The 61,769-nt window shown below is 43.5% G+C and overlaps 1 protein-coding gene and 1 long non-coding RNA gene across 2 annotated transcripts; one reads left to right on the top strand and one right to left on the bottom strand.

Annotated features, from left to right (window-relative positions):
* The first annotated feature begins 11,544 nt into the window (after positions 1 to 11,544).
* On the top strand, positions 11,545 to 28,777 carry OSTM1 (osteoclastogenesis associated transmembrane protein 1). The gene is made up of 6 exons (XM_039531970.1): positions 11,545 to 11,978; positions 19,057 to 19,168; positions 20,989 to 21,086; positions 24,124 to 24,282; positions 25,378 to 25,543; positions 25,886 to 28,777. The coding sequence occupies exons 1-6, from the start codon at positions 11,607 to 11,609 to the stop codon at positions 25,939 to 25,941; spliced, it is 963 nt and encodes a 320-aa protein (XP_039387904.1). The 5' UTR covers positions 11,545 to 11,606; the 3' UTR covers positions 25,942 to 28,777.
* LOC120401758 lies at positions 12,777 to 32,655 on the bottom strand. Its single transcript, XR_005596714.1, has 3 exons — positions 32,510 to 32,655; positions 20,679 to 20,777; positions 12,777 to 13,584 (listed from the first exon to the last, which is right to left on the bottom strand). It is a non-coding gene; the product is annotated as an uncharacterized LOC120401758 (long non-coding RNA).
* Between the last annotated feature and the right edge of the window lie 29,114 nt (positions 32,656 to 61,769).

A 61,769-nucleotide genomic window follows, 5' to 3' on the forward strand; every position in this document is an offset into this window, starting at 1 on the left:
TTAAGCATAGTGTCCCAAGGACTCCCAACTAAATGCCAGTTATGGCAGGGTAACTCCCTCTTGCCAACCTAAAATGGCTCTGCATTTTCCGCTGGTGATGGTATTTTTATGGCGTGCCCTGCACTGTTGTTTAGTGCTGTGTGCACTGTTCAGCAATGGCTGTGTTTCACCACTCAGGTGTCTGCACCTCTGTGTAGAGTTAGAGATTCCCATTTAGCCAAATCCTACCCAGTTGCTAGATTAACAAAGAAGTATCCAAGAAAAGGATTGGGTGTATGGTTTGTAAATCCATTGGTAACGTTTGCTTTGGGATCCTTCTGGATGAAAGTCATTATATAAATCTGAGCTTATTGGCAGTCATGTAACTTACCTGCTTTTCTAACTTGGATGTTTTTGCTCACATTTAATGTTTTGGATTACATATGACTTCAGTTTCTTGTATGAAGCATGTTCATTTAGTGAAAAGAATGTAGTTTTCCTTGTCACATTTACAGAAAAACAACAATAACCAGCTCCAACAGGATTTTTGCCTATAGACTCCATAAGCTAGCCTGATTACATACGTTAACTAGATGACAGTGGTTTTGGTTGAAAATTGCTAGGTTTTACATGGATTAAATTAGCCACAAGAGGGTGCCAACATTGGTCCTTTGAATTAAAGTAATAGAGACATATGGGATCATAGTAGTTAGAGATAGAAAAGATTTATTAGATTAAATCCATGTTTTATAAATGCAGGATACAGACCTCCAAAAGAGGAGGCATTACATATTTAACTATAATACACTAGACCCTGGGTTCATGCCAACTTCACCACGTATGCAAATTTGTAATGAAATTATTTTATTTACTATATGCTATCATTCTCCAACAGGTAGATAAGAAAAAAGCTCATCCATATAGCTTCAGTGACCATCTCTATGTTGACTCTCAAATTTATCTCTCCATCCTAATAACTGCCCTTCTTTCAGACTCAGATCTGCCAATGCTTCTGAGACACCTCTCCTGGATGTTCTTTCTTCAACTTACATTTTCCTACTAGTCTCTCAAACCCTCTCCTTTCCCCTTTCTCCATCATGATAGACAATTCTATAATCCTTCCCATTCGCCAGGGCTGTAACCCTAGTGCCCTCATTCTTGACTCCTCCCTCTTTTACCCTTCACATTCAGGCTAGTGCTAGATCCTCTTGCATCTTCCCGTACAACATAGCTAAACTTTTTCCTTTCTTTTCTATTCCTACTACTAAATCCTTTTGTCCGAGCTTTGATAACCCCTATTGAAAATTTCAAGAAAACATAATGAAAAAAAAGGAATTGCAATGATTAGTGCACACCACACCTCCACCAATAGATGGTGCTGTAGCTTTATCTCAGTGTTAAATTGTTGTTGTATGTTATTATGGTGTTGTGCCTGATTCTGGTGGGGGGCGACAGGGCGTTAGCAGAAGTTCAGTCCTGCCTATGTGTGCTGGAGTTGGAACTTACAGTGTTCCAGTAAATCTCTGTGATTCTGCAAGGGAGTATTACAATTGGTGGCAGTGCCTTCAAGATGGCAAAACCACTTTTGCTTGAGGAGAAATGGACATGCAGATGAGACTGGAACTTGTGAGTATTTGACGGACTTTGAGCTGTTGCTCCCTGTGAATGAGTGGACTCATGAGAGAAAAGCACAGTGCTTAGCAGTGTTCTTGGATGGTGATGCCAAAGCCTTTTACCAGCAGCTTCTAGTGTGGCGAGTGAGTCTTATAGATAATAACACAAACACATATGACTGCTATGAGGGGAGTTGGCCCTTCTGAAATAGAGGCAGGAATGGCAAACCAGGAGGTGGCAGAGAGGGAGCCCCTGAATAATTATTTGTGTGCACTGCAGAGACTGCTCAATAGGGCTTTCCCTGTGTTACCTTGACTGGGAGATGATTCAAATGAAGCAGAACTTGGTGCACTGAATCTGGAGCTAGCAATGCAGACTGGGGCCTATGCCCATTGGGAAGTCATGAGAGAATACTGTGTGAAAAGTCACTTTATAAACAGTTTAACAGGGGACTTCATAACCTGTTGGTGAAGGAAGATGGCTATGGACCGGCTTACACAGAGTTCAAGATATTGAAAAAAAATGCTGTTTCTTTAAAGGTATCAGCTGTTAATTCCCAGCCCCACAGTGACTCCTTTATACCAGATGCAGCTCTCTGAGAAAAGATTGCTAGGAAAGTGGCTAAAAAATTGGAGGATGCCCAGGTATAAATATTCGCAGGCAGCCTGTGGGTCAGATGAGAGAGACTGTTTCCCAAGTAGATCCCAGGTGACATTCGCAGGTGCTGAGGAGGCAAAGACCATTCAGGATGGAATGACCCAAGCAGAGGGAAGCCATATCAAGGGAAACTAGATGTTGCTGAACAATAGGGTGACTGTCAGCAACTACTAGAACAGCTCTTGTGAAGAGCTGCCCAGTACCTGTTACTATGTGTCTGGAGACATCGATGGCTGGAAAACCATAATGGTGTTGGACTCAGGATCTGAAATAAGTCTGATCAATGGAGAACACCCAGCGTGGAAGGGGAAGTAAATTGTACTGCAGGAGTTAAATTGGTGACTATTAATCATCAGCCACTGGAGATAACAGGAAAAATCCAGCTCCCACTGAACTTGGGGTCTCTGCATACTAAATGGACTTCTGCTGTGCTGACCAATATTTCTAGTGCTGTTGTATCGGGAGTGGATTTCACCTGAGGGCGTCACAAGAACTCCTAGAGTGTTAATAGAACACACCTGCCCCTGGACAATATTCAGATACCTTTGCTGTGTGCAGGCAGGAGGAAAGGTGGACCCTGGTCAGCAAGTTTTGGAGGCTTAGAAGTGCCTCTACAGGATGATGGAGAGGAATTGCCCCCTGAGGTGGCTCAGCATAAAGTTGTGGTTAAAGCAGGTCATCATGCAATAATACTCCTAAGGGTAAAGGACTGCCTCAGGCAACCTGGAAGACTGGTTGAAGCTACTAATATCCAATCTGGATTGCTGTTTAGCAGAACTGTCTCAAGCTGGACCAAAGTATGAGTTCTGAGTAAGAGCAATTTATGTGACTGACCAGGAAGTGCAGTTAGTGAAAAATCAGCTCCCGGGGACAGTGTTCAGTGTAGCTGATGTCTCAAAACCTCTTTTCCTGCTTTACCTGTCAAGAAAGGAAAGCACCAGCAAGGAGAGGCAGAACTCCTTTAGGAGAAATGCCCCTATTTAGTAAGCCCTGGGAGTTCATACAGATTGACTTGAGTTTATACAAAGTGGAATTCAGTTTGTGCTGATAGTGTATGAGACCTTCTCAAAGAAGGTGGTGCAGCCACTGACGGATAAAAGGACTGAGACAGTTACAGATGCATTGATGAAACACGTAGTGTTGATTGGCCCATCAAGCTGCGTCTGCAGTGATCAGAGGAAGGAATCTGAATAGTTCCAAATAACCAAAATGAAGCCTAGTGTCACCCACCCCGCGAATAATGAGGGAGTGGAGCAAGCAAACTGCCCCATTTGTTCTAGGCTTAGAGTCTTGGTCAATGAAGACCAACGGGACTGGGATATGAAAACACCTTTTGTCATCTTTGGATATAACACCAACCAGCACTCAGCTATCCATACTCTCCTTATAAGATTATTTCTGGACTCTGCAAACCCATGCTTCCCTGAAACTTGATGTTCAGGCAGCAAGAACTGATAAGGCGCCCTGTATCTACACAGGTAAGAGACAGGGTTGAGTCCCATATCAGTGACCTCCAGACAGCATTCAAGAAGGTGAAGGAACAGATGAGCCAGAAGCAAGTATGCCAGGCTCGAGAGGCCAGGAAAAAGAATTGCATGTCCATCCAGGAAGAAGGGAAGGTGTGGCTATGCAACTGGAAAAAGCAGCCCGTAAAAAATCCCAAATGCATTACTCTTTGGAGAGGACCTTACAAGGTAATTAAACTAAACAACTTAGCCTTGCTGATATAGAAAAGCAAAAGCTTATCCCTTTATAGTGCATCAAGAACTGGTGCACCTATTCAATGAGAGAATGCGGAGAACAAACACTGAGGATACCCAACCTCCATTCCAAACAGGATGAAGAAGAAGATTTGGAGGTATCTCAGCAGGTTCCTGTGACTTTTGGTGGGAGACCAATCATGGCCGGTGCAACTATTTAGGTGACCTAGGAGGTCGCCTAGGGTGCTAGGATTTGGGGGGTGGCATTTTCTTTGGCAGCGACCACGGCGGCCGGTTCTTTGGCCGCCCTGGTTGCTGCCAGCATTTAGGCAGAGAGAGCTGGGACAGGGGAGCACAGGGAGGGCCGCCTGCAGCAAGTAAGGGGGGGGGCGGCATGCAGGGGAACTCCCCACCACAGCTCACCCCTGCCCCGCCTCCTCCCCGAGCACGCCATGACGGCTTCACTTCTCCCACCTCCCAGGCTTGCAGCGCCTAAGCTGATTGGGGCCGCAAGCCTGGGAGGCGGGAGAAGTGAAGCAGCGACAGCATGCTTGGGGAGGAGGCGGAGCAGGGGTGAGCTTAGGCGCCGCAAGCCTGGGAGGTGGGAGAAGTGAAGCAGCGACGGCGTGCTCGGGGTGCTTGTGCTCATGTGCGGAGCAGGGGTGCCTCAGGGTGGAGGGTGGGGGATGGGGAGCTGCTGCAGAGGGGGGCACCTCAGGGCGGAGTGGGGAGGCTGATGGGGGCGCCTCTGGGCGTGGGCTCGGGGACAGGGGAGGGCGCAAGGTGGAAGTTTCGCCTAGGGTGCGAAACATCCTTGCACCGATCCTGAGACCAATTGAGAAGGAGAAGGTGCCAGAGTGTCCTTGGAAACTCAACACACTGCAGTCTTCAACAGTCTGTCCATAATGGATAGGCCTACCCTGGAGGACAAGAAGAAGAACTCTGTACTCATTGATAATATAAATCCAGCTGAGTGATGTCGCCATGACCAAATAAAGGACTTGAGCAGGCAGTTGAACATGGAAACCTGTGTGAGTGGTAGACTATCTAGATTCTTAGGAGTTACTGTTTAAAATTGTTATTCAGCTAGAGGTGTGGGTGAGTGGTGGGAAGTTGTAATGATTAGTGCAGACAGCACCTCCAACAATAGATTGTGCTGTACCTTTATCTTAGTATTAAGTTGTTGTCTTGTATATTCTTACGTTATTGTATCTGATCTGTGGAGTTTTGGGGGAAGATTAGTCCTGCCTGTGTGTGCTCTAGTTGGTACTTTGCAGTGTTCCAATGAATCCCTGTGGTTCTATAAGCAAGTATTACAGAAGCTATGAATTATAGGGCCCCTTGCTGAATTCACTTATACTTGTATAAATCAGGAATAAGACCACTGAAGTCAATAGGGTTTACACTGCATAAGCAGCAGCATGAGATGAGAATCAGGTTCACAGAATAAAAACAAATTGTCCTCCCAGGTTCATATCAACAATTACACAAAATATCATGAGGAATCAGAGTTAATTTACTTTTTTTTTCCAACTTGAAGTGTAGAAGAAAAAGAAGACACTTCCTTCTGTTTGGTTATGTTTCTCTGTAGTCTGGACAGGTATTCAACTAATATTTGTATGAATAATTTAGAATAATTAAGTCTGAATAAAAGCACTAAACTTAAAATGCTTGGTATTGTCAGTGCAGCCCAGGTACCTCAATAAGGGGCATGCAGGCTTTACTTATGCAAGGATTCACTTCAGTGACACTTCAATAGGAAGTCAATGGTTCCATTAGTAAGGTGATTTGTCCTGAGCTGGGGTAAATGCTCATTTACACTGGCAGAGAATTTGGTCCTGTCTTCCAGTTGGAGAAGCGAGATCATTTCTAGTTTTGCTTTGTAATTTATTCCATTCCTAATGTTAAGAAAAATAAGAAACTGTTTAGCAGTTCAATAGCAACACTTTCTTCAATCTCAAAAACTATTAGACTACTTTGTATTCTGTGTGACTCCAGCATTATGTCTTGATTTTTTTTTACAGTTTTTCCCAATCTGAACAGTCTCTGCTCAGAAATGATAATGCAGCAGTACTTCTAAAGAGAATTTTAAATTTTGATAAGAATATCCATTAGTTTTTAGTTATCCTTAGTGGATGTGGGAAAACCTGTCTCTGACCTGTAGCCCGTGCGTGCTCGCGCTTCCTTCCTCCCGTCGGGCGTCCCCCTCTTCCCGGTTGAGCTCCGCCCATCCCATCCGCGGCCCGGGGCGGAGCGGCTGCCGCAGCGGCATCATGGAGGAGCTCCACCGGAGCCGGAAAACGACCTCCTCGGGCGCGCGGCGCGGCGCGCGCGGGTGGTCCGGCGGCTCCGGCGAGCTGCCGAGCTGCGCGGTGGAGGTCCAGCCGAGTCCGAGCGAGCGAGCCCCTCGCCCGTCTCCGGCGCGGCTGGTGGCTCGCGCGCGGGTGACCCGGTGGAGGCAGGCATGCGCGCGGGTCTGTCCCCGCCCAGCCTGCCGCCCCCTAGATTTGGCCGCCCTAGGCAACAGCTTGGTTTGCTGGTGCCTAGAGCCGCCCCTGCCTGTAGCCTTTAATCTGGCTAAAGCTATGGATGCCATAAAAACTAGGTCCTTCCTAGCAAGCATGTAATTCATTAGAAGAGAAAACATTAGTGAGCAAGACAATCACAATGAAAGGAATGGTTACTCTTGCATCTTTCTGTGAACAAAGTGGCTTGTTGGATTCCTGGTGCTGCTTATCCCGTTTGTAAGTAGGGTAATTAACAGTAAATTTCTAGACCTCAGTTTAACAACCAGAGAGAGTGGTGGTCTTTAGAACAGCAAATTGGTGAGAAGAACGAGAAAGGGTCAAGACTGGGTATACTGAATTTTCTTAAAGCAAAATCATGATTCTTTGGGGCAAAATGCCATTCCGGTTGTGATGACAGGTGTTATGCACTGGGTTGTGTGTATGCATACTGCTGCCCTCTACTGGATGGCATATGTCAGACCCGCTCATTTTTTTATCAGTTCTTTTTACTATCCAGATTAATTGATTTGTTCCCTAATCTATTATAATTTGTATTATAGTAATACATAGAGTCACAACCAAGACCAGGGCTCCAGTGTGCTAGGCACTGTACAAATACACAGTAAGACAGTCACTGTCTCAAAGGCTTTGTAGACAAGATAAAGGGTGGGAGGGGGACAGAGATGAAGTGACTAGGCCAGTGTATACAGCAGACATAGTATAGACAGTAATGGAACCAAGATCTCTTGACTCCCAGTCCAATGCCATATCTACTGGACTTCAGAGCTATTCTAATCTAATGTATGCAACACATTTCTAGTGCACCTGTCACTGTAGCATTTGGACACCAACAGAATTACGTAGGGAATTTCTGTTCTAAGGACTGTACTCCAATCCTCTTTTGTTTACTTCTGGTATGGTTTCCGTTTGTTTCTGCTCATTGCCTTGGAACCTGGTTTTGCAAGCAGGATAACTAGGTAATCACAAAACTGCATGTATGAAATTACCTGTTATCCACTGTGTTGTCTGTATCCATGCCCACATACAATCTTCAATGCAGTTGCGTTTTTATCCTTATAAAATAAATCTGTCCTTGACTCTTAATCTGATAAAGCAATTCAATGATTTGATGTTAATCAAAGACTCATAGAAATGTAGGGCTGGTAGGGACCTCAAGAAGTTACCCCTCCCAGCCTCTTGTACTGAGGCAGGACCAAGTAAACCTAGATCATCCCTGACAGGTGTTTGTCCAACCTATTTTTAAAAACCTGCAGTGATGGGAATTCCACAGCCTCCCTTAGAAGCCTATTCCAGAGCTTAATTACCCTGACAGTAACCAAGTTTTTCCTACTAGCTAACCTAAATCTCCATTGCTGCAGATTAACCCCATAACTTCTTGTCCTACCTTCAGTGGACATGGAAAAAATTGATCACCGTCTTCTTAACATATTGAAGACTGAGGACCCTGATAACAGTCTTCATTTTCTCAAGACTAAAGATGCCCAGTTTTTTAAACCTTTTTTCATAGGTCAGGGTTTCTAAACCTTTTTTATCATTTTTGTTGCTCACTCTGTATACTAGCCAATTTGTTCACATCTTCCCTAAAGTGTGACACTCAGACTTGGACACAGTACTCCAGCTGAGACCTCACCAGTGCTGAGTAGAGTGAGACAATTATCTCCTGTGTCTTACATATGACACTCCTGTTAATACACCCCAGAACATTAGCTTTTTTTGCAACTGCATCACACTGTTGACTCATATTCTACTTGTGACCCACTATAACCCCAAGATCCTTTTCAGCAGTACTACCACTTAGCCAGTTATTCCCCTTTTGTAGCTGTGTACTTGATTTTTCCTTCCTAGGTGAAGTACTTTGCACTTGTCTGTATTGAATGTCATCTTGTTAATTTCAGACCAATTCTCCAATTTGTAATGATCATTTTGAATTCTAACCCTGTCCTCCGAAGTGCTTATAATCTCTGTTTGGTGTCATCTGCAAATTTTATAAGCGTACTCTCCACTCCATTATCCAAGTCATTAATGAAAATATTGAATGGTACTGGATGCAGAACTGACCCCTGTGCTACCCACTAAATATGTCCTCCCAGTTTGACAGCAAACCATTAATAACTACACTTTCAGTATAGCTTTTCAGCTAGTTGTAGTAATTTCTTCTAGGCCACATTTTCCTAGTTGGCTTATGAGACTGCCATCTGAGACTGTGTTAAAAGCCTTACTAAAATTAAGATATATCTTGTATACTGCTTTGCCCCATCCACTAGGCCAGCAACCATATCAGAGAAAGAAATTAGGGAGGGAGAGGCGACTGACGACATGTACCTAAAACCACCCGCGACAATGTTTTTGCCCCATCAGACATTGGGAGCTTAACCCAGAATTCCAATGGGCAGTGGAGACTGCGGGAACTGTGGGATAGCTGCTCACAGTGCACCGCTCTGTAAGTCGACGCTAGCCTCGGTACTGAGGACGCACTCCGCCGACTTAATGCACTTACTGGGGACATACACAATTGACTGTATAAAACTGATTTCTAAAGATCAACTTCTATAAAATCGCCCTAATTTTGTAGCGTAGACATACCCTTAGAACAGTGGTCCCCAACGCAGTGCCCGTGGGCACTATGGCGCCCGCCGGGGCATTTTTGTGCGCCCACCTAGTGCCCAGCAGGGGAGAGAAGCCGCGGCCCTGCGCCTGCCGGGGACAGAGAACTCTGGGGCCTGCAGGCTGTGGGCGCCGGTGTTCTTGGTCCCCAGCAGGCGCAGGGCCATGGCTTCTCTCTGGCTTCGAAGCCGGAGAGAAGCCGCGGCCCCGCCCCTGCCGGGCACTGAGAACTCTAGGGCTGCCGGCTGTGGGCACTGGTGTTCTTGGTCCCCGGCAGGCGCAGGGCCATGGCTTATGCCAGAGAGAAGCCACGGCCCCGTGCCTGCCAGGGACAGAGAACTCAGGGGCTGGGGGCGCCGATGTTCTCTGTCCCCGGCAGGCACGGGACCCGCCTAGTGCCCAGCAGGGGAGAGAAGCCAGAGCCCCGCGCCTGCTGAGGACAGAGTACTCCGGGGCTGCAGGCTGTGGGCCCCGGTGTTCTCTGTCCCTGGCAGGCACGGGGCTACGGCTTCTCTCTGGCTTCTCCGGGGCTGCAGGCTGCGGGCGCCAGTGTTCTCTGTCCCCAGCAGGCACCAGGCCACGGCTTCTCTCCGGCTTCAAAGCTGGAGAGAAGCCACGGCCCTGCCCCTGCTGGGGACAGAGAACTCCGGGGCTGCAGCTGCAGGCACTGGTGTTCTCGGTCCCTGGCAGGTGCAGAGCCGCGGTCTAAGGTGGAGAGAAGCCGCAGCCCCGCGCTTGCCGGGGTCAGAGAACTCAGGGGCTGCAGGCTTCATTCTATGTTAAAGTAAGAATAATAAATATATTTGGACCAGCAGTTCAACAATGTTTTACTTTTTTAAAATAAATAAGATGAAAACTGTTTGTGATATTTATTTTGTAAAAACTCCTTAATTTTTCTTACAGGTAGATAAAAAAGAGCAAATTCACACGGTAAGGTGAAAGTAATTGCCGAATAATTTAATTAATACTTTTTACATGTAAAATTACCCTTTTTATCTTATGGATTCATATATTATGTGATATTAAATATGATGTTTTACGTATTATTTAATGTACAAATACAAAATAAGCCTTGAAAAATTGTTGGCGCCTGCCACACTCTTCTGAAAACATGAATGTGCTACTGGCCACAAAAAGGTTGGGGACCACTGCCTTAGAAGAAATCATCAGGTCCCCCATTGTTGTGTTTCTTCCTGTGGCTCTGCAAATGCCGGAGGACAGTTCATCTTGTGTTTGCAATATTTATGACAATAGTGAGAGCTGTGCAGGCTCCATGCTTCTGTGAGAGATGGTGGGTTGCGACAAGTGCCATGTAGGTTTGTGTGATTTCAAAAAAACATGAAAATTATAGCATATGGATGGCATTATGCAATGGAGAAAGGTGTATGATGGGCATGTGATCACTTGCTCCCAGTCACCCTTGCACAACTTGTTTCTAGCCCACAATGCACGCATTGCGAAAATTTGCCAAAAAGCAGTGTGCAGCACAGTGGCATGTGCAAGCAGCACGGTATGTACGTGCACGAGCGATATACTAACTTTGGCAGCTTTATGCTGCCGTAACCTGTGTGGACCAAAGTTTGTAGTGTAGAAGTGGCTTTTAAATGTTTTAGCTACATCAGTGGCTGGCCATTGATTACAGGAATAACAGCAAAATGCTAATGTGGGCAAGGCCTATGTGTTTTAATCTGGTCCCTAGCACCAGCATGGTAGGTGAGTGCCTCCCCCTTATGCTTTAATAAAAAGAGAAATGACAATCTCTCTCTTTCTTCCTGCCTGTGCTAGAGGGGAAAGTTTGACTGGTTGATATGTGGCACTTATTGATGGAAAGTTATGCTGAAGAACAGAGCCGCCCAGAGGATTCAGAGGGCCTGGGGGCTTCAGCAGCAGGGACCTGGCACTTCGGCAGCGGGTCCCGGGGCGGAAGGACCCCTCGCTGCCGAATTGCAGCCTAAGATCTAGAGCAGAAGAAGCTCCGGGGGCCCAACCCCCGCGGCAGTTTTCCGGGGCCCCCAGAGCGAGTGAAGGACCCTGCTCCAGGGCCCCCGAAAAACTCCCGTGGGGGCCTGGGACAAATTGCCCCATTTGCCCCCCCAGCGGCCCTGCAGAAGAAGCGAGAGTCACATTCCTTCTGAACTAGGCCAGAGGTGTGTGATCATTAGCTCCCGGGGCAGAGTGGCAGGCCCAGCAGCGGGGGGTGGGGGGTGTTTTCAACCTGATGTCAGGCCCCTTTCCCTGCGTGCCGCGCATTAGCAGGCAGGGCCCCGCTCGCCAGGCCGGGAAGCCCTGCGCGGTCCCCCACCACCCAGTACAAGCGCCCGCCCGGGGCAGGCCTGAACACAGCGCGCCCCACCCTGCCAGGCCGCACCCCCTGCCCCCCAGCCCCGCCCTTCCACCCCGAGTCGAACCCCCACCAGCCAATGAGGCGGCGCGCCTGACCCAGCTCCGAACGCTGACAGCTCGCCGGGCTCCACGTGACCCCGGTTCGCTGAATCGCGCCCAGGAGCCGCGGCTACCGGCTGCCATGGGCCTGGCCGCGCGCCTGCTGCTGCCCGGCCTGCTGCTGGCCCTGAGCGCGGGGCAGGGCCTGGGGTCCGGCCGCCGCCCCCCGCCGCAGAGCGGCCCGGAGGGGTGGGCGCTCGGGGGCGGGCGCCGGCTGCTGTCCCTGGAGCTGCTGGAGGAGGCCGAGGACCTGTCGCTGGCCCTGCTGGGGATGGGGCTCCCCGGGGCGCTGCCGCCCGAGTGCCGGGAGCTCCTGGTGGGCTTCGCCAACAGCAGCGTGAGGCTCACCGGCTGCCTGGTGCGGAGCGCCCGGCCCGTGCGCCTCTGCCAGAGCTGCTACCGCCACTTCCAGAGCGTCACGGAGCAGCTGGAGAACATCACCCGGGCCGTGGGGGTGCGTGCGGGGAAGGGCTCTCCCAGGAGCGGCCCGTGTGTGTGCGTGCGGGGGGTCCTCTCACCCACAAGCTTCCCTGGGGTGCGGTTTAGCCAAGCCCTAGCTGGAGGTGGCCTCCCCCAAGCTGTTGGAGAGAGGCAGGGTGGGGGCAGTCCCTTACCTTCTTCCCTAGGCCAGCTGGGAGACTAGCTGGCTCCCTTGCCTTACCCCCAGAGCTGCTGTTTGTGCCTGGCGCTGGCTAAGGACTGCACGTGGGGGTGGGTGGATGGGGAAGCTGGGAAACATAGCAGGCTTACATGGAAAGCTAAGATCGTGGAAGTAAGGAAGGGAGGGAGGGTAAAGGGTCCTCCTGGGTATCCCTTTGCAAATGACTCCCCAGCAGAAGAGGTGTCCAATGGATGCTCCCTCCCATTGGAGTGAGTGTTCCTGGCAGACTTATTAATGGAATCCTGTGTGACTCCATTGAGTAAAATGGAGGCACAGACCTTTTAGTGTTATCAGACTTGTATCCTATGCAGGGAAATAGCATTTGGAGCACTAACTTGCACTGCCTGATTACTCATTGATATTGACTGTTCTCTGGAAATGCCCAGTATGCGGTATATGATTAATGACTTCAGGCCACATGCACACAATAAAATAGCAAAACAACATCCCCTTCTTATTTGCCCTGTCACATATTTAAAAAATATTTGATCCTTAAAAATCAGGGTGTTCTAGAATTTAGAGATTCATAACTAGCTGGGCCATCAGCTTCTCACAAATGCCTAGGAGCTTTCTTAGATATGAGTCATTGCTGCTTAAAGTGTTTTGTTCTTGTAAGCTTTTTGCCCATTGCTCTCCTCCTATGTAGGACTGAGTTCTTGTGCCTGAAAGGATATGCCTGTTTCTTCTCTGTGCACCATATTGTGGGGTTGGTATTGCTTGTTTATGTGTCTTTCCTGACTGCGAATACTTTTGCTTTCAGTATTAGGCTGTGTATTAAAGCTTACTTATTTTGATTTTGTACAAGAGATAGTATGTGCCCTTCCTTTCCCTTAGCATACTTAAAATTTACAATCTGATCTAGCTCCCAAACTCCATAATTCCACCAAACTCCGGTCTTCCCCTTGCAAAAGGCCAAGGAAAAAGATGAGCATTGCAGTACGTTTGGAAGGTAACGGATCTGGGCTCTGAATGATGCCACTTGTGGCAGTATGGCATGAGCAAAGCAGTGTTTCTCAGGTACCCTGGACTCAAACCACTTTTTTTGGCTCTGAAAGTCATTACCTACACCTAGAATTAATTCCACCTAGAAGTGCATATGCAACTGCAGCTTGGAGGAGCACTGTAAAGCTGCCATGTTGTGGATTGGCTTTAGCTTCTAAAATAGTCCTTTTGTGGTGTAGCCCAAGTAAAGTGCAGTAGTGTTATCTCAGGGTGCAAAGGCATGTAGCATGGTTTGCATCTGAAGCAAAAGGTCTTGCTTGCCAATGGGAAAATATCCAGTAGCAAACCTGACTTGTCAATAATGGCTGCATACCATCCGTGGTGATGATGTAATTTAGGCCAGTTCTTCCAGTTGTATTCCACATCTTACTAACGTTGTTTGTCTGGTTTCGTAGAGCTGGAAATTATTCATAACCAAAGGATGTTAATAGTCCTGCATCTTGCAAAGCGTACTTTAACTCCTATAGTATATCAACTTATACACATTTTACTCCCATCTCCGAAAATGTGGAGCTTAAAGGTGGGAAATCTAGTGACCAATACTATCATTTTTATATGGGAATGCTCATTGTGGAGGGCCTCAAATGCCTTACAGATTATATACATACAACTCCACTAGGTTACTGTTCCCTAGCCATTAGTCAGTCAACCAGCTGCACCACTCTTCTGGGTAAAGGTGGGGTCCCAGCCGGATAAGCCCTAACTCTGACAGTACAGGTATACCCGCTAGGACTAGGTTTTTATGTATCTGCAGATTATTTGAGGCTAATTGAATGTCATCTGAAAGATCCAAGTGTAACAAACTGCATGGTACTCAGTTTCTCTCTTTAAGAAGGATTAAAGGAGTGAGGTGACTCTGCTGAGATTTGAACCAGTGGCTGCAGTGAGTCAAAATATTTTAAACCTGATGTTTAGAACTTTGTCATCCCTTCCACCAGTTGTCATCAACTGATGTGGGAAGTCAGGGGGAAAAGCAGCCCAGTTTCATTCTGTGAATCTAGGTAACTTAGTTTTTGTTAGTATCAGTGATTTAAAACTTTTCCCCAAAGTTAAGTCTCCCATGAATTTGGAAGTTCAAATTTTAAGGAGCCCTCCTGGAAGGTGGTAGGCCCCTGCTGTTTACGCTTTTTCAGCATTTGCTAGGTCTTTTCTGCTTTTGTCCATAACCTAGAATGGTGGTTCTCAACCGGGGTACACACATCTCTGAGAATACGCGGAGTTCTGCTGGGGGTACATGAACTCATCTAGATATTTGCCTAGTTTTACAACAGGCTACATAAAAAGCACCAGCGAAGTCAGTACAAACTAAGATTTCATACAGACAATGACTTGTTTATACTGCTCTATATACTATACACTGACATGTCAGTACAATATTTATATTCCAATTTGTTTTATTTTTAATTATATGGCAAAAATGAGAAAGTAAGCAATTTTTCAGTACTAGTCTGCTGACACACTTGTGTTTTTTATGTCTGATTTTGTAAGCAAGTAGTTTTTAAGGGAGGTGAAACTTGAGGTACGCAGGACAAATCAGGCTCCTGAAAGGGGTACAGTAGTCTAGAAAGGTTGAGAGTCACTGGCCTAGTAGATGTGAGTGTGTGTATATGACAGTTTCCCGTAGAAATTACCAGAAGTAGCAGTAATGGAAATTCCTGTGGTGTGAGTCCTAAAATGGAAGATTTGATGATCCTTAACCTTTTAACAAATCTTCCATTTTAACAGGGAAAAAATAGAATAAATAGGGAAATGGATCTCTCCCAAACTTTTGTAGGGAGCACTACATTTTAATAGAGACTCTTGTGTTGCATGTCCCATTCCATTCATGGCCACTTAACATGTCTGTCAACTACAACAATTGCTTGCCATAAACAACAACTTTATGGCAGTATCTAAATCAGCTTAGCAGCTGGGAAGCAGGAGCCAGAGTCTTATGTCCAGTTAGCTCTCCAGAGATCAAAGTTTGGGAATCATGGGGTTGAAAGAAAACTAGTTTTGAAAGAGGAAAAATATTAGTCTGTCAGACTTGTTTTGCAGTAATAACAGTTATTCCTACACTTCTTTCCCATTCACTTCACCCTACTTCTTTGGTACTCTGCTCACAACCAGGCTACACTGTCACAGGAATTCCACCACTATCTCTTTCCATTGTGATCCCCAAATATATTGGATACTTAAGTATCAAATCATGGTAGAGAGGGAAAAAAAGGAGTTTTCTATTAACAGCAATAAAATCTTTGCTTACTATAGCCTTAGATAGTTTGTCATGACTTGCAGAAAGGACATCAGCTGTCTGTGATATGAGTCTGGGTGGTAGATGGATCCACTATATCCCAAGAGGCACGTTGTAGCTTTTCCAGGCCAAAAAGTTAACACTTGTTCATTTGTTGGAAATAAAACAACGAGGAAAAGAGAAGAGGAAGTACATAATGTTCATGTTTTGTTTTTTTTTCCGGTGGAAAACCTGTTCTTGTATTAAGGGGTGAAAAAAACCAACTCATTAGCCAAGGGCCAGTGACTAACTAGGTTTAAACTTAAGTGTCAGATTACAAGGGATACCTCATCATTCTGTGCTCAGCTGTGTAGAGCTTTGCCTTTTTCTTCTCAGAGTTAGTCAGTTTAAGGCTGAAGCCTTTTCCTGATACTATTTATGTTCTAACTTGGGGGCAGTCGGTAGGGGGACTCTGGGCCAAATCTGGACCACCAGATGGCTTTTGAACAGACCCTGAAATCTTTTTACTTATTTAGTATCAGTGTTGTTGTTTTTTAATTATTTTCTCTGGAGTTTGACTCTTGACCAAGACATTGACAAAAAATAATTGATTATCCCTGTTCTAATTTTTCCCAAGTACCCTTTCCACACCATGTATCTGTATGGTGGTGTGTGGCTCTGAACTAATTCATGAACCAGCTACCCAGAAAAGCATGAGTGTAAACACTTGGGCAGGGACAGTCTTTGTGTCTTGCACAGACCTAAGCAGGTGGTGGATCTTGAACAATAATAGGGATGGCATCTCTTATTGCAGTGATCCTGAGGCTGTCCTCTCATGGCATTCTTAGCTAACTAGCTTGTGTGTGTTTGGGAGGATTTCATAGGACTGGTAAAGAGAGGATTCCTTGGTCATGGTTTTCGACTCAGTTTCAGGTTAGTGTAGTGTGTGAGAGCAATTGCCATCAGATGTCTATTTGGCCTGCATGAAAGCTAGGTCATGTAGGGATGTTTCATCAGGGCCACCCAGAGGATTCCGGGGGCCCGGGGTCTTCGGCGGTGGGGGGCCCTTCCGTTCCGGGACCCGCCGCCGAAGTGCCCCGAAGACCCGCGGCGGGCGGCCCCCGCCGCTGAATTACCGCCGAAGCGGGACCTGCCGCCGAAGCGCAGCCCGGTCTTCGGTGGTAATTCGGCGGCGGGGGCCCCCGCCGCGGGTCTTTGGGACACTTCGGCGGTGGGTCCCGGAACGGAAGGGCCCCCTGCTGCCGAATTGCCGCCGAAGACCGAGCTGAACTTCGGCTGCGGGTCCCGTTCCGTCTTCGGCGGTAATTCGCCAGTGGGGGGTCCTTCCGCCCCGGAGCGGAAGGCCCCCCGCCGGCGAAGACTGGGAGTGTAAGAAGCTCCTGTGCCCAGCCCCGCAAGAGTTTTCCGGGCCCCCCGGAGCGAGTGAAGGACCCTGCTCCAGGGGCCCCAAAAAACTCTCGTGGGGGCCCCTGTGGGGCTCGGGGCCTGGGGCAAATTGCACCTCTTGCCCCCCCTCTGGGCGGCCCTGTGTTTCATATCTTGCTGGGCTGCAGGTGAGCTAACCTCTCTCCTACAGGTGGCTTATCCAGGTCAGGGTTGGGGCAGACAGGCTGTGATGGGGGCAGTAACTCGTGCTCTTGTGGCTGACATTGTACCTGCTAGAGCTGAGTGAAATAGTCCCACTGAACCTCAGACCCTCTTAAACAGGGCTTTCAGTTTGAGCTTTTGTGGACATAGTTTGATAGCACAGCGATGGAAACTGCAGGGTCTCTAATCCTTAAACGTCTCTTGGTGGGGTTGGGGAAGGTGCCCCCCTCTTTCTCCTAGGCTAGTAGAGGGTCCTAGATGGCCACTGCTCTTCCTCCCTCCCTCTTCGGGGTCCAGCTTAATAGAGGCTTTTACATCCCAAATTCTGAAAGGCTCCCTACCCCCAAAACAGGGTAGCAGACATGTCAGTGCCACTCTGCTAGCTGGCTGTGCTGAACTAGGGCTGAGAAGTTCCATAATTCTTAACTAGAGTTGCTTGGGAACTCCAAGCTCCACAAAATATCCTCTAGGGCTAAGAGAAGCAACCAGCCTCTCTGGGTATGTCTACACAGCATGTTGGAGCCTGTGGGACCAAGCCTCCCAGGCTAGGTTGACAGACTTTGGCTAGAGGGGCTTGCGCTGGTGCTCAGAACAGAGCTGTGTCGACAGCACTTCGAAGTTGTGAGACTGACTTTGAAGCCTAGGGATGGGGTGGGGGTGGGGGTGGGGGTCTTCAGAGCCCAAGTCGCAGCCCAAGCCATGACTTCAAAGCGCTGTCTCCACAGTTATTTTCAGAGCACTAGTGCAAGCCCAGGTCTGTTGACACAGGCTCCAGAATGCTGTGTGTAAGGAGGCTAGTGTGAAGGGTAGTTGTCACTCAGAACAAAAGAACGTGTTTCACTCATTCAACATGGATCTTCCATTGTCAGTGTGTTTTAGTACTTCAATCAACTTGTATCTCTCTATGTATCAAGCTGTTAATGTTATATTGAAATGGTGTCTTGGCTGGGGTTGGGTGAGTGATAAATTATTGATCTTCTACCCCAACCTCAGTATAACTAATTACAAATCTTATTTTCATCAGCAAATGTTTTGTAGTCTTACTGACCCTCACCAGAGCTTGTACTCCATTTGCCAGACCAGTCTTTGTGCTTAATCTGGTTTTGGTCAAAAGCAGCTCAGGGGTGAGATCTATTCTGTTGTGGTTGGAAAATCAGCCTGGGGGTGCCTGGCTGATTCTGTCAGTCTGTGGTTTGTGGCGGGGAGACAAGAAGTGATGTTCTCAGTCTCTGTTTTGAGTCTTATCTGTTTTCATTCCATTTAAGAGATGTGCACAATTTAAAATGCTATTTGGAGGCTTGATGCTCCTCTGTGTTTGCAGTCAGCAATCTCTGTACCAGAAGGCTCAGATGCATGCTAGGAGGGATTGACTTGTAGCGGAAGGCAGGTTGGGGTGACACAGGGCCAAGGGAGAGCAACTTCATGCTACATATGAGACTCCAGAGGAGTCATGCTGGCAGGTGCACTAAATCAGCCAAGCAGGAGTTATAGGCTTCTTGTACTAATTGGACTTGTGGAGCTCTGAATGCTGGGTTATGTCAGCTTCCATCAGTATTAACCCAGGATGGAATCTAACTCTGTAGTTGTATTATGGGAGCACCCAGAGGGCCCCATTGTGGGATCAGGGTCCATTATGCTAGTCATTGTACACATGCATAATGAAAAGTGTCCCTGCTCTAGAAAGCACCATACACACCAACAGCTATCTTGACTGACACTCCTGTAGTTCTCATATTAAACCCTCTAAGAACGTACCTAAGTCCCCAACATAGTTATACATCTCACAATATTTAATGTGGTTTTTTTTTTTTTTAAAGTCCATTGTTTGGAAAGACTCCGGCTTTGCCCTGTCGGACTAGTTCTCGGCCTTTCTAGTCTCTGAAATTCTCAGAATTCTGACAAGGGATGTAAAACTGGCCACACTACTCCCGATGGGTGAAACTGACACGCTTAAAATGGCAGACTTGGCCTCCATGTCACCAGTTATCTGAAATAATTTCAGAGTTGTTTCCATATGAATTCATAATGCTGTGGGGTTTTTTCTTCCAGAATTCTTCTGAGAGCAACTGTGCAAAAAGCCTCTTGATGTCCGATAGGGTACAGCTAGTTGTGATCCTTTCGCAGTTCTTTAACAGTACTTGGGAGAAGGCCAACTGTGCAAGTATGTGATTTGTTCTGTCCTTTTTCATGCTACCGTTATGACTCAGATGACAGATTTAGCCTTGCCTTTAAAATTTCTCAATTGATCAGAACTGAACAGCATTGATAAGATTAAGTTATTTAAACTGACAGAAACAAAGAGCTCTTTATTGATACATCCTGGATATTTTATTGTACAGGGGACACTGTTCAAAGCTGACAGGTTAAAAAAAATCAGTGTCGTTTTCTTCTTCTCTTGCTTTTCTAAATACACTAGAGTCACCATACAAATATTCACCTTGTGCTAAAAACATTTACCCCTCCAAAATCAGAGCTTCTTTACTTACCACCCGTTTTTACTTTGTCTGAACAAACTATGCTGGAGATCTGCTACAGTTCTGCTGTATTTGTAGATCTCTTATTTTTCCCATGCCCCCGTTTTCCTACTTAAGTAGAAAATATAACTTGAACTGTTTATTAAAAAGTAAGGTTCAGATTCTGATACCCTTACTCATGTTGAATAGCATTGTACTCACCCCACATCACACTGAGTGACTACTGGTGATCAGACTCTGGCTCTGAAATTCTATGGGCTGGTTCTGCCTCTTATTCTGGCTCTAACATATTGCATGTGGCTCCTTTATGGCCCTTAAATGCCACCACAGGAAACAGGAAAAATTCCCCTGGCACAGGAGCTGTACCCCTACCAGGGGAGCATAGCTGCTGGAACTAAGGGTATGGGGGGTGCTGGGCCCTGGCTTGAAATGGTTTCCATCATATACAGGGTTTACAGTTTGGTTCAGTGGCTCTCAGCACCCCCACTATACAAATTGTTCCAGCACCCCTACATGGGAGTGTGCCAGAGGTTGGAGGGGTGGCAATGTAGAACCGAGTGCTGCAAAGGATTTTGGGCTGCTACAGAGTCCATAAATAGCTCCAGGGAGATTGGTGGCAACCAGTAACTTATGTTGGGAACTACTAGCCTCTGGAGCTAGCTAGAACCCAAAGTGTGTGAAGGAGAAGTAAACAACCTCCAACTGTCCTCCCATTCTCAGGCTCCGCCTTCTGTGCTGCATCTCTCAGGAGGGGAGCACAGTCTCTATCCCCTAATGCTTAAGATGTTCCCTCACTTCCATCCTTTAGGGAAGGTCACGTTTGGAGTCTGCCAACTTCATAGTGCCCCTTTTAATGGAATTCTACATAAAACTAGCAGTCCTCGTTTCCAAGGGTCTAATGGGTCAGAGTAGAGAAAGTGGAGTAGATGGAAGGAAAGAAATACCTGCAGGGACTAGAGCAGTATCTGACAAGGAGTGTTTTAGGAGCGCCCTGCAAGGCCGGTAAAATCGGCTTCCACTTCCTGAAAAAATTGGTGTACGTTTTGTGACTGTGCTTAGTGCATTTTTCAAAAGCATTTCCGTTTTTTCATAAGCATAAAGATTCCTTCTATTTCCTAGCTGAAACAGTGGACAGCTACATATCTTACACTTATATATTTTCAAACAGTGCACACTAAAAGCAGCGTCTTGTGTTACCTGAAAGGATTTGAGCCTTCTCTGGGCTTTCTTCAAAATGCTCTTGATAATGGTCTTCATCTTTCATTTATTTAAGGCCAATTAATACTGAAATATATCCTAAATGAAGAGAGACGCATGAGTGAGTTAGGACAGCAAATCTGAGACATCTGCATAACAGCAACCAAATAGGAAAAGCAAAGCTGACTGGACTGTTGATATAATTGAGAGCTCTTGCTGTAAAACTGTAGGGCCACCAAGGGACGTGTTGGCTCTAGACATAGGTTAGAAATCAGGATATCTTGATTCATGTGTTTTTTCTTTTTGACAGATTGTTTGAAGAACAACAGTGAAGGGCTATCAAATAGTACAATAGAGTTCCTGAACTTATTCAATACAACACTGACGTGCTTCGAACATAACTTCCAGGTATCTTTGCTGTGTATCTGAGGGTGGCACTGAGCCCTCTTCTTGTATAGTAAAATCTCTTATTTTCACAGAACAAACTGCCATGGATACATATTGAGCAACTGCAATTGGCAAATTCTTAAGCAGTTTAGGCAGTTAGAACAATTATCTATAAAATGCAGATGTTCACAATTGAGAGCACAAAATGCATTTTAATTGATGCTCACCTTGACTTTGTCTTATATGCAATTACAGTGCCATTTCATATTGGGATTTCTGGATTCACAATAGCTGATGATTATATAGTAAGAGTCACGTAGTCTCTGCATACAGTAAGTCACTTTTCCTAGTTCCTTCTGGAGTTGTCACTACGTGACTTAGCCATGTGGCTCCTTAAATCATTATTTGGTTGTATTGTAGATTAGTCCAAAAGGGCCAGCTACCTGAAAACACTTGTTAACTCATATCCATTACAATTAAACAATTAAAACTTTTGCAATTAAATATCCCTCTTTGTAAAATAAATGTGGCAATTATCTCCCAAGAAAAAGTGCATCCAAAGAATTATGCATCAAATTTTTGTAAATTATCCTAATTTAATCCTAAAACTAAATCAGATTATGCAAAAATATTAGTTGTTTCATTAAGCAGCTAATCAATAAAAACTGTCCAAAACGATAACATTCAAATTAAAGTTCTTGGTGCAGAATTAACATATTGCTCTAGAAGAGGATCTGTGGTTACAATATGCTTTGCAGTGAGCTAGCTTTCCCTGCTTTGATGCTTACCAGGCAGCTTTTGCCCCCCACTGTGGTGGTTTCTAGGGCATTTTTTTAACCTCTATTGCCATGATCATATCCACAGAGTTCTGGAAATAAGACTTATGCTGGCGTACAACCAACTAGCCTACTAAAGAAGCACAACAGTTGCCTGTGTTATTTCTGAGTGTCTTAGAATTTTGTATAAATCCAAGCAGGTTGTAAAGATTCACTTTGGCTCTGTCCTTGCCCCTCTTCACAGACAGGTGGAGGTATGTGCTGGTTTTGTGGGGAAGCTGTGCCAAAGATGTATTTAGCATTTTCAGTCTGGAGCGGGTGTGGTCTGTGCTCATGCTTAACTGTTGTGGAAGGAACAGCTGCTGAGAGAGACCTGTCTCCCATTATTCTCACTGGTGATGGTTCCTGAGATGTGCAGCCTTTATAGTAGGTCTTGGCCAGGGGAAAGAGCTTGAGCCTGGTCAATGGAGCACTTTAAAGGCAAGACCTGGACCACAAACTTAATCTAGTAATTATTGGGTAGCCAGTGGGGCGTTTGCAGCATTGATGTGCTCTCATTGACCTGTGCTGGTCAGCAGATAGCCTGGAGTTTCATTCCTAGGTTATGGAGATCATAATTTCAAGGATTACTGTGGTCAAGTCTGTATCTGTTAGGATGGAGCATCATCTCCTGGCTAGCTGACTGTGTTCCTAAAAACTATTGCTGTTTGAGTATTGAATATTGCTGAGACATTGAGGACGACCATAACTAGAAGGCCCCTGTACAATCTTCACCATGGGGTCATCTTAGGGAGTTGGCTAAATCATGGAAATGTTGCCTTCTTCCCTCCAACCTCACCATTATCTTGCCTGGGTTTAGCTTCAGAGAGTCACCTTTCATCCAGATGTTGATGATCTGATTTGCCAATAGTACAGCTACAGAAAGGGGCTTTCATGGTAGATGAAAAGGAGACTAACAGCTGGGTGTAAGTTGCATTCTGCTGATATTTAAGGTGAAGGTGTCTTATAGTCTCTCCCAGAAGCTTGTTGTAAATAATTGAATAGGATGTGGGAGAAAGTGAAGCTGTGTGGAATTGGTCCCAATGCTTCCTCACAGCCATCTCTGCACATTACTGTTTATTCCCCCTAAGTCTCTGTGGTGAGTCCTCCACACGGTCAAGGGCTGAAGTGATCTAGAAAAATGTGTGGAGGTTGCCCATTTTCTGTGGCTAAGAGGAGATAATCTACTATTGTGACCATGACCATTGCTGAGCCATAGGTGTAAAGCCCAGCTGGGAAGACTCTAGGATGCTGACAAAGGTTGGGTGTCATTGGTGATGATCCTTCACTAGCTTCCCAACTGCCTTGTTCAGAAATGGGAAATAGGAGGTAGCCTGTGAAGTTGATCATACAAGGGTTTGCTTTTTGAGTGCTGGATGAAAAGTGGTGTTTTAAAGTGGGTAGTATCCAGGTCTCTTCTGTAAACTCTGGCTATTGTGGGTTCTGTCATTGTCTCAGTGACTAGGCTTAAAAAATACAGAAGAATCTGGAGATCTTATAATTATCTTCCCCCATCCTCCCCCGCAACCCACCCAGGTCATCAGAACTCTCAGGGAGGCGAAACTTACTACAGTAAAACTGACTTTCCTGTGTTTTTCATCTGAAATCCACAAAGGATGAAATTCACAGTTAAGTAAACTTCCAATGCATCTTCTAGTAGGAGGGGAGATGATCTTGTATTCTGTCAGCATAAGCTGGGATCTACAGTTACATTGTATTTGGGTGCCCAGCTCCCTTAGCCTCTTTTGAAAATCCCACCAATAGTGTTTTTAAGGGACTGTGTGTTAAAATATGATCTGGATTCTTGCTATTATTTACAATCTATGTAGTAAATGGGGGACAGGAACAGTAGCTGTTGAAGCTCAAAATAATTAGGCCGAATTAAAATACTTATTCACTCCTCCTTCCTACCTGTGGCATATTTTTATAGACCAATGAAAAATAGCCAGTTGTGGGAGAGAAGCACCCCTGTGTTTCCAAAGCAAACTTGGTATTAACAATCTTTGTTTTGTTTTTATTCTAGACAGTCAGTAGTTTAAAAATGCATCTTTTTTGGGAAAAATAAGGTCAACTTTCAATTCACTGAGAGCTTTTTTTATTTCTATAAAATGGGCCTAAATCCCAAAATTTCAGTCTAACATTTTAGGATGTTAATATTGTAGATGTTGGTTCAAGTTCAGCTCTAGTTTTTCAAGTTAATTTTATATTGCTTTAAAAATCTAAATACATGCTTATAATTTTAGGGGCAAGCAATCAGTGTTGTACCAAGCAACCACACAGAAGTATGCAGAAACTGCAACCAAACTTACAGAAATCTGAATGCCTTGTATAACAAAATGCAAAAAATGACTGAACAGGGATCAGAACACAGAACACACTTGTGTATTGATGTGGAAGATGCAGTAAGTATACATATTTGCTTCTGGATCTTATTGCTGAACTAACACCCAGTGGGTAGATAGATACGAAGAGCAATCTTCAGTGGTCCCTTAGCTGTTTTCTCTTGGTACCGCCCTTGTCCTTTCAGCGGTGGAAGCTGCTTTCATGAGCAGTTTCTTTGGTGTCCTAGTGTCACACTGCACCCACTGCTTTGTGCTGTGACTTCCTCACATCTCTCAAGTTAAGGAGGGTCAGGCTGGGTTCCAGTCAGTATGTGGAGAGAAAACAGTTAAGGAACATTTAAATGTTTCAGGAAACAGTGTTGGTGACCCAGTAGGTTGCACTCTTCTCTCTGAGTTAGTACTGAACCAGGACCCCCGGGGTAATCCATGATGCTGCTGTTCATTTGGATGAGATGTAAAATAGAGTTCCTGACCACTGGGGATCATTAAAGACCTTGTGCCACTCCTGAAGAGGAAGGGGGCTAACCTTGATGTCCTGACATATTTCAGCTTGGGCAGTTGGGACTTTATTCTTGTTTAGAGATTTTTGTGGAGGGACGATACCACTCCCTATCTCAAATTGGGGTTTGGGAGCTGGGAATTCCCTTTAATTTTTGGCTTTTATCTAACACTCCTCAGCTAAGGTCTAGTTAATGCTTCCAGTTAGTTGCTTCCAAACTACAGCAGTTGCTTATTGGGCCAATGAATATTAGGAAAGTTTTTAATGTATTTAGCTGTCTCTTAATGGGATTTTTAGCGACTGGAAAGAAGGGGAGTTAGTAGCATGTGATCGGCCAGCTTTCCATGAACCACCAGTGAGTGCTGTAAGAATCACAGTGTGGGAATCACTGCTCTAATAAATATATTGGATGGAATCCTGTCTCCTTGGAAGTCAATGGGAGGTTTGCCACTGATTTCAGTAGGGCTAGAATTTCACCTGTGGCATCTGATTTTTTTTTTGGGGGGCGGGGGGGAGATATTTTAAATGGTTCTTATTCAAGTAGATATGGTTTAAAGGTAATTAGAGGGTTTTGCAATACTGAACTTTGCAATGTTCAGTAAAAGAGTAATGCAAGCCAAGGAATATGTTGCTCACCATGGTCATTTTCCTTTTAGATTAACATTACACGAAGGCTTTGGAGTAGAACTTTCAACTGTTCCGTCCCGTGCAGTGATACGGTCCCAGTGATTGCAGTTTCTTCATTCATTCTCTTTTTACCAGTCATTTTTTACCTTAGTAGCTTCCTTCACTCAAAGCAGAAGAAACGTATACTTATTCTGCGTAAGTAATGTTGTCAGAACTTTACTTACAGAATGGGAGAGCACAAGGAATCATCTTGGTCACTCTACTTGATCAACATACTTGGTATGGGGTCAGGCAATTCTGCCACTGTGCCTGCAACAGTGAGTGGGAGCTGGTGTTGGCTACTTGTCCTCTTGGGGTCTGCTTTTATCACTTCAAGAGCTGTAGAGGGTGGGGAAAGTAGGTTCTTAGCCATGTGTTTCTGTTGAAAAGGAAAACTGATGTTAACAGAACACTGTTCAATAGTACGTGCTCAGTTAAACTGAGCGAGTGGGAAACTGATGTTGGGAGTCTTTATTTTGATTTTTCTTTTCCTTCTAGCCAAGCGTATCCAATCAAATGCCAGTCTTGTGAACATCCAAGAAAAATACAGCTGAGCTGCAAAACAAAACCAGAAAACTGCAACTGGGTATATATTGGGTACAATTGTGGTGGAAGGAGGACAGCACAAAAGAGGAGTTAATTATGGTTTATTGTTGCTCTGTATCATTACACAAGTTAAACAAAATGCTGTCTGACTCCTAAACGGGTATATTAACAAACATGACAAGGCAGGGCTATGAGACACACTGTGGATTTCTGATTTGAAAAATTTAGTTCTTTCCAGACTAGTGCTGAAGCTGGTTATTTTCTGATTCTTTGACTGCAGGTTTTTGTACCTTTCATCAACAGAGTGTGTACTTTTCCTGTATGTTTTTTCCTTTATTTAATTTTCTATATTGACTCCATAAAAATCTAGTATGACAGTTGTGTTCATTTCCAGGCATTTTAGTACAGTCTGAGACCTGATAACCTTTCTGATGTGGTTCTTATGAACTAGCAAAGCTTAATATAATTTGTTTTGGTTTAATTCAGTAACAGAATTAGAACATTTCAAAGTAAAAATGCCATCTTACCACATTTGGGTAGACTTGTACTACAGATTTCAAAAATTAGCCCCCTTACATAGCATCTCTTGATAGACACAGCCATGCTGCTTAGTTCATTTTAGTGGTCTTTATTTAAAAAAAAAAATGCAAGGAAAGTGGTAGATTTCTGGCAACAAATACAGCAGGTCTGCCAGTGCTAGACATTAATAGTAATCATTGACAACTACAGTATTTGGCTATTTCAGAAAATGTTTCATATTAGCGCATATTTGGGCACTTGCACGCTTAAACCACGAAGTCGTTGCTTTTCAAATGATTGGAGGCTTATTTTTAGGTATGATGCATATCTGTATGTATAGTCAGATGTGTCTTTGTGTTTGTCCCTTATTTCACTCGTTTAATCTCCTTTTTATTTATATATATATAGAGAAAATATTTTAAAATGGTAACCTGAGTAAAAGTCACTGGAGATGCTGAATTGTGCTTGGTGTAGAACTTCCTCTGGTTTAAGATACAAATGGGTTTACGTGAAAAAGATATATTTTAGTAGTGAGTAGGGCACCGATGTTCTATAACTCTAGAACTGGCATAAAGTGAATGTGCTGTGCCCGGATCTCTGATTTTATGTATCCAAATTTGCAATCAATACTTTCTAGAAATTTACTGAGGATGAGGTCCATTTAGTAGATTAAAATAAACTCAAACTCTGTAGGATATTGTAGAGCTGAAGCAAAAGGTCACATCATTGTTACTAAAGTTAATGGGACTGTAGAAAGGACACCGTTCTAAAGATGCATTAATACAGGATATCCAGGCTGGTAAATCCTAGGCCTACATTTTTCTGAATTTTCTACTATAGTAAAATGAAGAAACTTCAGTGTGGTTGTAATGAGGTTTGGAGGCTTCATGCTGCTATTCAGTCCATCCCATTTTACAACTTTAAGACTAAAGGGACACATCAACTGGGAAATCACATTTCTTTTTGAAAATGTTATGCCTATGATTATTATACAACTGAAAAGGTAGCAATGTATTTCTTTCTTTTACCTTGTGTCTTTTGACAGCACTTTTGTGTTTAGTTAGTTTCACTGTTTTGTCTCCACAGCCAATTAGTCACTTTTTTCCCTTGCCCAAACAAACATCAGCAGGGGAGCAAAATAATCTTAAAGCACTTTAAAACAACAACAACAATAATTATTATTTAAAGAATTAAGGCATACTGTCATTTAAAAAGAAAACCAAGTTGATAATGTGTCAGTATTAAGTAACATGATGTGTTAGCATTTGGCTGATATCCATACAACTGCTTCCTGGTATTTTGTGAGTAGGAAGTATTATCTCCCTCTGTTAATCACATGAATCGCCTTGAATGGTTGATTTGTGTTGAAAGGCTAAATAGGGTTGGATTTCTTGTCTGAGGAAATATATTTTTGACACTTTGGTCTGCTATAGATAAAGTGTCAAAATAGTAGAAGAATATATTTGTTGCTTATCACATGGTTATCTTCATAGGACAGAGGGGAAAATTGCCTTTGTTTTAAATGACTATTTTTATATCTATTGTGCTCAAATTTCAGCTTACTGGGCCTTATTCAACTGCTGTCCTAATAGCATTCCTTTGATTTGAGGCATCATATGATTGAGGGCTGTTCAAAGCAATCTTTCATTCATGCTGATAAAACCAGTTTGTATGTGCAGTGTTACAGAATAGCTTTCATACCGTAAGCAGTGGCTTTTTGAGTACATTCATATTAAGTAGGTCTGAAAGTCATTACTCTTGGATATGGTGGTTAAGCACTTTATTTAAAAAAAAAAAAAAAAAAGCAGCTTTTGTTTTTTCCTGGCTGCTAAGCCAAATGAAAGTACTCGTGATTGTTTTTAAAAAAAGCCGCAAAGTTTACACTCTAGAAATAATTGATATCCTACATCTTCTCAAATGTCACTGTTTTTTCCTTTTTGTTTCCTTGTAATGCTAGCTTTCTTTACATGTTTTTAAGTGTACAGTATCTTTCATATAAAATGCATTGGGTCTTGTTAATATTCTGATGTTTCTATAAATGCTTACAGCCTCCTGTCCCTAAAGGAAGTGTGGTGGTGCACAAAACATGCAGGGAAAAAAAGCTAACTTTATTTGGCTGGTAATTTTTAACTGTTGTTTGCCATTTTTATAACTGTATATAAGATACAATTAAAAAAAATCTTACTTTGAAGTACCAGTTGTTTGTATTTTTGGTACAAACAAATGTGTTTATCCTTGGGTAGCATTATCTATTTTTGGATTAGAAAACCTGTATACACTGAAAATGAACAAATATTGTATTGAATAAACATGTTGTGTATAGAATTGACTGCATTTGATTGTCCCATTTTCAGTGCTGAGATGCTTCGCCAATGCTGTTTTTAATGGGGGGAAAGGATGGGGCAGGACAGCCCAAGAAATAACATTTCTCAGTTTACTACACTTTCCTATTATGGACTTGTGTTTGAAGCACATGGTTACTATAGAAACATAATGCAGGTAAATAGATAGTAAATGCAACTTCACAATGTTGACATTCGTTGTTAGTGCTTTGTTCTAGACCTGCAGCCAGTTATTCTACTTTGTTACTGGCTGTCCCAGTAACTTCTGTCCCAGTAACTTCTGACTGTGGTTAGCTCTACCCTGACCAAGAGGGTGGGCTTCCTTAGAGTCTGGGTGAAGTCTGTAGAATGGCTCTGTTGGCTGCAAAGGGCTTTGAATCAGGCCCTTGTTTCATGAGGAAAAAGGGGATACTGGGAAAAGTTGATCTATTTGCTATTGGAGGGCTTCTGGGATGACTGATATACATGTGGAAACTTCCTTAGTTTTTAAGCTTTAATTGAAGGGGCAGGGTGTGGAAACCTTACCAGAGTCATGTCCCTTCCCCTCTTCGCCCTTTGCGCCCTCTCCACCCCCCCAGTATTCTAGTTAAATGCAAACACAAATAGTCCTCTTCCCCCACCCCCTTTTTACATTATAAAGGTTTTTTTTAACATCTTCCTTTGTGGGTCCCCTCTTAATAAGTTAATTACTACAGGTTTACAAATATAGGGTCTTGCTGCTGGTAGAGACAAGGAGTGGGCGTGAACATGAACAGTGATTGTTTTATTTTGTCAGGATTTCTTTTGGCACGATAGGCCGGTAATGCAGCAGTCAAGCTACTCCTGTTTTTAACAAGGTTTATAATTGACATTTCTGTTTCAGATCAAGAGCCCTGAAACCTCCAGCACAACAGGGATTTCAAAGCAACCATTTCGTGTTGAGTCTCCAAGTTTTTTAAAAAACAAACAAGATATATACAGCAACTCCTCACTTAACGTCCTCCCACTTAACGTTGTTTTGAGGTTACGTCGCTGCTCCGTTAGGGAACATACTAGTTTAAAGTTGTGCAATGCACAAGTTCGTAAAATTACAAGGGAGCATTGCACAAGTTCTTCTTTGCCGCCACCACCTACTCCCTCCCAGCACTTCCCCCGCTGCCAAACAGCTGTTTGGCGATGCTTAGGACTTTCTGGGAGGGAGGGAGTGAGCGGGGAAGCTGCTGTCCTCCTTCCCTGGCAGGCAGGGCCCCCTGGAATGCAGGGGCTTTAGGGGCTGCAGGGCCCTGGCCTGCAGTTCTAAAGCCCCTTTCGGAATGCGGCCCTGTGGGCATGGGCCAGAGGACTCAGGAGAAGCAGGGGCAGCCGTGCAGCCAGCAGCTGGAGAGAAGTGGCGCTTTCCCCAATAATATACTTGAAGTGGAGCATTCTTTCAAGGGGACTGTTGTACCTCTGTGTGGTTTCAGAAGCAATTTGAAGTCATTTGCTCGTAATCTGATAATCATGTTACAGGTGTGTATATATAAATGGGAGTTTATCATCTTAGATTCTTTGATCCTGCCACTCTTTTAAATCACTGTGTTCCCCTTGCCCCCAAGTGATCACAACCACCTGGTAATGGGCACCTGCCTGCCCATGTATCTTTGACAGAGAACCCCAGGCCAAGTATCATCTTAATCTGCTTTTGCCTCTTGCCACCAATCAGTTTTGTTCTTTTTTTTGCATTGAGAACTGATCTCTCTGGCTGTCCCAGTAAGGTCTCAAATTCCAAAATCTTTAAACTTTATTTAGGAAACTGAGTACATCTAAAGTAAATGGTATACAATCACACTGTGTCTATACTAAGGTCTGGATAACTATTGCTAGATAGGGTAAAATCTTGCTGTTACTATGACTTTAAGCAGGAATAAAATGTGTATATTCTCAGAGCTCGTGGTTTGTTTTTCCCTCTACCCTCAGTATTTATATTGGGCTAATAATAGAGGCCTTGGCTAAGTCAGGGCCCTGTTGTGCTAGAGCACATTTATAATGGATAGTCCCTACCCAAAGAGCCTAACAGTCAATGCCTGATTCTGCAAAAGCTTAAGCACCTGCTAACTTGGCTCATGTGAGTAGTCCCATTAAGGATGAGCTGCAGCAGGTGTGTGAAAACAAACAGGGGTAAGGTTAACACTCATAAGCAGGGGTGGTGCTTACAGTTGTGCAGAACTTGTATATACAGCCAGTGAAGTTTTCAATTCCTGTATTTTAGTATTTTATGTATTTAGAGGGGGGACAGAAATGGTCTCTGAACTGTTTAAGGTCTCAAATCCTTAACAGAATATATACTTAAAAATGACCAGGGAAAACAGTTTCTTCCTATCTATCTAGCAGGGTCTAAATTCAGAGTTCTGCCTTGCTGCTTAGAAGACTTTGTGGTGGTGTTGGCAGCGACAACAGTGCAAGGGATTCAGGTTGTGGAGGCATCGGTGATAGCCTGAGACATGCACAAGTCTGGGTGCCAGAATTCTGGTCCTAACAAGTTACAAGCTTTACGTTTAACTTTTCAATATAATTGCTTCCAATGTTCGGTCTAGACGTATATTCTGTTGTTGGTTAGGGATTCGTTAGCTTGAGTTACTTGACAAACATTAGTCTCAATATCTTGACCAATATTCCTCATGGTTCGTGTTGCCCAAGTACAGAGTCAACCAATTTGTGCTGACTGAGTCTTTTCCCGCTTTTGAGCTGGTATTTTCTTAGCCAGTGTCAAACCTGTTTGTGCTTTTACTAATCTGTATATTAGGCTTCATGCCCAGAATACAAAATTCCTTGGGAAAGGGGGATCTGTATGATCAGCAAAGTCATGATACTTCTAATTGGAATCTGTGGATAACTTCCCTCCCATCTTTTTATGGTGAATTTCCCTTAGTCACATGAATATTTCCAGCAACCGTAACCAGGTAGCTCGAAGTATAAAACAATTTGTGTAATATAATTTACAGTGCATCATATCTTCTCACGCTGCCCTGTGCAAACGGTTCAAATATTATGTGAGTTGCACCATTGAATTTTCCCAGCATTCTGTAGTGGTGCCTGTAACTACTTTCTTTGGCAGCAACAGCCAAAATAACGTATTACTGCAGCGCCCAATCAGGATAGGGACTCAGACTAAACTCTCAGGCTACAGACTAATATAAGACAAGGTGCTACAAGAGGATGAAACAGACAGGAGGGCATGATAGCGGTATGAAGAGGAGAATGGTGACAAGAGTATGTCGATATAGACTGCGTAAAGGCATAACTTGATGATCAGAATCAAATATCTTTACTAATAAGCTGTGCTCCGAAAAGGTAAACTAAAGTAGACATCAGCAGTCTTTACAGGCCATCTGACCACTAAAAGCTTCAGTATAGTTTCTGGCGTGATCTATGCACAGGCCTCAGTGCCAGCTCCTTCTGTGATCTAATCCTAGCTGACTTCCTTTGTGGGCTTGGAGAGGCACTTACCTATCACCTGAATAATGAGATGCATGTCTCAGGTGAGTTACAAACATCTCATGAAGTGAATTGTATGCTTATATGTAAATAAAGCTTTTGCTTGCATACATTTTTGTTACTAGTGCGAAATATGCCAAGGCTTTTCCCTATCACTGCCTTGCTTCACCTTACAAGGCCTATTTAATTACATACCTCCCCTCACCCATATAGTGATGTAGAGAGAGGAGAGGGAAAACATGACATGGTGAACATCACTTACTAGATCCCAGTCCTCCATCTCCTGTCTGTTTTGTCTCTTTAGTCTCAAAGATCATGGGGATGAGGTACTTGTTTCTGTATTTGTAAAGTACATAGCACACTTCAGATGCAATATACTTTCCTGGGGAGGAAGTTAAGACAGAATTGTGGTATTTCTAGTATGTGTGATGGGTTTCCCCCAGGGTGCCACTTGAAACAGGGGTACCACTGAGCTTGCCTGACTCACTAGCCTGGGCTCCCTTTAATTGTTCTGCTGTGACAAGCTGTAGACCTGCTCCTGGTCTCACACTTTCACAGCATACATACAGGTAAAGACATACCCAGCTGTTATAACATGCAAACAGACTTTCTGACTAGCCCCTACATGGGAAGGCCTCACTTGAGTATTTGGGCAGTTCCTTAACTGCACACCCCCCTTAGAGTGCAAACCCAAAATTACACCATCTTGCGCTGCACAGAGACCTATACAACGTAAGCTCATGAGATTCGCTCCCTCCCTCAATGTGAGAGAGACGCAACAGCTTTTTGCCCCCAGTTATTAATTTCACACCCTGGGTTAAAACCAAACAAAACAAATTAACTACAAAAGGTAGATTTGAAGTGATTGGTAAGGGATAGCAAACAGATCAAAGCAGATTACCTAGCAAATGAAACAAACAGGCAAGCTACGCTTCATCTAATAAAGAAACTGGTTATAACTAGCAAAATCTCACCCTAAATGTTGTTTTTAGGCAGATTGCAGAGGTTCTCGAAGGCAAGCTGCTCTTGCTTGTAGCTTAAAACTCCAGGTATTTCTTTCACAGGTCAGACACCCTCTCGCCTGGGTTCAGTCATTTCTTCCCCAGTTCAGTCTTAGGTGTTTACATCAGTCATCTTGGGTGGGGAGACAGTGAAGAATGAACCATGATTAAATAGGTTTTACGCATGGTAGGAATCCTTTGCCTTCCAGTGTGATTCCCACCCTCTGGTCAGTGGAAAAGTACTAATTTTATCATGGAGTCCAGTATCAGGTGACATGATCACATGACCCTGCAGCCATAACTCAAAGTATGTTTGCAGGGCCCACAGGAAGGTAAGAGATTAGCATCTTCAAAGACCTATTGTTCTTCCTAAAGGCCCCTTCTAGCCAGCAATCTAGACTGATTGCATTCTGTCTAGTAGGTATTCCCCGGTGTAAACACATTTGTAATAGCTGCACAGACAATATTCCTAACTTCAGATACAAAAATGATACTGAATACAATTATCCTATTTGTATTCATGTAAATCATAACCTTTCCAATTATATCTCTCATGACCCATCTTGCATAAAATACATCTTAGATATCCCATAATCACATCATAACAATATCTTAAGGAAGAATATGGGGGTGTAGTGTCACAGTATGAACCAGCAATTATGTAACTCCACTCTAGAAATGGTCTAAGTGGAGGCTGCTCTTAGTTTCTTAACTGTATCTAACAATATACTGGAGTGGCGAGGGTCTGATCTATATAGATGTGAGCTAAGTAGGGTCAGAGTTAAGGTGGCTTTGTGGAAGCTTAAGTCTGAATTTCCTAATTTTCTAATACTGGTGTGCAGGGTGAGAGGAGTTGGCCTATAACAACAAATGGTAATTTTTTAGTCCTTTTGTTTTAATTGGCAAATGGTCTTTTAGAAAGTAACTTTTGAGGTTGGCTTGCTGTGTTCTAAACAATATGCAATGGGGATTAACCCTAGGAATTTAAGAATACAACACAGTGGAAATGGCCTGCCATTAGTTGGGTTTGGGCTTTTTCCTAATATGCAGCTTCCTAGAAAATGTGCATGAACAAAATCTGAATCATAAATTGGAAAACACACGTTTTGAGAGTAAACTTTGTTGATTCAGACTGTGACACAAATTTGCATCAAGTACCTGTGTTTAAAAACTCCTAAATAATTTTGAGTTTATGAGTCAGACTGGAAAAGTCTTTTCAGATTCAGTGAGTGTTCTGAAATCTTCACCTACCCTTGTGTGAAGTGCAAATATTGGAAAGTTATTTCAATTATTTAAGAAAAGACCACACTTACTAATAACTCAGTAAAGCTTTAACTGAAATAGTGAAAATTCCACCCTGGTGCCAGCACAGTAAGTATCATGGATTGCTGCAATTAAAATCAGTGCCTTAAGTTATTCATAATACTCTGTCTGGGCAGCATTCCCACCTGCTTAATCTTCACTATACAAGCGTTTATTAGAACTGACTGTTGAAAAACGCCAAGCTAAATCGGACATGAAAAAAATCAATATGATGCCCTAAACTGCTTTAATATGTCTTTCCTCTTCTGTAATCCCACACATTACTGATTTATTTGCCATAATGAACATGCCATTCAACTGAAACAAGATTAGCTTCTTAAACCGCAGTATTAAGCACACAGCAACTTTAATGCTGCTTTATGTTTCATTGTAATGCTCAGCAGTTAAACTATACGGGTGTTGTCTCTTTCCTTCCTCTGTAATAAAAAGAGTTTGTCTGAGGATTACAAATTGCTCCAGGGTGTTGTTTTTTTAGATCATATGAAGCAGTAAATTTGCATCTACATTCAAATGAGGCAACCCCTCCATCCAAACATAGTGCAACTGAATTGCTGAGCAGGATTGGTACACAATTTACTATGTTCTCTGCAGAATTTTCAAGAGTTAACAGTGATGTAAATGGCTTACATCAAACTGATCTCTGGTAACACTAAGGGGCAGCTAATGGTGCACAGAATATGATCCTGGATTTTATGCAACCTTTTGTTTAGAAATTGAGAAACTGTCATTTAAAAAGTCAGCAATTTATTGTGCTTCAGGAAGTGTGTGTTATATCTGCTCTGATTATATCTATTCAGAGAGTGGTAGAATGATCATTTCAGATACGAAATACTGCTTTATTTCAAGCTGTAATACTGCTGTGCATGCGTCTGATGAAGTGGGTATTCACCCACGAAAGCTTATGCTCCAATACATCTGTTAGTCTTTAAGGTGCCTCAGGACTCATTGTTGCTTTTTACAGATCCAGACTAACATGGCTACCCCTCTGATGCTGTGCTCTGTACATGCAGTGAAGTTATGACATGTTTTGCAATACCATGATGCCAACGACTGAAGAATGACTTCATTTCACAAAACACAAGAGTGTGGCCCAAATCCACAGAAGTCAGTGCGCTATTTTTGAGCGAGTAACGCCAGCAGAACTTGACCTAATATCAAAATGTCTACGAGAGATGAGAAACAGAAGCATTGCCAAGCAAACTTTAGCTGCTACCACCTAATCCAGTTTTAATTGTTTTTAAAGTTGCATCTTACTTAATAGTTTGTTTCTAGGAGGATCATTTTAAAAAAAGGATCATTAAACTTATAGAGCACTTATGAGGGTGTTAAAATTATCTTAAATCTTAATATATAGCTGTTTCTTTTAATCTGAGGGCATTCAAACTATTTTACTGAGACACACCCCTGTGCTACACCTACCTCTAGAGTGGTGGAGAGCAGCTGCTGCCATGTACACAGTAAAACTACACAACGGTTTACGCAGGGAACGATTTAGGACAGTAAAATTAATGTAACTTTTCAAACTGGAATTTGTCCCGAATAGTGGAGCTAATATCTAGTCTGGCAAAAAGTGCTTTTAAAAAAAAAAACCAAACCAAACCACTACCACCAAACATGGCCAGGTCCATGGCTTGGATCTCATCTGACATATGGACCTCTAGCAGTACAATTTCTCCTACTGTGTCACTGGAGCTTTAGTACAGTAGTGAGCTTGGAGGACAGAATGCTACTCACTGAACCATCTCTACAACTTCCTGCAGCACATGAATTTTCCTTGATCTTCTATGAATGTACAGAGCATACCTGACCCTGCTTAATTTGCATCAAAGCCTGAGGTCATAAGGTGGTGGGGCAGTCTAGTGAATGTGTAAGATTGCACTTTGCTGAATAGAAAGCTGACAAATGCCACAGGACCCTCCAAATTTAACAGCTGTAAATTAGGATATTTTAATATTTCCCTCATCAGTCACAAAATTACTGTTTTACAAGGCTGTATTCCCTGCTTGCTGATTAAAAAGCCAAGTCGCATTTGGTTAAAACACCAGTATGTTCTCCATCATTCTAAAAATTGCTGTGAATTTTCCAGAGAAACTGTCTGCAGTACAATTTATATTTCCCGTGCTTCAAAAGACCATAATTAGCTCCATATGTTATTTCAGTAGCATTTATAGATGCTGGAGTCAAACTTAGCATATTAAAAACACTTAAATGAGCTCTAAATTATCCTGCTGAGCAGAGGGCACTCTCGTAAAGATGGAGAACTGAGTGATACTGACATTTTGATCTGCTCTGAGTGTCATTTCAGGTTTGGTTGAGATGTGTAGTAGCCTAAATGGAATTTGGGAATTAGCAATTGGTTGACTGTTTAGATCATCTCAGAGGGTTTGGCCTATTAATCAGCTAGACTATCCTGATTATTATTAGAGTGAAAGATCCGATGAGCACCTGAGTATCAGCTTAAGCTAATCACGTCTTAGAAACCTTCATCATGCCTTCTAGCAACTTCTTTTTTTCCTTCTCTTTCTCCCCCCCCCCCCGCCCAATTTATCAAAAACTCAAAGTAGTAGCATTCCTAGCAAAAGGAAGTATAGAGGGATGCAAATCAGCCATTGCTGAAGGGTAAAGGAAAAGATTCACTGTAAGGAGTTGCAAGAAGGAACACTGCTTATTTTTAAATGGAACAGTCTAGAGCAAGATGTCTGAGGTGAGAGATGAGCATTCCAGGGGTAGAAGGGGATAGGACATGGTGTTGGGTTTCACATCTTATCAAGAACGTGATGTGATATGGCACTTGTTCAATATAAAAAAAAATTGAATGTGTTCTTTGCTATAAAGAGAAAATAGATTCCTCAGCAAGTAGTCTACAGTTGTATCCAGTATATGAATAACTTCTATGAAATCATAACATTGAATTGTTAATATGAACAAAGGAATCTTTTTCTCTGTTACAGTAGATTCCATTGATTTTTCATGGGGTTGCGTAGGTGTATCTGACAACAGATTATGACCCAGATATCTGCTTTAACTACTTCTCACTGCAAAAGAATTGCCTGTTAATTACCACTCATTTTGTAGAATGTTAGATAACTAGATATTCAAAATCAGGAAAGGCAATGTTACTAGCCATTCAGCTGAATTACTGTAACCCTGTTTGTGAATGCCGGAGTTCACATTTTGTGTAAAGATCAGGAAGTGTGTTCACTTTCTCTTAAATGAAGCTAGAGAGCTCAGGTTTATTGGTGAGCAGTGAGCATAGAGCGTGGATACAAATGGACGTGGATAAAGGAGCACCAGCAGCACCAAAACTGAGCAAGGGCAATGCTGCTGCAGGACCAAGAAACGCCCCCAAAAAATTTGGCTGTGAAAGTTAGAAATGCCTTTGGTCCGCTTCAGCTTGTGCAACTGGCTCTTACGCAACACATAACCCCATCTGCCCCTGCCCCTGCCAGTGTTTGTGGAGCTATATTTCTACTAAGATTAACTTTTTTTTTCTTGAACAGTTTCTCCAAACTACTTAGTACAATCTAGCTTTCAGCACATGTGTTCCCTTCAGTCTATTGTGACCAGTTCAGCTACAGTTGTCCCCTGCTGTTGGATACCTTGCTGTGGTGCTTTTTGACCTGGAGCATGAGCAGTCCCTACATATCTTATTTAAGTGTTTGTGCAGCATTGAGTGCAAGGGGCCCCTCATCAGGGGCAGCTCCAGGCCCCAGCATGCCAAGCGCGTGCTTGGGGCGGCAAGCCGCGGGGGGCGCTGTGCCAGTCACTGGGAGGGTGGCAGGCAGCTAGCCTTCGGCAGCATGCCTGCGGAGGGTCCTCTGGTCCCGCGGCTCCGGTGGACCTCCCACAGGCGTGCCTGCAGAGGGTCCGCTGGTCCTGCAGGACCGGCAACCAGCAGAGCGCCCCCCGCGGCGTGCCGCCGTGCTTGGGGCGGCGAAATGTCTAGAGCCGCCCCTGCCCCTCATCCCTGAATAAGGTCCTTAGGTGCTACTATAATACAAATAACACAGGAGTAGCTGGGTGCTTCAGTACCTAGAAAGATCACCTCCCTTGGTGCTGAAACGCCGTCCTCTCTAGGCCACAGCCGTTCTCTGTTTACAGCTGTACTAGTCAAGAGAGGAAGCAAAAATATCCTTCACTTCAGGGGGAATTTAGGGAGGCAACTGTAATCTACCCAAGGGAAATCTGACCAGACTGCTGGGATAAATTCATAAGCCTAATAGCCACCAGTACTCTGGGATGTCGTCTCCTACTGGACTGTACCCCCCAGCACGGACATGGGACACTGGTTCAGTGCTAAGTGCACCGCCTACTGCCATCTGAGTTCCCTAGTTTGACAGAATCCAAGAGCAGTAGTAAGGGGAGAGGGCTGAAGTACATGTGTGCCTAATGCGGAAGGAGTAACTGATAGTGTTAATGATTCACTATCATTTCCAGTCATAGAGATTAAGGCCAGAGGGGACCACCCGAATGCAGTCTGCTCTCCTATACCACCACCCGCCCACCACCACCCGCCCACTAAACTTAACCACCAAAATTCAACCTGAAGTATTACAGACTATTGTCTGCCACAGGCACAGAAAAGAAACGACCAAATGCTCCAATACCTGAGGCCCCAGCAATGGCAGGCAGTTGATTTGAGCTATACCCAGATAATCCTGGCAAATGACCTGTGCCTCATGCTGCAGAGGAAGGTGAACTTCCCCAGTCCCACCCCTGCAAGGTCACTGCCACTCTGTCCTGGGGGAAAATTCCTTCCCAACCTCCCATGTGGCAGTCAGTCAGACCCTGAGCATGTGAGCAAGAACCAGCCAGCCAAGCACCCGAGGGAGAATGCTCGGAGCTTTGGCCCACCCCAGCTAGTGTCCCATCTCCAGCCGTGGCCATCCCTGATGCTTCAGAGGAAAGAAGGGGAAAATGGCCAGAGGGGATTAGACAAATCCACAGTCTGACTCTCTTTAGGAACGCTGCAACATCCTCATCTTCCAAAAACGTTTCGTCATAGCATGAAGGATGTACACAACACTGCCTTCTATGCATCCCGCCCATTTAAAATTAAACCTGAACCAAATCAATCAAAACAAAAATACCCCAAGTGGAGTTTTTACCCTAAAAAGGGAGAAGTGCCAGAGAGCCCACAGAGTCCACTGGGGCCTTCACTAGTACTATTGATTTTACATGGTTTTCAGAAACTCTACTGATGGGAAGTGATATAAAACTTAAGATAGATAAACCTTATGACAGGGACACCATTCCCCTACTCCCTTAGCCTATGAAAACTAGCTCATGCTCTTTGTTCTACTGCTATAGGCCTTATAGCATCACATGTCAAGGGAACAATTTTTACTGCACCACAGGAATTAGCCTTGGCTCAAGTACCATGATAAGATGATGCTCCCGTCACGCAGCTGATCCTTGTCCCTGTACAGTCAATAGCAAAATTTCCATTTAGCTCAGTGGGAACACGCTGAGGCCCCATATGCAATGAAACCAATCTATTCTTGTTCACTCTTTAAAAAAAAGAATCTAGCGTCCTCAGCCTAACCTGCAGCTGCTCCAAGGATGTTAAAATGCAATGCCAATGAAACAAAAGCTGTAGTCCTCCTAGGCACTCCCACAATATAAATAAAATAATATTAATAGTTGAGCAAGTAGAGGGGCATTATCTGTCACATTGGTATTAGTCAGCACAAGCTTTTTGGGCATCAGGGGGAAGGGCACAAGTTAAAACCAAAAACTGGAGGAACAGCATCAACCGAAGCAAACTCAGCCCCCAATGATTTAAATTCATTCTAAAATTAGGCCGAGACACCAGTTGGGCTCTAGCAGAGGTATGCGGTTCAATAATGATACTCCCGACATTAGTTTATGTACGGAAATACTCACTTCTGCTTGTGAATATCGCTGCTTCAATGATGCAATGCTGTTCACAAGCTGATAAGGAAACGAGAACTTTAAATCTGTTCCTAAAGTTAAACTGCAGGAAAAAATCAACTGCTTTTCAACCACAGCTTTAAAGTGGCAATATTTTAGCTTGTCCCTCATGTCAGACATTTTCCTTCTGGCTAAGAATCTCTTTGGTGGCAGTGCAGCTTTTAAATGGCTTATTTGTTGTTGGAGAGTGACTCAAAGTGCCAGGCAAATGCCAGCAGCTGGGCTTACACCTACAAGCTGGTGTTAAAGACTTTTCTAACTGTTTGGAGAAAATTGTCTTCAGAGGAGGCTCTTTCTCTGTGTCTTCTGCACCCACAGGAGAATTTCTGGGAGATCTGAGGTTAGAGTGCCCTGCTGGGAGGTGGGTGAGCCCTTATTCAAATCCTTTGTACCCCTCAAGCAGAGGGGGAAATTGAGTCTTGGTCTCACACATCCCTTGTAAATGCTCTAACCACTGGACTAAAAGTTGTAAGAGGTGGCCTCTGGAATAGGCCCTGAAGGTAAATACCTATCTTCCCTGAGTTCGTGGATTGTTCTGGGGCTGAGGTGGGAGATAGTCATCCAGATACCTAGAGGGAGGCAGCAGTTTACATGTCCAGAGGCAGAAACTTAGGCATTGAGGGAACTTTTACAGTGAAAATGTAGGGACCAAGTGAGTTTAGGCACCTAGAGTGTTCAGTGGCAGTTGTGTGGATCACAGTGGAGCATAAAACTGGGGCTTAGGCTCCTAAACTACAGGCTTAGATACTGAAGTCTTGGGTGTAGGTGTCTAAATACCTTTGTGAATTTGGATCTAAGTATCTTATGAACCCAAGTACCATTTTCAAAAGTGGCTTAGGCACTTGGGAGCCTAAATCCCACTGACTTTCATTGAGACTTCAGTGCCTAAGGCCCAGATCTTCAAAGGTATTTATGTGCCTAAATTTATTTCAGTGGGAGTTAGGCACCTATATACCTTTGAGGATCTGGCCCTACATCACTTTTGAAGTGCAAGTTAGTTGCCAAAATCACTTAGGTGTGTTTGACAGTTATCCAAGAGATGCTCTAGCTCAACCATAACCTATGCGGCTTGGTGCAGGAATCAGGAGTTAAATTCTATGACCTGTGTTGTGAAGGAGGTCAGACTGGATGATCATAATGATCTCTTCTGGCCTTAAAATCTAGGAAAGACATTTATCAGTTCCACTGTGCTCTTACTTCTTGGCTTCAGGTGTCTCATATGGCAGTGCTAGCCTGTCTTGCCTCATCTATCTTCTTGTTAGGTCTGTTATTGGAGGAAACAGCTTTGTGCTGTTTCATCAGTGAAAGAAGAGTTTCTATAGTATTGCACTAACTTTCTGAGAGTTTAAGTTCAGCTGCCCTGAACAGGATAGGAGAGGTTCAAAGTAGTTTGGGATGGAAAGCACCTAGGTGATCAGGAAGTCTATCCCCCTGCAAGGGCAGGAGGGATTCACCTGAAAGAGAGAATATTGGAAATTAAATTGATACTATGCAACATCTTAGCCAATAGGTCAAGCAATGATGATATTACAGCTGAATCATTTCACAACCCAAAGACGTTTTATAGCACAAAGTGATAGTAATTGTAATATTAAATGCCATTTTCCCCACACTGCTTTCCAAAGCCTCACATGGAACAACAAATCTGAACATGTTTTTTTTCTTTCCCCTAATAAAATATGCCACATGTTCAGGGGCGGCTCCAGGCCCCAGCACGCCAAGCGCGTGCTTGGGGCAGCAAGCCGCGGGAGGCGCTCTACCGGCGCTGTGAGGGCGGCAGGCAGGCTTCCCTCGATGGTGTGCCTGCGGAGGGTCCGCTGGTCCCGCGGCTTTGGTGGCCCTCCTGCAGGCACGCCTGCGGGAGGGCCACCGAAGCCACGGGACCAGCGGGCCCTCCGCAGGCAAACCGCCGAAGGCAGCCTGCTTGGGGTGGCAAAAACCCTAGAGCTGCCCCTGCACATGTTGAATGTCACTAATTCAGCAAAGCCTGCCAACAAGAAATAGATGTCGTAAGGTTACGTTGGGAAAATACTAAAGATGGCCAATGTAGTTCCTTTGGGCTGTTTTGATGTGGAGCTAAAACAAGGTAAGGAGACAGATTGCAGAGCTTAGTACAGTGCTTTTCGAAGGGAGGGCTAGGAAGGGGTTCACTGATTTTCGCCCTACACCAATGAAGCCCATGGAGCAGGGCTGATAATTTCATTTTTCTCTCTTTGGAAGCATCTGGCCTAGCTGTGTAATTTGGATGCTGCATAGCACAATGACATTCAGTCACGCCACACTTCCTTTTTTTGGCATGGCTGCTCTCATGGGGCTTGAGCCTGCTCCCACTCAAGTCAATGGCAAAACTCCAATCACACGTCTATGTAGCAGTATCATGGCCAGATTGTAAGTGGTATGGGGCTGAGACTGTCTTTTTGTTCTTCTTTGTACAGCACCTAGTACAATGGGGACCTGGTCTCTGACTAAGGCTCCTAGGCACTACCACAATATAAATAAGAATAATAGTCATAACTTCCTTGGGCAAAGACTGAAATAATGTTGTGTGAAGAATGATATTATTTAGCACATAGAGCATTTCACATCTTCAAAGAAGTCTGTAACCAGAGGTTGTGTTTAGTAACCAGTGCTCCATAGAAACCTGACTTGTTAGGGAGTGTGATTGTGTACTGCAATGATATGGTAGACAGTGGTGAAGGTGAAGCTGGAGAATGGTTTCTTGTGTCCAGTTTTCTTCATTATACCTCATCATTTTTCCTGGCATATTTTAAGAAAGCGACTGTGTAACACCTGCTGACTTTGCAGGTGTGCTTGCTCAGCATATTCCAAGTGAGATCTGCTCACTTTAATTACATATAAGTAAGATTTTAACCTTTTACTCCTGGTCAACTGCAGAAGTAACGCACCTCCAATAAAGTGAACTGAACTCCCTTCTGGCTTGTGCATTCTCAACAGAATTGTTAACCAAGTTGCTATTGTGCAGGGCCATGTGCACAATGTACCAATGACACCCACTCGTTGATACACGTGCAGTCCAAATGAAGGCAACGGGATTGCACAGACGTAACGAAGGTCATAATTTGTGGATAATCGGGTTGCACATATGACTCAGAGCAGCATTTGGTACTGGTATTATAGCTGTTAATGTTAGATTTACGAACACCCCTCCACCCCTGAGATTTATGATCTTCAGCTGTATGCAAAATGTGTATGCAAAATTCTCAGGTAATCAATCATTTGGAAAAATCTGTTATGAAACTGTCTGTGTCTCATTTCTTTAGTGCCTGAACTGACTATCCTGTACATGTATAAGACAAAGGTATTTAAGTCCGGCAAAGCAATCTTGTGCCTTGTTCTCTTTTTTTTATTAAAAATTAATTCAGTGTTTGAACTTTAAAAAAGAGAGTGATTCTAAACAGATCAGACTATTGCATGAATGAACTGTAGTATCATGTACATAATCAAAGTGGAGATTAATCTGTATTCTTTTAGCATTAGGACCTTGTATGAAATCATAAAAAGTATTCTTCACCGTGGACATTTTAGAATCGATTTTAATGTGACATCCGCTGCAGGTTAACACAAATAGATATATAGCAAAAGCTATAAGGAGTACAGGTTTTGTGACGATTGTCTACAATCCTAACACTTTTTTCCCCAAGTAAATTTTTTTTAAAAAATGTCAAAGCATATTACTTTTCAGTTGTTGTAGTGAAGAGCAATAGTGGGCAGCAGTAAGATGACAAATAAGAGAACTCTATGTGCAAAAATAATATAATTTACTGGCTTTCCAGATCTGGAAAAAATGGGGAAAATTCCAAGCTAAGAGAGCCCTTGTTACTCACCAATGGAAAAAAGATAGATGCTGCATGAAAGGAGGAACAAAAGAGGGGGAATTCCAAGCACATGAGCCTCTTGTGAAAAATGACTAATTAAAGGACGCGGGTAGCTCAACAATTGATCTTGTTTTAATGAGAAAATATTTTAGGAGCCCTTTGGCTTGCCACATTTAAAACCCAGGAAGGATCAGAGCGTACGAATGGACACTGGGACCTATATTTTGTTATTTCTTAGATGTAAAGCTAATTTCAGGAGCAAATTTCATAAACAGTGCCTGCAGTGATAATGCCTAGCACTCACAGTCCTTCTGTGTGTTCAACGCACTGTACAAACACTAACCAGGTCTGAAAAAAGCCCACTGAGGTAGGAAAGGAAGTACTGTCTTGGGACAAACTAATCAAAGCTGCTGCAGGGGGAAGTGTAAAGCATGCCCTCCTGAACCAGCAAAGCCCATAGAACCCTATGAACGTAGAGGCGGTTTCTGACTCTGCCTTTTGGCAGGAGGTTGAATTCTACCCAGAGTACTTCTCCCAGTATTGAGCAGTATAACAGGAAGGTGGTGGTTGCCTGAAACTTCCCATCCTATTGGCAGGTTTTGATTCAGCTGGCAAATGTTAAGTGGGTTCTACTGACTCACTCATGTGGGTGGGTCATTATTCCACTTGGATATAAGGGAGGTGGAGGTAGTTGTCCTGAGGAGCTAGGATTTGGGTTGAGCTACCCAGTGGGAGTAAACCTACAAGCAGCCAAGCCTGGGGAGACTGTTTAAGCTGAACTTCACCTTATTGTTAATTGCTGTGTTGATAAAACCAAATCCTAGGAAGGGGGTGAGTTTGGACTCCACATAAGGTCTGAACTATCTGAGAGTAAAGTAGTAAAGGTTCATGTTCTCAGAGAGCCATGGCATCAATAGACTTTCTGGCTGCCCTACCTACACCCTCCTTGGTCTACTTTTACAGCTGTGTTGGCCCCTCTTGGTTCCTCCCCGAGTATGAGGGACATTATGAAAGCTTTGTGCCAATACAACCTTCCTCCCCTCTTCCCCACCAGCTGCAGTTTACACCAGCAAGAGCCTCTCAAACCATTAATAGCGGCATATGATGGAGATGGCACATAACCTCCATTTTATAGAGAGGAAATCTGAGGCAGAGATGTGCACAGACTTGCCTCAGCCCCCTAGTAAGTCAATGGCAGAATCAAGATAGAAATTCGTGAGTTGTCTACTCACAGTGTGGTTCATTCCTCCTGATGAGGCTGCCTCTAGCTTGGGGCATCATCAGAAGGCATGATCCTGTAACAGGAACTGCTAGCTTGGATCCTATGGAATCATATTGAAGTCAATGCAGGATTGGGCCCTAAGCCATGGCTTGCTCTGTCTTTTTAGTGATTTTAGCACAATTTTAAGATTGCTCAGCCTGTATCAAGTGCAGTATGACTCCCTAAAGGTTTGGAGTATTCTGCCTCCCCAAGGTACAAAATAGCCTGAATTTGCTGACTTTCTGGGCATGCTGCAAAGCCCATCTGTTTGAGTGGGCCTTGGTGGAGGGCTGAGGCCACTTAGAGTGGGATTTCTATTTAGCAAGAAAGTGCAATGGGGGACTGAAGTGGTGTTGGTCATATGACTGGGGATCCAGATTTGTGTGGTACAAAGAAGCGGTTCTGCTTTGGTTAATCTTTGCTTTGTATTTCCTGGTTGTGTTTTTAAATGTCTGTCGAGCACTCAGAACTCTGGATGGATAACCTTTGATGTGCAGTGTGTATAAGACCAAAATCTAGATAGCTAGATAAAGGGGTAACACTTGTATATTTTGAGAAGAACCAGCTCTATGTTGGGCGGGTGGGGGGTGCGGGGACAAGTACATACACAACATAAACAGACATTTCTCAGACTGAGGTGCCTGAACAGCTGCAGGGTAATATATTTTTAATATTTATACAGTGAAAACATGAAAAGGATTAACTAAAAGAAGAAACTTTTGATCTTGTCCACTAATAACCATATCAAAAGCTCTTTTCAATGCCTTTTGTTGAAACATATAAAAGTCATGAACTCCCAGGCTCCTAGTTAAATACATCACAGTTTATGGGCCAAATTATTGCCCATTGTAAGCAACACCAAGTCTGAATTTGATCTACATTTTTAAAGAGATGCTCGTATCATCATGCTCGTATAGGTTCCAAGAAGAAATTGGATGAACATGTTTAAAAAACTGTGAACACCTTTGAACAAAGAGGCTAGTCCCCAACTAAGGTAAACATTACCATGCTAATTACCCAGGGAAGCAGAGGAGTGAGGCACCCTGGATAATACCTTAGATGGAGATGTAATAAAAAAGTCTTAATCGGAAAAAAGATATAGATGAACCCTTTCTAAATACTTAAAATTATCTTTTGGGATGTGAAATTTCAGTTTGCTATAAACATTCAGCCTTTGGTTTTAGTGTTTATTCAGCCCAAGATGTGGTTCTTTCCTTATACATGAAAAACACCCTCCAGTTATTATTAGAACGGTAAAACTTCAGTGTCTACTGAAAACAAAATGACACACCCAAAAAAATAAAAATAAAAAATTACTTAATTCTCTCCTCCTGACCTGAACCAAGGGATTCAGATCTGGAAAGAACCTTGATGGTTATTTTTTATTGTAGTTGAGTGACTCTGAGAAAGGCAGGACTAATGTTATTATTGTTCCTTGTATTTGTATTATGGTATTAGCTAGAGGCTTCAGCTGAGGTCAGAGCCCCATTGTGCTCCATGCTGTACAAGCACCCAGTAAGAGAGAGTTCCTGCCCCATAGAGCTACTGTCTAAATAAACAAGACAGGCAAGTGGTGGGAGGGGACACCAAAACACAGGGAGATGAAGTGACATAATCAAAGTCATGTTACAGGTGTGTATACAGGAGTCTGCATACATGTCAGGTGCCAGTAGATGTTTCTCAGGAATCTGTAGCCTAGTTGCTAGGTTTTGTAGGACCAACACAATTTCTCGTTATGTACCGCAAATGGCTTCTTCTGGCTGCTCTTTACATCATCTTTACATTAACAGGATGGCAGAAGTAAAACAGCTTTGATTACTTTAATTTTTATTGTGGCGGATCAGAGGAATTTCAGCAATGCCTGGGGGCAAGACTCCACTCCTTGCTGCAGGACAAATGCATGGGGATAGCTGTGAAAACTTGCACAAGACCATGTAGCAGGCGAGAACTAGGAATGGAACCGAGATCTCCTGAGTTCCAGAGTAGCATTCCAACTGCTGCACTGCAGTACCTCTCAGCATGGTCTTCTAGCTTGTTCTCTCCTCCCACGTGATGCCTTTGGATCATCCTTAACCTCTCAGGTCAGTAAAAGTATCACTGAACCTTTCATTAGAGACTAGCTCCAGTATCTCCTTACTCGCAGGTGACCCAGATACTAAACCTCAAAAGGTGTGCAATCTCCTGCATTTTCTCAGTCCTTTGGATGCACCTACCTAAACAATCAGCCCTTGCTGACTTTTGTTAATTTCAAACCTCTCTGAGGGAGTCATAGGAGCTTGAGATCAGCACTTCCTTTACAAGATCTCTGACCGAGCTGTCTTTCTCCAAAGCAGAGAGGCTTTGCCCAAAACAAGTGTTACAACAGGGATCGGCAACCTTTGGCACGTGGCCCGCTGGGGTAAACACCCTGGCAGGCCGGGCCGGTTTGTTTACCTGCCGCGTCCACCAGTTCAGCTGATCGCAGCTCCCACTGGCACCAGCACATCCCTTGGCCCATGCCGCTTCCCACTGCCCCCATTGGCGGGCCGCATGCCAAAGGTTGCTGATCCCTGTGTTACAACCTAGCCCAGTACCACTCTGTACAGTGACTAGTCTGTTGGCGGGAATGGAAGAAGAGGTGGGTCAGCAAGGAAAGGTACCTCTTGGAGCATGGGTGCTGGAACTAGCAGTGCAGGGGGTGCTCCAGCACCCTCTGACTTGAAGTGGTTTCCATCATCTACAGGGTTTATAGTTTGGTTCAACGGCTCTCAGCACCCCCACTATAAAAATTGTTCCAGTGCATCTGTCTTGGATGTCAGAAAGCATAGAGGATAATGTGAGAACTGCCAAAGGCCAAGCAGAGCTGGACCTTGCAAAGGAAATTAAAACCAACAGAAAAAGATTCTTTAGCCCTATAAATAAAAAGAAAACAAGGAAAGAAGAAGTGGGACAGCTAAGCACTGAGGACGGGTTGGACATTAAAGATAACCTAGAGATGGCCCAACACCTAAACAAATACTTTGCCTCAGTTATTAATCAGAGTAATGAGGAGCTTGGGGACAGTGGCAGCGTGGCTGATGGAAACAAGGATATGGAAATTACCATATCTGAGGTGGAAGCCAAACTCAAACAGCTTACTGGGACTAGATACTCTCCATCCAAGAATATTAAAGGAACTGGCACATGGCATTGCAAGCCCAATAGCAAGGATTTTTAATGAATACGTAAACTCAGGGATTATACCCTATGACTGGAGAGTTGCAAATATAATACCCATATTTAAGAAATGGGAGAAAAGTGATTTGGGAAATTACAAGCCTGTTAATTTGCCCTCAGTTGTATGCAAGGTCTTAGAACAAATTTTGAAAGATAGAGTAGTTAAGGACATAGAGGTCAATGGTAATAAAATACAATATGGTTTTACAAAACATAGCTCATATCAGACCAACTTGATCTCTTTATTTGAGATAACTGATTTACTAGACAAAGAAAATGCAGTAGACTAATCTACCTGGATTTCAGTAAAGCACCGGATACAGTTAAACATGGGAAATTATAAATTAAATTGGAGAAGATGGGGATTAATACTAGAATTAATATGTGGGTAAAGAACTGGTTAAAGGGGAGACCAACATGGGTTATGCTGAAAGGTGAACTGTCAGGCTGGAGGCAGGTTACTAGTGGAGTTCCTCAGGGATTGGTTTTAGGACCAATCTGATGTAAACATTTTCATTAATGACCTTGGCACAAAAAGTGTGAGTGTGCTAATAAAATTTGCAAATTAGACGCAATTGAGAAGTATTGCTACTAGGATGATCAGAGAAATGGAGAACCTACCTTATGAGAGGAGACTCGGGAGGTTGGCTTGTTTAGCTTAATGAAACAATGACTGAGGGGAAATATGATTGCTCTCTATAAATACAGTGGAGGTACAAACACCAAGGAAGGAGAGGAGTTATTTAAGTTAAGGACCAATGTTGGCCCAAGAACAAATGGTTGTGAACTGATCATCAACAGGTTTAGGCTTGAAATTAGATGAAGATTTCTAACCATCATAGAATCATAGAATTCGAGATCAGAAGGGACCATTATGATCATCTAGTCTGACCTCCTGCAAGATGCAGGCCACCATTGCCAATCTACCCTGAGCATGCGGGCAAGACTCTCCAGCCAAACCTCTGGAAAAGGTTATATCATACCCTTGACCCATTGTACTATTTACCAGTGAATTGACCTATTGACTAAGCCCGTTATCCTATCATACCATCTCCTCCATAAACTTATCTAGCTTAATCTTAAAGTCATGGAGGTCGGCTGTTCCAGTATTGCACTCCCCTGATGGTTAGAAACCTTCGTCTAATTTCAAGCCTGAATTTCCTGACTGACAATTTATATCCGTTTGTCCTCGTGTCCACATTAGCACCATCACAGGAATGAAGTTCTGGAACAGTCTTCCAGTGGGATTACTGGGGGCAAAAAACTTAACTTATTTCAAGATTGTGCTTGCTATGTTTATGGAGGGGACGGTGCAGTGGGCTAGCCTATAATAGCATATGGCCCATCCACGACTGCTATTAGGGAACATCTCCAGCAACTGGAGATGGGACATTAGATGGGGACAGAATACTACAAAGAATTCTTTCCTGGGTCTCTGGCTGGTGGGTCTTGCCCACTTGCTCAGGGTCAAACTGATCACCATATGTGGGCTTGGGAAGGAATTTTCCTCCTTGTCAGATTGGTAGAGACCCTGGAGTGGTTGGGGGGTCTTCCTCTGCAGTGTGGGGCCACTTGCAGGTTTGAACTAGAGTAAATGGTGGATTCTCTGTAATTTGATGTCTTTAAATCAAGATTTGTGGACTTCAGTAACTCAGCCAGAACTAGCTATGGGTCTATTGCAGGAATGGATGGGTGAGGTTCTGTGGCCTGCAGCTTGCAGGAGATCAGACTTGATCATGATGGGCTCATCTGGGTTTAAAGTCTATGAGAATTCTTACAGAATTTAAAAGAAAAGAGCTTTTCTTTAGGTATTATGGACCAGCCTATAGATATGTAAAAGAGAATTATTTTCTTATTCTACAATTCTATGGGATGGTTATAAGAACCAAATGATCTCTGTGCAACTCGCTAGGGTCAGAGAGCAGTTTCTGTAGAACTCTATTGGCTTGATCCCTATTAAATTCCAGAGGTGACACGAAACTGGATGATGGGGGAGCACAATTAAAAGGGTGTGGGGGACATGTGACCACCCCACATGTTGCCTCTGCCTTCACCCCCTGACTCACCTCAGCAGGCGGTCTGCAAAGCAGGCACTGGGAAGCTCTGGATTCCAGCAGCAGGGAAGGAGAAGGAGCCCCATGTAGCGAGGGAAGACAGGGGCTTGGTGTACACATGGTGAGTGCCGCCGCCAGGGGGAAATGCTGCCTCCTCATTGTTAGGCATGCCCGCGAGAGGCATCCTCAGAAATTTGGTGGGGGACACGTGTCCCCATGCTCCCCCCCCCGCAACATGTTGCCTCTGTTCAATTCTATAGGTTGGAGTGCACCTGTGCTTGGCCCTGACCCCTGTTCTGGAGGGGAAGGCAGGTCTACCTGTCCCAGCATCTGCCCACCCAGGCCTGAGCTTGCCGTCTACTTCTCCAGGGAATGCACACCTCCCAGGTTTCAACCAACATTTGCCCTCTCAACGTCTGGTTTACTACAACGTGGTAAAAGATGAACATAAGCATTTTTTCCTGGTTTCACAAGTAACCCATTCCTTGTAGTCCTCTCTGCTTAGTCCTCTGTGACTTTGGACTGCAGATCTCTCCAAATGTAAGAAAAGCAGCGCCTCTTACAGTAAGCCCTGCTGCTGGGCTGCTGTCACATGAATCATAGAATCATAGAATCTCAGGGTTGGAAGGGACCTCAGGAGGTCATCTAGTCCAACCCCCTGCTCAAAGCAGGACCAAACCCAACTGACCCCTCCTGGCTGCCTTTTGTAATGGTTGCAAACAGCTGCGGCCACTCCTGGGGCAGAAGAGTTGGCTTTTCCTCCGCTAGTTTAGGGATAGGGCCTGTGCACTTTGTTGCATGCCCCCCACTAGGAGTGTGGATGTCAGCAGTGGATGTCATGGAGAGAAGCCTGGCTCCTTGCCAAATAAGGGGTGGGGTCTTCACAGCCATCACACTACCTGATAGGGACCAGCCAGAATCTTGCCTTAAACATGTAAATATCAGAGCTGGTTGAAAATGGTTTTAAATATCTGATATTTCAACAAAAAATGGCAAAAATATAGAACATTTGTTCTTCAGGTTTTTTCCCCATCTCTAATAAATGTGATGACTGGGATGTCAGGTCGCCATCCAAACCCACATTGCAGCAGGGGCAATGTTCTCACTTTTGCAAGAAAATGTGCCCAGTTCTTATTTAGACAAAGGCCCTTTTACACCACTCTGATAAAAGGGACTTTATAGGCACTTGAGGCCCCTCTGTGCTGTCAGAGTGGTGGAAAAGGGCCTTATTGTATATGAGAATCAGTCCCAATGGAACTTGGATTAAGTCAGTGGTAAAACTCATTTATTTCAATAGAATCAGGATTTGGATCTCAGAAATTTGCAGATCATAAGAAGAAACTTGAGCCCATAGTGAAGGTAATTGCCACAGAACTCAAGTACAAGAGGACTTCTCTCTTGTTACTATGGTGTTCTATGCTGTACTGACTGAACAATACTTTTCAGTACAATCATTTTCCATAAAGATTAGAAAAGTCAAATATTTTTGAGGCTCTTTATCATGTGTGAAATCTCTTTATCCATAGTATGCATTAGTATTTCTCCCTAAACCAATGAATACACTAAAGCTGAACTCAAAACTTTACCTTCCAGCTGTAGCTGCTTAGCTGCTCTCCTCCTCTCTACTTAAAAAACTTTTTTTTAAGGCGAGAGCCTGAGAGAGGTCAGATGGAGCATAAGTGCCCTGCTTTTTTCTTTCATTAGCACAAGTGATGGCTACCCACGGATTCAAATTTGTTTCAGCTCTTACTAGAAGCTCTTTGGAACATGAAGCACGGATTGATTGTCAGTGAAGAGGTTCTGGAATAATAAACACAGAAGTCACACACTAAAGGTTCTGACATGTGATCTGACAGAGGTGATGTCACTAACAGCTGACCTATCATAAGACCTTAGGAAAAAAGCCAATGGGAGTCTTATTTCTGAGTTTCTAGTGCACAGCTCCCTGCTAGTTTGTGCTTGGAAACAGATTGACTAACATAATAGAGTGATTTTGTAATCTGTCATAATACCATAAGCTACAGATCCACAGACTTTGACCCCTCACAGGTATAATAAACCCTTTTATTCAGCTGCACATGCTCTCTTGATGAGGGACAGAGGGTGGGCTTTTTCTAATTATATATCCAAAGCATATGTTTTGCCCAGAAACAAAGCATTATATTCATTAGTAAAATCCTATAAGCTAGATTCTTTTTATTAGCCAGTTAACTAATTGACAGTTAAGAACTTGTATTAATATCATGCTGCAAAACCATGCAGTCACTTAATCTGACAGCTTTATTAAAATTATAGTAGTGCCCCTCAATGCCACTATGGTTAAGGGTCTGTCAGCATTTCCATTATAAACTGTATTTAGGAGTTTATAGCTCAACAGTAAAAATTCACGGTCATGCAAACTGTCATACATGATCTCAGCCTAGCAATAATTTATTTATCTTTTAAGGCTGGGGCAGGGAGAGAATGTTAGGTGTTGTTTTTTTTTTAATCTGTTTAATCTATTTTAAGTGCAAAATATTTTGGAAATTGACTTTTTTTCCACTCAGGTACATCCAGACTACCCGCCATATCGGCGGGTAGCGATCGATTTTTTGGGGATCGATATATCGCGTCTCATCTAGACGCAATATATCGATCCCCGAACGCGCTCCTGTCGACTCCGGAACTCCACCGGCGCGAGCGGTGGTAGCGGAGTCGACAGGGGGAGCCGCAGACATCGATCCCGCGCCATGAGGACCTGAGGTAAATTGATCTAAGATACTTCGACTTCAGCTACGCTATTCACATAGCTGAAGTTGCGTATCTTAGATCGATACCCCCCCCAGTGTAGACCAGCCCTCCGTGTTGTCACATGCACATCATTACACAGTTGAAGGAGTAATTTCAACTACTCAGAGTAACTGTAGCCACTCAGGAGAAAGACCTGAGCATCATTGTTGAAATCTCTATGCATAGGGTTACCAGATAGCAACTGTGAAAAAATGGGAACAGAGGGGTGGGGGGTAATAGGTGCCTATATAAGAAAAAGTCCCCCCAAAATGGGACTGTCCCTTTAAAAACAGGACATCTGGTCACCCTATCTATGCAGGTCTCTGCTCACTATGCAGTGGTGGTTAAAAAAGGCAAACCAGTGCCAGGCTGCATAAGGAATGGCTTAAAGAATAATACTGAAAGTATTATAATGCCATTGTATAAATGTTTGCATCAGATGGTCTCACCTCTTCTGAGTGGTGATTCTCCATGATGGTCCATGTTTTAAAAGGCTGTGGTTGCAGAAATACATTACAAAGTGTAGTGTGACTCTGTGATGAGTAATCATAAAGATTCTATAGGATCAAACTGTGCCCTCAGCTACCTGTACAGCCTCAGAATTTGGCCTACAGAATAAACTGATGCTGATCCATGAGTCAAGGAGAACACAGCTTGACTTTCAGAATGCCAGGAGGAGTTTGCAGGACTGGCAGTTAGGAAAAAACATCTGCTTACTTGTAAACTGAGCATATCTGATCTGGAAGTCAAACAAAAATAAATATAGAATCTCACAATTATATATTTGAGTCATTTGGGGATTTAAAAAAAGAAAGCACTTTCAAATTGGGTGAAAGGGAGGGGAATAGCTTTAAAATACTGTCCCACAGAATGTAGAAATGGTTCAGCCTACGTAACTCCCACTAAGTTGAATGAAAGTTTTGCATGTAGCAGGACTGCAGGATTGGGCCAAAGCTGTATTTTGTTCACTGAAGTGGCTTGAATCAAAATATGGCCACTGCACAAAGGCGGAGAGTATAGTAATAATTATTGTCTGGAGCTGTCAGCTGGCTTGTAATGAACTACCTGGGTTTGTGTACCACCCCCCCTGCTGGATGGAATATATACAATTTGCTCAAGTTTTTTATCATCTATGGGCTGAACTAGAGCAGCTGCTCCATTAGTTCACTGAACAGAATATTATGTTCTGGCACTAAAGGTCATCAGCCCTATTCCGGATACCCTGTGTATGCATTTCACTGCTGACCCTGGTGTCTCTATATGTAGATAGCTATAAACCATTGCTGCTTTGTTTTTTGTAGTCTGTCTCTAACTCTGTAAAGATCTTGACTCCTCACTAATAAATCCTGTTGCTACTGCTCTGGTCCTACACTGGGAGTGTAATAGTCTGAACTGCTGCCATGGTAAATCAACTCGGTTTCAGAGCTCTTGTTGTCTCTCCAGTGGAGTGTCTTACAAAAGAGGGTTTCATATTATCTAAATTGTGAATGCAGATTTGCTAAAGCTTTAGGGGATCCAAAGGTCTGGTGGAGCAACATGTGAAGGTGAAATGGAATTGCAGGCATAGTATATGTCAGATGTTGGGGGAGGAGTGGTGCCATTTCCTCACCAGCTTCAACAAAAAATAGGCAGGAGGAAAGGGGGAGAACTCAGTGTGGGCAGAGAGAAGTACAGAAGACCTCCCCACCAGGACATAAAGAGGGGAACGTTTGTATTGTGGTATGGGACAAAGAGTCAGGAGATCTGTTAAAAGGTCTGGAATAGTTTTCCTGCTTCTTTCTCTCTTGATGTCTGAATTTAAAACGTTGCTCTCCTCTGAAAAGTCATTCTATTAAAAAAAATCCAACCCACTTTCTCATAACTTTGCTGCTTGGGAGTAAATACTTATTTTTGTCACAGAAATGACTGACTACGTGCAGGGAGCAGATCTGCTGAGCAAGAAGATGCCATTTTTACAGTCACTGTTTTGGCTGCAAGTCCACTTTAATATTTGTTTGATTTAGTTTTTTAAATAAATATTTTCCCTCAATTCCTCTTCAGACTCTGCAATAACTTTAAATCCAGGCACAAAGTCTTTACCCCTTGTGTATAAAGCAGATTGAGTGCTGTTAGTAAAAATAGAGAGGATAGATAAGTAAGAGAATTTTAATATAACTGTAAGTCATTAACAAAACGTGTTAAAACCCTTCTGACAACCACATCCATAATGCAAGCTCTTATGAATGACATAATGTTCCCAGTCCTACAGTCTTTTCTCAGGCAAAACTCCCACTGATATCAATCAGACATTGATGTCACTGACAGTTTTGCCTGATTAAAGGACTATAGTATTGGGCCCATTGAGAAGTAAATAAAATGCATGAGAGAACACTTGTTTAAAAAACAACCACCAGAGGAATGTCTGTAAACACTGTAGTGTTACCTAATTCTAAGCTGTGGTGTTTTGGATCAATACTGTGGAGTGGACCATAACATCATGATTCCTGAGCACTTTTGGTGTAGCAGTGGAGTAAACAATACCTCTAATACTAAATTGGAGGTAAAAGGAATTGGGTGATAACCTTTTTTTAAAAAAAAGTTATTTTGTGAATCTCTGTGCAAAGACCATTTGAGTTCTAAACCTTATAATCTGCTTGGAAAATATTTTAACCAAGAGGGATCTTAGTGACTGACTCAGTTATGTCTTCCCCAATTCATAGGGTCAATCATCAAAACAGATATTGGTAGAGGGACTTTGAATCCCCAGTATTTATCAGCAACGTACAATTTAATGCCCACTTTTAAAGATTATACTATTTAATAATTTTAGACCAGATTAAAAACGATGGCTTAAAATTGTTAAATTAAAGAAATAAGAGAAACCGAGAAAAAAGGCTTTTCAGATAATCCACTTACTGCATCTTTGTTGTGCCTATCCTCATAATATGCTTGAGTCTCAGTTGCTGGATTTAACCACAACACTTGTTAATTTCCAGAGAAGCAGCAGTGGCCTCTCCAGCTTCTACTGTTGTTGTTTACAATGTTACTTTTCTGTTTCAACTCTTTTTAAACACTTCAGCAAATCCACCTCTTCAAGTGCACAACCCTTACTGGGGTATTAAACTCATTCTCTGGGGAAGCTGCTCTCTTTGTGGGTGAGAAGGAAAGGGGAGAGGGAGAGTTAATTCCCCCCGCCAATGTCTGATGAAGCTGGAGAAATACCCCACTTGGTTGACCAAAAAAAAAAAGGCAGAGAGAAACATCATTCTAAACTCCCAGGGGAATGTGATACTACCAGCACTTTGGGCTGAGGCCAATGAAAAAAATATCACTTAAAGGAACACTGGATTAAATTCTCCCATCCCATAGGAAAAAAAACCACTGGAAGGGGGAAAGTACTCAAATTCAGACCAGATTCATTCTTGATGTAACTCAGAGGACTTTGCTGGAGTTACACCTGCAATGAATTTGCCCCTTGAGTTTCAGTATGGAGATTTAGAGGGATTCTCTCCGTCAGGAAGAGTGGTTCATGGCAGTGCTGAGGTAGGGATAGGAGTTACCTTGCAAATTGAAAAGTATATAGAGCATCCTTCCCTAAACGCTGCAGATTGTAGAACAATCGTTAGGTGTGTTGGCCTTAGGGTGACCAGACGTCCCGATAAAATCGGGACTGTCCTGATATTTAGGTCTTTGTCCCACGTCCCGCCCGATCTTTGGTTCGGATGCAATTTGTCCCGATATTTCGTTCTGCCAGTAGCACTTGCTTTTTTAATTAATTAATTAATTTATTGCTGCTCTGCCGGCAGCACTTGGCCTTCCCCCGCCCCCTCGCTGCTCCGCCAGCAGCACTCGGCCTTCCCCCCACCCCCCCTCACTGCTCTGCCGGCAGCACTCGGCTTTTTTTTTTCCCCCCGTCACTGCTCCACCGGCAGCACTCTTTTTTTTGCTTTGCTGGCGCCCACCCCCCCGTGTCCCAATATTTTCTCCCTCTCATCTGGTCACCCTAGTTGGCCCCTCCCAGGTCTCTCCCTTCCTCCTGGCAGCATAGTTCACCCAAGACCAGGAGCGTTATTGTCATTGGATCCCATACTGTGGGTGCCCCACTGCCCCCTCTGCAGGTGCAACATTAGTTGCTAGCAGGTTAGTAAGGGAGCATGCTGCATAGAGCAGCTGTTTTCTTGACTTTGCCAATCTCTCTACCTAGGTACACCCCAAATTTCCTGTTGTATGTAACCACACATTTGAATTGAGGAGTTTCTACAGGCTATGGGGACTGTCATGGAATTTCTGTTTCCCCACTTCCATTGTGCTGTTTTGCTACCCCCTCTCCCACTGGCAGCAGGACTGGCTGAATCACCCTGTCAACCCATGGAAATGTCACCAGCCTGCAGGAAACTGTGCCAAGGAGAGCTCCAGTCCCTTTTCCTTCCCACATTGGCTTCACCTCTAGGTGTAGCCAAAGCACAGGGGTATCTGCAGAGTACTGGTGGAGGCGGGAGTGATGCTATGAATGTGGTACTCCTGTGCAAACTCTAGAGAGACAGGCCAATGAGGGCACAACTCTAGTTCAGTCTTGATCACCATTTAATCCATGGCTTCTTTGCTAAGAATGCCAGCAATGGTGTCAATATGGTGATGTTCTTAGTGATGTGAACACCTGTCCAACCGGAACTGGTCTGAGACACATAACCCCTATGGGACAGTACTTTTACCTTCATAAACGTGTTTTTCTTAATCCCATGGAATGCTTGATGACCAAGACTTCTTTTTATTGATCATCCCATGTCACTAGACACTCAGAGGCATTTCTAAAATAGACCAAATACAAAGGCTCTTATGTACTGCTGTCTGCATAATACAGATGCCACTGAGTCCTGATGAAGGTGCAGAACAAAGACCATATTTTGCATTGCCACTGAAAATCACTGATTGCCTGAGGCAGATCCCTGCATATATATATACTGTATTGTCTCTACAGTCCTTCTACTAGCTGTAGTGTATCACTGGTTACAGGTGCTCCTGAAGCTCCTACAAAGAACTATTCTATCAGTAATTTCCATTTCAATAATAAACATGTCACACAAATCTGTTGGGGTTTCTTCTTTTCTCCTTACCTAAATATAAAATGAATGTTAAAGTTTTTCCTTTTTATACAGTGCACTTCCACTAACCCAGGTATAGTAGGTACATTAACCCAGATTCAATAGGTTTATATGACGTATTACTAGGTTTTTGAAACTAGAATCATTATAGAGCTGTCCAATTGTTTGAAATCCATCATCTTCCTATCATTTAACTTATTTAGCAGTGGCACGAGATTGAAAGCTTTAAATTTTATATTGTTTTATTGCCATCTGCTGGTCATTTACAACCCTTGAATACTCCGGCTGTTGCAAGATTCTGTAGCACTTTCTTGTAGTTATTTTTGAAGGTGGTCATTAGCTCACAGAAGTTAAACGTAGTGGCATAAAAGCTGAGTGTGTGTGACACAGAGGCCCATTGGTGCCAACTGGCAAAGGGGCTGTTACTGTTCTTTACAAACAATTCCTGTCACAGACCTGGCAAACTCACTACACCTAATACATCACTTTATGGTATTTATCCATAAAGGGTAGCATGTGAGACCCCTACTGAAAGCTTGTAACTTATGGATACTCATAATCATTGTGAGATGTGTATACAGGTAATATTTATGGAATAATGTAACTATATGGAAAATTATGCCCCTACGCTCTTAGAGTGAAAGTGGGTCACCAAGGAATCATATGTTTTGATGATGGCTCATTCAAGATGGAGGGAGCTGTCATCCCTCTCTGGCTAGCGGATTATGTAATGTATTGCTCAGTTGTCTACCTTTGCACCAACCCAGAAAAGTCAATGGAAAACCATCAAAGACAAACTATAAACATCAAAACCACTTGGCAGCAAAAAGGAACGATGACATTGAGGGGATCATCCTGCCTGTGAATACAGACAAAAGACTGATTCAGTATACCACAGGCTGGAGAAAGACCCCTTGGGGCTAGCAAACTGCAAAAGACTTAACTTTGGGGTGATAATTTACTTTATTAGATAGGAAAGCTAACTATTAATAACTGTAGGCTCTAGTTTTCATTTTATGATTTTGTTTTGTATAACTGGTTGCTTCTAACACTCACGCTTGTGTCTATTTGAATGTCTATTCTTTCTTAAAATAAATATCCTTTTGTTTAACTATACTCAACCTCAAATGCTGTATGTGACAAAGGAGCCATGGGCTAAAGGAAAACAGGTAAACTGCAGTACAGTATTCCTTTGGGAATGGAGTATCTGGGATTTCTGTGGGTATCCAGGAATCAGGGGCTAGATACCACAGGGGGACACTTTGAAGGGACTTGGGGATGGGGGTGCATGTATTATCAGTTGGCAGGTCTGAATAGTCCAGAAGAGAGTGCTTGAGTGGCTGACAGGGTGGTTGCGTTAGGAAGCTAACAACCAGCTGGCACAGGCAAGACTCCCTCATGCTGGAAGAAGGTGGTAACAGGGTGTCTCACAGCCCTGGGTGCCTCAAGAAGTGTCACAGTGTATCCTCTCAATAATAGGGGTACCTGTTAGATTGTCATTTCCATCCCACCATTTGTAACCTCTTCCCGCAACTCCTGAGCCAGCAAAACCCACTCACACCCGTCATTTTACATACACCTTGTATTTATGTACCCACTCTGTGTCACTGTACAGGTGTTCCTTCTCTCATGATTAGTAGCCTGTGCTGTTGCACAGGTGTAATTTGAAAGGTCATGTGCAAAAAAGCTGAAAATGGCTGAGAACTTAAAATTGGACAGTAACAGACCATGAATCCTAGTGATGATTGAACCTGGTGATACAGTATTGTAAATAAAAAGAACCCGCAACCATGCTTGTAGCTATTTCCATCACTTCACACTGGCTCAACAGACATTGTAGGCTTTAGAGTGATGTTTGGGGTTCTTGTGTGTACTAGCTGTGTTGATTTGTGTGTGGGTTGTGTTGGGAGAATTATGTTGATTTGCGAAGGTGGCAAATGAGGGGTATGTGCTGTGGTGAGCAGCTGTGTGAGGTTGGGACTATTATGTATGCTGGTTTTGTTTTTGTTTGGGTGGTTGTGTTGGTCTGTGCCTAGGGAGGATTGTGCTGGGAGATCTGAGTGTTTGACAATTGGGCCAAGTTATTCAGCATCTGTGCTGTTTCCCTCATACAACCAATGAAACTGGTACATGAAAATTAGCTGTAAAGACAGTGTTTCATTACCTCTTATTACAGTGGTCTAGGACAGTGGTTCTCAACCAGGGGTATGTGTCCCCTGGGGATATGCAGAGGTCTTCCAGGGGGTACATCAACTCATCTAGATATTTGCCTAGTTTTACAACAGGCTACGTAAAAGACACTAGTAAAGTCAATACAAACTAAAATGTCATACAACTTGTTTATACTGCTCTATACCCAGAAATGTAAGTACAATATTTATATTCCAATTGATTTATTTTATAAAAATGAGAAAGTAAGCAATTTTTCAGTATTAGTGTGCTGTGACACTTTTGTATTTTTGTCTGATTTTGTAAGCAAGTTGTTTTTAAGTGAGGTGAAATTTGGAGGTATGCAAGACACATCAGACTCCTATAATTACAGTAGTCTGGAAAAGTTGAGAACCACTGGGCTAGGACTCTTGACATGACATAGAGACATGCCTTACATCACACAGGTGTAATTTGCAAAGTCAAAATGGTTAAGAAATTGGATGGGAACAGGCCACAAAACCCAATGATGATTCAACTTGGTGATATTCTGAACAAAAAGAGCTCTCAACTATGCTTGTAGCTGTTTCCATTGCTTCATGGTGACTCAACGGACAGTTTAGGCTTGAGTGACACGCAGAGTGACATTCCTGGAGTCATCTTATATAGATTACTCCTCCTGTTGAACCAGTTCAACTACCATCTCTGTTGCCATGATAAGATTTTGGGTTCTCCCCAAAGAGATCCTGAGACCGTATCACTCTGTTGGGCGTCTCCAGGTCTGGTTCCTCATCCCTCTGGCCACTGAGCTATTATTTTTCTCCTACTCCACACCCATCATAATTAAACTACTAGGTGCTCCATACTATTTAGTAACACAGCAGGCTGGGTGGAAGGGCAAGTCCTGAGAATCTGATCCA

Source organism: Mauremys reevesii, linkage group 3, assembly GCF_016161935.1.
Source record: "Mauremys reevesii isolate NIE-2019 linkage group 3, ASM1616193v1, whole genome shotgun sequence".
In the NCBI taxonomy this organism is placed as follows: domain Eukaryota; kingdom Metazoa; phylum Chordata; order Testudines; family Geoemydidae; genus Mauremys; species Mauremys reevesii.

Bases quoted from the DNA above. Each gene is read 5' to 3' on its own strand.
- OSTM1 (XM_039531970.1), top strand. From the start codon at position 11,607: ATGGGCCTGGCCGCGCGCCTGCTGCTGCCCGGCCTGCTGCTGGCCCTG. The intron at 11,979-19,056 runs GTGCGTGCGGGG...TTTTTCTTCCAG, and splicing joins ACATCACCCGGGCCGTGGGG to AATTCTTCTGAGAGCAACTG. The intron at 25,544-25,885 runs GTAAGTAATGTT...TTTTCCTTCTAG, and splicing joins GAAACGTATACTTATTCTGC to CCAAGCGTATCCAATCAAAT.